General features: G+C 36.3%; 6 protein-coding genes across 6 annotated transcripts; 3 read left to right on the forward strand and 3 right to left on the reverse strand.

Annotated features, from left to right (window-relative positions):
• Nucleotides 1–17821: 17821 nt before the first annotated feature.
• On the forward strand, nucleotides 17822–18870 carry LOC116900371 (olfactory receptor 5W2-like). The gene is made up of 2 exons (XM_032902120.1): nucleotides 17822–18050; nucleotides 18152–18870. The coding sequence occupies exons 1-2, from the start codon at nucleotides 17843–17845 to the stop codon at nucleotides 18868–18870; spliced, it is 927 nt and encodes a 308-aa protein (XP_032758011.1). The 5' UTR covers nucleotides 17822–17842.
• Nucleotides 18871–26924: 8054 nt separating this feature from the next.
• LOC116900373 (olfactory receptor 5W2-like) lies at nucleotides 26925–27872 on the forward strand. The gene has a single exon (XM_032902121.1). It carries the CDS (start codon nucleotides 26940–26942, stop codon nucleotides 27870–27872), a length of 933 nt encoding a protein of 310 aa, XP_032758012.1. The 5' UTR covers nucleotides 26925–26939.
• A 6931-nt stretch (nucleotides 27873–34803) lies between these two features.
• Nucleotides 34804–35751, forward strand: LOC116900374 (olfactory receptor 5W2-like). The gene has a single exon (XM_032902122.1). The coding sequence runs from the start codon at nucleotides 34819–34821 to the stop codon at nucleotides 35749–35751; it is 933 nt and encodes a 310-aa protein (XP_032758013.1). The 5' UTR covers nucleotides 34804–34818.
• A 6198-nt stretch (nucleotides 35752–41949) lies between these two features.
• LOC116900375 (olfactory receptor 5I1-like) lies at nucleotides 41950–42903 on the reverse strand. The gene has a single exon (XM_032902123.1). It carries the CDS (start codon nucleotides 42880–42882, stop codon nucleotides 41950–41952), a length of 933 nt encoding a protein of 310 aa, XP_032758014.1. The 5' UTR covers nucleotides 42883–42903.
• Nucleotides 42904–63437: 20534 nt separating this feature from the next.
• Nucleotides 63438–64385, reverse strand: LOC116900879 (olfactory receptor 5D16-like). The gene has a single exon (XM_032902556.1). It carries the CDS (start codon nucleotides 64383–64385, stop codon nucleotides 63438–63440), a length of 948 nt encoding a protein of 315 aa, XP_032758447.1.
• A 4534-nt stretch (nucleotides 64386–68919) lies between these two features.
• Nucleotides 68920–69873, reverse strand: LOC116900376 (olfactory receptor 5L1-like). The gene has a single exon (XM_032902125.1). The coding sequence runs from the start codon at nucleotides 69871–69873 to the stop codon at nucleotides 68920–68922; it is 954 nt and encodes a 317-aa protein (XP_032758016.1).
• Between the last annotated feature and the right edge of the window lie 2216 nt (nucleotides 69874–72089).

Here is a 72089-nt window from a genome sequence, read left to right on the forward strand (position 1 = left end):
CCAGTTCCAACCATTTGCCTACGAGTTTAAGTGCTTCTCGCTATTTGTTTTTAACATGAAGGGTTGTTGTATTTTTGTCAAATGATTTTCGGCATCTAATGAGATGATCATGCAATTTTTCTTGGAGTTTAATTATACATTGAATTATGTTAATGGATTTTCTTATATTGAGCCAAACTTGCATCCCTGGGATGAAGCCTTTCGATTATGGTGAATGAAGGTTTTGATGTGTTTATGAATTTGGTTTGTGAGAATTTCATTGACTATTTTTGCATCGGTATTCATAAGCAAAATTGGTCTGAAGTCCTCTTTCATTGTTGGGTCTTTGTGCAGTTTAGGTACCAGAGCAATCATGGCTTCATAGAATGAATTAGGCAGTTTTCCTTCTGTTTCAATTTTATGGAAAAGTTCGAGGAATATTGTTATTAGCTCTTCTTTGAATGTCTGGTAAAATTTTGCACTAAAGCCATTTGTCCCTGAGCTCTTTTCAGTTGGGAGGTTTTTAAAGACTTCTATTTCCTTATGGGATATGGGACTGATTAAATAGTTTACCTACTCTTGATTTAATTTTGGTATATGGCTTGTGGCTAGAAAATCATTCATTTCATATAGGTTTTCCAGTTTTGTTAAGTATAGGTTTTTGTAGTAGGATTTGATGATTTGATGAAATTCCTCAGTTTTTTTATGTCTCCATTTTCGTTTCTGATTTTAATTTCAATACTATCTCTGAGCCCTTTAGTTAATTTGGCTAGAATTTTATCTGCTTTGATGATATTCTCAAAGAACAAGCTTCTGGTTTTATTTATTCTTTTTATTTTTCTTTTCTTTTTATTTTTTAAATTTTAGGTTATTTTATTTACATTTCAAATGTTATCCCCTTCCATTTTCCCTTCACAAACCCGCTAGAACCCCGAGCCCCTGCTTCAGTGAAAGTGCTCCACACCCATGCACCCATTCCTCCCTCAACACCCTAGCATTCCCTTATGCTGGTTAATTGAGGTTCCACAGAGCCAAGGGGGATTCACCTCCCACTGATGTCAGAAAAGGGAATCTTCTGCTACATATCCAGCTAGACACGTGGGTCCCCCCATTATACTCTGTGGTTGGTCCTTTAGTCCCTGGGGTCTTTGAGGGGTCTGCTTGGTTGATATTTTTGTTTTTCTTATGGGGTTGCAAAAATATTCAGTTCCTTCAGTCCTTTCCCTAACTCTTCCATTGGGCTTCGTGTGCTCAATCCAATGTTTGCGTGAATGCATCTGCATATGTATTTGCCAGGTTCTGGCAGAGCCTCTCAGGTGACAGCTATAACAGGCTTCTATCAGTAAGCACTTCTTGGCATCAGCAATATTGTCTGGGTTTGGTGTCTGCAGATGGCATGGATCCTTAGGTGGTACAGTCTCTGGATGGCCTTTCCTTCAGTCTCTGCTCTACTCTTTGTCTCTGCATTCCCTTTGACAGGAGGAATTCTGTTTGTATTTTTGTTTGTTTGTTTGTTTGTTTGTTTTGGTTTTGCAGTGGGTGGGTGGCCCTATCCCTCAAACCGCGGCCATGCCTATTCAGTAGATAGCATCTCTAGAAGCTCTATCTCACCTTTGCTGGGTATTTTAGCTAATGTCTTCTCTGTTTAGTCATGAGAAAATCATGGGTCCCTGATACTTGGGACTTTCTAGTGGCTACTCTCATTTCCCATTCCCACACTGTTATGCACCTCCTTTTAAATTCCTGACTCTTTGTACTTATCTCCCATCTCCCATATCTGAATAAGTCCCCCTTTTCTATCCCCATACACTCTCCCTCTCAGATCCCTCTTTCCCTCTACCTCCCGAGATTATATTCTTCCCTCTTCTGAGTAGAACTATAGCTTCGACACTTTGTTGTGGTATTCCTTTTTCCTGGGTTTCATATGGTCTGTGAACTGTATCATGGGTATTCCTAGATCTCCTTCCTCCTCCTCCTCCTCCTCCTCCTCCTCCTCCTCCTCCTCGTCCTTCTTCTTCATTATATTCAATTACCAGTAAGTACATACCATGTTTGTTCTTTTATGACTGGGTTACCTCACTCACTACCCAATACATTCTATGAATCCATAGTTACACTGATTCCTAATCCACACAAAGACCCAACAAAGAATGAAAACTTCAGTTCAATTTCCTCCATGAATATTGATGCAAAAATACTCAATGAAATTCTTGCAAACCAAATCCAAGAATACATCAAAGCAATCCATCATGATCATCCCAGACTTCATCTGGCTTCATCAGGCTTCATCCCAGGGATGCAAGGATGGTTCAATATATGGAAACCCATCAATATAATCTACTATGTAAGCAAACTCACAGAAATAAAACCACATGATCATCTCATTAGATGATGGAAAAGCCTTTGACAAAATACAATACCCACTCATGTTAAAATTATTGGAGCGATCAGGAATTCAAAGTCCATGCCTGAATATAGTAAAAGCAATATATAGCAAACCAAGAGCCAACACCCAACTAAGTGGAAAGAAACTTGAAGCAATCTCAATAAAATCAGGTACAAGGCTGCCCATTCTACCCTTATCAACTCAATATAGTACTCGAAGGTCTAGCCAGGGAAATTAGACAACCAAAGGAGAACAAATGGAGTACAAATTGGAAATGAGGAGGTGAAGATATCATTACTTGCAGATGATATGGTAGTATACATAAGTGACTAAAAAATAAAAAAGAATCACTAGAGAACTTCTACAGCTGATATACAACTTCAGCAAGTAAGTAGATATAAAATTGACACAAACAAATCAGTAGCTTTCCTCAACTCAAAAGATAAATGGGATGAGAAAGAATTTTTGGAAATGACATCCTTCACAAAAGTCACAAATAATATAAAATATCTTGGTCTGACTCTAACCAAGTAAGGAAAAGATCTATAAGACAAGACTTCAAGTCTCTAAAGAAATAAATTTATAAAGGCATCAGAAGATGTTTTTATCTTCTATTTGTTGTATATTTCAGCTAAAACTTTCTTCTTGGTTTCCTGGAAGCCTCTCACTTCCCTGGTGTCAGGGTCTTTACAATGGCTGCCCCGTTTCCCATGCCCCACTGCTACATATTTCTATTCAATTTTCTGACTTCCTGTATTTCTCTCCTTTCCCTTACAAGACCTGATCTCGCCTCCCTTTTTTTCCTTCCCCAACTCTCTTCCTCCTAAATCTCTCCCTGTCCCTCCTATGATTATTTTGTTCACTCTTCTATGTAGTATTGAAGCAGCCACATTTTAGTCTTCTTTCTTCTCCAGCTACATATAGTTTGTGGGTTGTATAATGAGTTTTCTGACCCTTTGGGCTAATATCAACACATCAGAGAGTATATACCATGTGTGTTTTTTGTGTCTGGGTTACCTTACTCAAGATATTTTTTAGAAATTGAAGAAGCAGAGAATGGAGAGATCTCCCATGGTCATGGATCAGCAACATTGACATAGTAAAAATGGCCATCTTACCAAAAGTGATATACAGATTCAATGCATTCCCCATCAAAATTCCAACTCAATTTGTCACAGAGATGGAAAGAGCAATTTTCAAATTGATCCAGAGCAGCAAACCCAGAATAGTAAAAACCATTCTCAACAATAAAATAACTTCTGGGCAAATCACCATCTCTGACCTCAAGCTATCCTACAGAGCAATAATGATAAAAACTTCATGTTATTGGTACAGAGACAGATTAATGGAATAGAATTAAAGACTCAAAAATGAACCCAAACACCTATGGTCACTGGATCTTTAACAAAGGAGCTAAATCCATCCATTGGTAAACAGACAGGATTTCAACCAATGGTTCCGGTTAAACTGATGGTCAGCATGTAGAAAATGCAAACTGATACATTGTAATCTCCTTGTACAAAGCTCAAGTCTAAGTGGATAAGGATCGTTCACGTAATACTGGACATGCTGAACAAATAGAACAGAAAGTGAGAAAGAACCCTGAAGACATAGGCACTAGAAAAAAATTTCCCGAACCGAACGCCAATGTTTTATGCTCTAAGACAAATGATGAACAAATTGAACCTCAGAAAATTGAAATGCTTCTGTAAGGAAAAGGACACTGTCAATGGGATCTTTGTATTGTTCTCTTTGTTTCTATTTGGTTGATTTCAGCCTGAATTAGATTATTTCCTGCCCCTTTCTTCCTCTTGTATGTGTTTGCTTCTTTTTGTTTCAGGTGTATTGTATAGTTGCTAGTGAAAGATATCTCCAATTCCTTTTTATGAGGGCACTTAGTGCTATGAATTTTCCTCTTCACACTGCTTTCACTGTTTTGCAAATTTTGGAAATGCTGTGTCACGTCATTGAATTCCAGGAAGTCTTTAATTTCTTTCTTTATTTCTTCACTAACCAAGCTATCATGGAGTAGAGAGTTGTTCAGTTTCCATGGGTATGTAGATTTTCTGGGGTTTGTTTGCTTGTTTGTTTGTTTGTTGTTGTTTTTGTGTTTGTTTTTATTCAAGTCAGGCCTGGGTTCATGGTGATCTGATAAAATGCATGGGATTATGTTAATCTTCTTCTATTTGTTGAGGCTGTTTATATGGTCAATTTTGACAAAGGTACCTTGAGGTGCTGAACTCATTTAAATTCTTTTGTTTTAGGGAGAATTGTTCTGTAAATATCTGTAAAATCCATTTGATTCATAAACTCTTGTACTTTCACTATGACTCTGTTTAGTTTCTGTCTATTGGTGAGAGTGGGTTGTTGAATTCTCCACTACTATTTTTGTGTTTTGAACTTCAGTAATGTTTCTTTTATGAATGTGTGTGTCCTTGTATTTGGCACATAGATATTCAGAATTGAGACTCTCTCTTGGTGGATTTTTCCTTTGATGAATATGAAGTGTCGTTCTCCATCTGGCTTGAAAACTATTGGTTGAAAATCTATTTCAGTGGGTATTTTTTTTTCTTTACAAAAATTTGCTTGGGAGACTTTTTCCTTTTCCACTCTTACTCTTAGGAAGTTTCTGTCTTTGTCATTCAGATGTGTTTCTTTTTATTTTTTCTTTTTCCTTTTTTCCTATTTTCAGTAAATGATTTATGGTCTGCAGGGGCTTTTTTCTCATTTTTTATGTATGTACATCTTATTTTATTGGATATTTTTATTTACATTTCATATGTTATCCCCTTTCCGGGTTTCCCATCCACAACTCCCTATCCTGTCACCTATCCCACTTTTTCTATGAGGGTGTTCCCCCTCCACAACCACCCACCCGTTCGAAAATCCTCACCATGACATTCCCCTATGCTGGAGGTAGAGGGTCCAGCCTTGGCAGGACAAGGGCTTCTCCTTCCATTGGTGTCCAACAAGGCCATCCTTTGCTACATATGCATCTGAAGCCATTGATGTGTCCATGTGTTCACTTTGGTTTAGTCTCTGGGAGCTCTGGTTGGTTGGTATTACTGTCCTTATGGAGTTGCGAATCCCTTCAGCTCCTTCATTCCTTTCTTTAACTTTTCCAATGGGGACTCAGTTCTCAGTTCAATGTTAGAATGCTAGCATTCGCATCTGTATTTGTCATGCTCTGACTGAGCCTCTCAGGAGACAATTATATCAGGCTCATGTCAGTATGCACTTCTCGACATCAGAACTATCTTGTAGGTTTGTTGTTAGTATGTATATGGGCTGGCTGCCCAGGTGAAGCAGGCTCTGAATGGACATTCTTTCAGTGTCCGTTCCAAACTTTATCTCTATATCTCCTCCTATGAATATTTTTGTTTGCCCTTCTAAGAAAGGCATCCACACTTTCATTGTCCATTTTCTTGAGCTTCATGTGGTCTGTAGATAGTATCTTGGGTAATTTGAGCTTTTGGGCTAATATCCACTTATCAGTGAGTACAGACCATGTGTATTTTTTTGAGATTGTGCTCCATCACTCAGGATGATATTTGTACTTCCATTCATTTGCCTATGAATTTCACAAAGTCATTGTTTTTGATAGCTGAGTAAGAATCCATTGTGTAGATGTATCACATTTTCTGTATCCATTCCCATGTTGAAGGACATCTGGGTTCTTTCTATCTTCTGACTATTATAAATAAGACTGCTAGTAAGATAGTGGAGCATGTGTCCTTGCTATATGTTGAAACACTTTTGGCTATATGTACGGGACTGGTATAGCTGGGTCCTCAGCTAGTACTATGTCCAATATACTGAGGACTCATTTCCAGAGTTGTTGTACCAGCTTGCAATCCCACCAACAATGAAAGAGAATCCCTATTTCTCTACATCCTCGACAGCATCAGTTGTCACAGGAGTTTTTGATCTTAGCCATTCTGTCTGGTGAAATGTAGGATCTCATGGTTGTTTTGATGTTTAAGGATGTTTAACATTTCTTTAGGTAATTTTCAGCCATGTGATATTCCTCAGCTGAGAATTTTTTTTTTTTTGCTCTGTACTCCATTTTTTAACAGGGTTATTTGACTCTCTGGAGTCTAATTTCTTGAGTTCTAGTATATACTGGATATTAGCCATCTATCAGATGTAGGATTGGTAAAGATTTTTTGCCTAAATGTTGGTTGCTGTTTTGTCCTACTGACAGTGTTCTTTGCCTTACAGAAGCTTTGCAGTTTTATGAGGTTCCATTTGTTAATTCTTGATCTTAATTCTGGTGTTCAGAATATTTTCCCCAGTACCCATGTGCTTGAGTCTCTTCTCAACTTTTTCTTCAATTAGTTTGAGTGTATCTACTTTTATGTGGAAGTCACTGATCCACTTGGACTTGAGCTTTGTACAGGGAAATAAGAATGGATTGATTTGCATTCTTCTACATGCTGACCTGCAGTTGAACCAGCACCATTTGTTGAAAATGCTATCTTTTTTCCACAGTATGGTTTTAACTCCTTGTCAAAGATCAAGTGACCATTGGTGCGTGGGTTCATTTCTGGGTCTTCAATTCTACTCCATTTTTCTACCTGCCTGCCTCTGTATCAATACCATATAGTATTTTTTTATCACTATTGCTCTGTAATACACCTTGAAGTCAGGGATGGTCATTGTACCAGAGTTTCTTTTATTGTTGAGGATAGTATTAACTCTCTAGGTTTTTTGTAATTCCAAATGAATTTGCAAATTGCTTTTTGCAGTCTATGAAAAATTGAGTTGGAATTTTGATGGGGAATGCATTGAATCTGTAGATTGCTTATGGCAAAATGGCCATTTTTACCATATTAATCCTGTCAGTTCATGAGCATGGGAGATCTTTCCCATCTTCTGAGATCTTCAATTTCCTTCTTCAGAGACTTGAGGTTTTTGTCATAAAGGTCTTTCATTTGCTTGTTTAGAGTCACACCAAGTTATATTATGTTATTTGTGACTATTTTGAACGGTGTCATTACCCTAATTTCTTTCTCAGACTGTTTATTCTTTGAGGAGATCATAAAGATCTTTCATTTGCTTGTTTAGAGTCACACCAAGGTATATTATGCTCTTTGTGACTATTGTGAATGGTGTCATTCCCCTAATTTCTTTCTCAGACTGTTTATTCTTTGTGGAGAGGAAGGCTACTGATTTGGTTGAGTTAGTTTTATACCGGGCCTCTTTGCTGAAGTTGTTTTTCAGGCTTAGCATTTGTCTGGTGGAACTTTTGGGGTCACTCAAGTTTGTTATCATATCTTCTGAAAATAGTGATATTTTGACTTCTTCCTGTGTAATTTGTATACCCTTGAGCTCCCTTTGTTTTCTGATTGTTATGGCTAGGAGTTGAGTACTATATTGAATAAATAGGGAGAAAGTAGCCAGCCTTTTCTAGTCCCTGATTTTAGTGGGTTTGCTTCATGTTTCTTTCCACTCAGTTTGATGTTGGCTACTAATTTCCTGTATATTGCTTTACTATGTTTAGGTATAGATCTTGAATTTCTAATATTTCCATAACTTTTAATATGAAGGGGTGTTGAATTTTCTCAAATGTTTTCTCAGCTTCTAATGAGATGAGAGATGTGTTTTTTGAATGTATCAAAATACTGGATTCTGTTGTATATCCAGTCTATTAGCTTATGTTTTTCTTTAAGCCCATTGAGATTGAGAGATATTGAAGACACATTATTTTTAGTTCCTGTTATGTTTGTTGCTGCAGTTGTGGTATTATGTGTATGTGATTCTCTCCTTTTGGTTTTGTTATGAAATGATTAATTTCTTTAAAAATTTTTTTTCTCTCTCTTTCTCTCTTTCTCTCTCTTTCTTTCTTTCTTTCTTTCTTTCTTTCTTTCTTTCTTTCTTTCTTTCTTTGTTTCTTTCTTTTTTCCTTTCTTTCTGGCCTAAGTACCCTCCTTTTGTTGCACTTCTCCTTTTACAATCCTCTGTAGAATAGAGTTCTTTGTAGACAGATGTTTTTATGTTTTTTTTATTTTCTTTGACTGTTATGTTTATATCTTCTAAGGTATCTTCTAGATCTGAGATTCTCCCTTCTCTCTCTTGCATTCTGTGTTTGATACTTGCATCTAAAGCTACTGACCTCTTTCCCAGGTATTCCACTTCTAAGGTTGTGTCCATCTTTATTGTTTTTATTTTGACTTTAATCTAAGACTTATTTGTTACATTCCTTCAATTGTCTGATTGTGTTTTCCTGTATTTCTTTGAAGGATTAATTTGTTACCTCTTTAAGTGCTTCTACCTGGTTCCCCGTGTTTTCCTGTAGTTCTGTCAATGAATTATATCCTCCTTAAAATCCTCTACTATCCTCATGTGATAGGATTATAGATCAGCATCATGTTTTCACGTGTGTTAGGGTATCCAGGACTTGCTGTGTCTTGAGAACTGGGTTCTGCTGGTTCCAAAGTATATTGGGTTCTGTTGCTTATTGTCTTATGCTTCCTTCTGGCCATGTGGTTATCTCTGCTGTTAACTGGTCTGGGTTTCTCTGTCGGTAACCTGCCTCCTGTGTCCCTGGTTTTCTGCAAGTCTTCTGGGAGACTTGTGTCCCTGGCTGCAGTAGATCTCCTGAAGTCTTCAGACTGTTGGTCTTCAGTGTGGTATACACACTGATCATTTGTTTATCTTGCTATTGTGCATCTCCTCAGAGTCCTTAAGACTGTGACTTCCATCTCCAAGGGTTTGGCAAATTTCCTAGGAGGTTTTCAGACCATGGTTTTTGTTGCCCTGGATGCAGCAGATCTCCTGGGAGTTCTTTAGGATGTGGAGTCTTCACAGGGGCAGACATGCTGATTTTATGCCACAACAGAAGGTGGAAGCAGGAGGGGGGTGTATTTCAAGCTGAGGGGATTGTTCACAACTCCACTGGGTTCCTTGCTTGTCCCAGCCACTGTGATTATTTGGGAGGGCCCTTACCTGTTGCCCTGGGTGCAACAGATCTCTTGCTAGACTTTCAGCCAGGTCTTCTGAAGCACAGACATGGTAATGATCTGTCCCAGCAGAAGACACAGGCCAAAAGGGCTATATTTTTATTTAAAAACATGTTTATTAAGTGTATTTTGATCACATTCACTCCCTTCCCCCAGATGCATAAATTCTCCCCAACTCTCTTCTATTATAGCCTCATTCTCTCAGGTTCTCCTCTATTTCTGTGTATCTGTCTGTCTGTCTTTGTCTCTGTCTGTCTCTCTGTCTCTGTAACTCTCTCTCACATTGTGTAAAAAGGAAAAACAGCAATAAAAATTCAAATTTGAACTGTAATAGACAAAAGAATCAGTAATCATCGTAGAAATAATTTTTCAACTTTGTCTCTAATTAACCACAAGTCGAGTATTTTTCTAAATTCCTATATGCATATCTCAAATATACAATATGTCGATATGAGATTCATATAAACAACAAAGACATAGATACCGAATCACCAAACTAAATTATTGCTGTATCTTTCCTAATTGACATTTGAGATGTATTTAGCTTTTAAAAAAATTATGTATTCTACTCGTTTGTGGAAAGAAAAGAAACAGAATTTCCATACATTTAGAATACTCAAAGGCTAACAGTCGAAACATAAGTCTGGAAAAAAGATTGTATCTGATAAAGCTTTCCAACTAAACTATAACATGAAATGATATTATGAAAATGAAGTAGTACTAGTCCAAGAAATAAAGTGTTTTTATCTTCTTTATCAGTTACATGTCTATTACCTACTATTAGATAAGTATTCACTACAACTAATAAGATGCATATAAGTTATATCAATATTTTCTAATGTTTCTGTCCATTGTTATTTCAAATTCCATCTAAGAAAATTATTTATTCACCCTAGAGTAGTCTTTATTACATTGTACATAATGAAAATTACAAAGTATATAATATTTTGTAGTTTCTGATACTCCCCATAATTATTTTGAAGTTCAAAGGCATTTTTACATATTTCAGCATTTTATCATTTAATTGATGGACTTTCTTCAAGTGTATGCATATAAAATTTCTTTTGAAAAAATTAATGTATCCATAGACTTAGATAATTATCCAGTTTTTATAAAATACTGACAGAAACATCCATATTCAATATATAAGAAGATAATAGTATTTATTTTATATTTCTCTCAGAGTTCTTAATGTCTACAAGCTCTTCCTAAGTGGTGAGGCCAAGTCAGATTTCCTCTATTAACAATAGTGTTCTGGTCCTTATTGAAGAAAATAGGCATGTCAGCTAGACAGGATGTAGGCTGCCTTTCTCCCTTAACAAATTGCATAGCAGATTCTGATAATATGAAATATTTTCTCAAGAAGGAGGTTTTAGGTTAGATCAGTTAGAACCTTCCAAGTTCTGTATCACAATAGCCTATATTTCCTTCAGATCATTTCAAAGTCTCTTCACAAACAACTCAAATGAAGTTTTCTCTCATGTCTCTTTATAAATATATAAAATGTAATATATATGTGTCCATACAGGAATACATAGACATACATATATTTAGATACACAATGTATATAGTTATATATAAATTTTATATATGAATACATAGTTTATATATGCATTTAGAAAAATATAAAATATTAAGAGTCCCTATAAGTTTTCTGACAGTCAAAAGGGTATTTATGCCTGCTTTCTCTACTATTTCTTCAGTATTGACCATCATTCCTGAATTAGAGTTCTTCAAAATACTAGATTTTGTCCATTGCCCTATGGTCTTCATATCCACCTGAACCTGTGGCAAATCTGCCTGCCTACTCCATAAGCCCAAAATTCTTCCTGTCTTACAGGAGATCCGTCCTAACCAAGGACACAGGTCAGACCACCACCTCAATATCCAATGAAGCCGATATGCCTATTTTCTTCAATAATGACCAGCAGACCATTATTTATAGAGGAAATCTGACCAGGCTTCACAATTAATAGAAGAGGAGAAGTAGGATCTATCCCACCCTACTGGAGTCCCATTGACCTTCGATTCTGGACCTCTATCTGAATCCATGTCTGAGAGGGATGCCTGCTCCCCAACCCCACAGCCTTTCCTGTCTCCTAGTAGAACTGCTCTAACGAAGGCCACAGGATGCTTGCTCTAATCAGGAACAGAGGAGGCCTGGCCTAAACAGAGATAGCATTGCCTGCCTCCCAGAAGACTTTCTCTAAACATAAATGCAAAATATCCACCTGCCTCCAAGGCCAGACACCTAGGACAGTTAACACCGAAGACAGCCAGATAGCTAAAGGCAAGCACAAGAACACAATCATCAGAAGAGCATGCATTTTAGCACCATCAGAATCCAGCAAGCCCAGGATACCCTACCACAGCTGTAGTACAAGCTGGCAAGATGTTGACCTTAAATCCCATCTCATGAAGATGAAAAAGTCCTTTAAGACACATATAAAAAATTATCTTAAAGAAATAATTAAAAACAAAACAAAACAGGCAAACTGGTAGAAGCCAGTAAAGTGGGAATAACTCCCTTAAAGAAATAAAGGAAAGTAGAATGAAACAGATAAAGGAATTGAACAAAATGGACTAAGACCTAAAAAGGGAAATAGAACAATAAAGAAATCACAAATGGGGGCATCCCTGGAGATGGAAAATCCTGGGAAAGAGAATAGAAATTATAGACATAAGCATCATCAATAAAATATAAGAAATGGAAGAGAGAAGCTCAGGTGTAGAAGATGCTATACAATATATTCATGCATTAGTCAAAAAAAAATCCAAATATAAAAGATTGCTAACCCATAGAATCCAAGACTATTTGGGACTCAATGATAAGATCTAAACCTAGCAGGAATGGAAGAGAGTGAAGATTCTCCGTTCAAAGTGCTAGAAAACGTCTTCGACAGAATCATAGAATAACAAGGAAGAGATGGCCACAGAAGTAGAAGAAGCCTACAGAAGTCCAAACAGATTGGATCAGAAAAGAAGATCACAACATCACATAATAATCAAATCACTAAATGTACTGAAAAGGAGGGAATATTAAAACTGGTGAGAAAAGAAAGGTCAAGTAACATTTAAAGGCAGACCTATCAGAATTATATTTGACTTCTCAAGAGAGATTCTATAAGCCAGAAGATTCTGGACAGATGTCTTGTAGACCCTAAGAGACCACAGGTACCAGGAGAGATACCCAGAAAAAAACCATAATAAACATATTTAGAGAAAACAAGATATTTCCTGACACAACCAAATATAAGCAATATTGTTCTTTTAATGCATAACTACAAAGGATACTAGGACGAAAACACCAACAGAAAGATAACTACCCCAAAGAATCACAGGAAATCAATCATTTCACACACATAAAAATAAGAGAAACACACACACACACACACACACACACACACACAAACGCACACTCCATCACCTCCAAAAACAAAAGAAAAGGAACTAATATCCATTGGTCATCAATATCTATCTCTGAATATCATTAGACTCAATTTTCCCCCCAAAAAGGAACAGGCTAACAGACTGTATACATAACAGGATCCATCATTCTCCTGAATATGAAAAGTACACCACTGCAACAAAGATAGAAACTATCTCCAAGTAATGGACTGTAAAAATGTTTTCCAAGAAAACAGTCTCAAGAAATAAGCTGGAGCAGCCATTCTAATCTCCAATAAAATAGATTTACAACAGCATGTAATCAAAAGAGAAAAATATAGACACTTCATACTCATCAAAGGAAAAATGTCCAAGATGAATTCTCAATTTTGAGAATGCAAGGGTACCCACATTCATAGTCATACTTTACTACAGCTCAAAACACACTTTGAAACTCACAAAATAATAGTGGGAGACTAACACCACACTTCCTACCAATGAGCAGGCCATTGAAACAGAAAGTAAACAATGACACAATGAAACTAACAGAAGTTGTGTGTAGGTTGATGTCACTATGCAGATGAAAGCAGGTACAGGATAGAACGAGGCCTATCATTGGACAAGAAGTAAGGATGGGAGGGAGAAAAGTTTTAGAGAGGCAGAAGAGACCGGAGCAACTAGAGGAAGCAGCCCAGAGAACATGAAGGCAGATGTTAATATTTTTCTCCGCACATTTACATGTTGTTACGACTATTCTTAACCTAACTATACCTCTCCTGGGCATATACCCAAAAGATGCTCCAACATCCAACAGACACATGCTCCACTATGTTTATAGCAGCCTTATTTATAATAGCCAGAAGCTAGAAAGAACCCAGATGCCCTTCAACCGAGGAATGGATTAAAAAAATGTGGTACATCTACACAATGGAGTACTACTCAGCTATCAACAACAATGACTTCATGAAATTCATAAGCAAATGGAATGAACTAGAAAATATCACGTGAGTGAGGTAACACATCCAGAGCATGTCCAATACAGAGGTCAATGCTAGCAGCAAACTACTGAACTGAGAACAGGATCCCATGGGGGGAATTAGAGGATGTATTGAAAGAGTTAAAGGAGCTTGCAACCCCATAAGAACAACAATGCCAAGCAACTGGAGCTTCCAGAGACTAAACCACTACATATACATGGTCTATACATGAACTGACCCAGGGTTCCAACTGCATCTGTAGCAGAGAATAGCCTTGTTGGGGCACCAGTGGAAGGGGAAGCCCTTGGTCCTGCCAAGGTTGGATCTCCAGTGCAGAGGAATGTGGGGGACATTGAGGAATGTATGGGGGAGGACTCACATATGGAGGAGGGGGAGAGGAGGGGATGGAGGCTTATAGACAGGAAACTGGGAAGGGGAATAACATTTGAAATGTAAATAAAGAAATATATCTAGTAAAATATTTTTAAAAAAAGAGATGGATGTATACAGGATTGTGTGTCTAGATGAACAAATTATATCTTATCTAGGTGAGCAGTTTATATCCTCAATCGGTTGTAAGTTAATTGTATAGATGTAGTGTACACTGAATAAATAACATATAAATCTGGTTGTTAGATTACAGTTTGTTGAATCAGACTTCAATGGGTTGTTGGGAGTGTGAGCAGAGTCCCTGACAGGAAGCCATGCTAGGCTGTAGAATGCTTGGGGTTAGCGTGGCATGGGCCATGGCTCTTGGAATGCAATGTGTATGTCAAGTGTGGTAAAAACATCCCAAAGGGACATTATGTGAAAGAGGCTCACAGAGAAACAGCTAGAGCAATAAAACATGCAAATCCGAGTGGAGTGGGAACTTGAGGGAATGGGTCATGCTTTTTAAATTAGACCACAACAATTGTGAACCAAATGAATTTATCAGGTCTATCTACAAGACATTTTACCTCAAACAAAAGAATAAACCTTCTCAGCAACTCAAAAATATCTCCAAAATTGACCATATAATCAGATACAAAACAAAACTGAAACAGTCCCTAGCATTCTATCAGAACACTATAGATAAAGGATGGACTTCAATAACAATAAAAACAGCAGAAAGCCCACATGTTCATGGAAACTGAACAACTCTAATCAATAATATCTTGAGTCATGGAAGATATAAAGAAAGAAATTAAAGACTTTCTAGAATTCAAAGAAAATGAAGTCACTGCATACCTAAACCTAGGACACAGTGAAAGCAGGATTAAGAGGAACATTTGTAACATTAAGTGCCTTCATAAAGAACTTGAAGAGATCCTATACTAGCACCTTAACAGCACACCTAAAACTCTATAAGAAAAGAAGTAAACGCACCCAAGAGGAGCTGACAGCAGTTATAGTCATATTCAGGGCTAAAATCAACCCATTAGAGGCAAAGATAACAATCCAAATATTCAATAAAACAAAGAGCTGTTTCTTTGAGAAAATCAACAAGATAAGCCATTACCCAAACTAACTAAAAGGCACAGAAAGAGTATCCACGTGAACAAATTCAGAAATTTAAAGGGAGATAAACAACAGAAACTGGAAATTCAAAATAACATCGAATGCTACTGCTAAAGCCTATACTCTTCAACTCTAAAAATCTAGATGAAATGGATTGTTTTCTAGACAGATTCCATATACTAAATTTAACCAAGTTCAGGTAAACTATCTAAACAGTCCCATAATCTCTTAGGAAATGGAAGAAGTCATTAAAATCCTCCCAACCAGTAAAAGCCCAGGGCCACATGGATTTAGTGCATAATTCTACCAGACCTCCAAAGTGCTAATACGAATATTCCTGAAAAGCATTCCACAATTAGAAACAGAATGAACACTACCTAATTCATTTTATGAGGCCACAGATCCTCTGATATCTAAACCATGCAAAGATTCGATGGAGAAATAGAACTTCAGACCAATTTTCCTTATGAATATTCATGTAAAAGTACTGAATAAAATTCTCGCAAATGAAATCCAAGAACACATCAAAAATATGATTTAGTATGATCAAGTAGTCTTCATTACAGGTTTGCAGGGATGGTTCAGTGCATGGAAATCTATCAATGTAATCCACTATATAAACAAACTAAAAACTAAAAATTTTAAGATCATCTCATTAGACGCTGACAAGGCCTTTGACAAAATCCAACAGCCCTTCATGTTAAAAGTCTTGGAGAGATCAGGAATGCAAGGAACATGCTTAAAAATAATAAAAGCAATATATAGAAAACCAATTGCAAACTCCAAATTAAACGGAGAGAAACTTGAATCAATCCCATTAAAATCAAGGGCAAGTCAAGGATGCCCACTCTCTACCTATCTATTTAATAAAGTACTCACAGTTCTAGCTATAGCAATGAGACAATAAATGGACATACAAATTTGAAAGAAGTCAATACAACACTATTTGCAGATGATATGGTTGTATACATAATCTATCTCAAAAATTCTACCAGAGAATTCCTGCAGCTGATAAACAACTTCTGCAAATTAGTGGATATAAAATTAAATCAATGAAATTAGTAGGTTATTATACAGTACATATTATGTTCATATCAATTATAGTTTAGGAAATAATATTAATTTTTATTTTCTATCCTGACATAGACTGTCATCAAGATGTAAGCTCATGCTTTGCCTGAGCTTATGTTCAGGATTCACTCGGGAAAATACTGAACCATAAATGTAATTAACTAAATGTTTTGAGAACGACAAAGCCTTAGGGAAGTAGCTTCAGAGATATAAACACCAAAATTTAACTGCATGAAAAAACAGCAGCCGCTAGGTATTCATGTACAAGTGAGCTGTTCACTTCAGGTATGGTCTCAAATTTCAACATTTAAAAATACAAGGTTTAGAATATTGATCTTTGTAAAATAATGAGAGATTTAAAATGAATCATTTTCTCTATACTTGTTTATATTGTTATCAAGAAGTATTAAATGATATTTTTTTCAAACTGGAAGTCTTTGAATATAAGTATTTTCATTCCCCAAATAATATTTTACTCAATTTATTTGAATATAGCTTCATACCAACTCTTGAATGTTTGACAATAATGGACTTATACAATTTAATTGAAGGCTTTTTAAGTGTCTTCTGTTGATGATTCCTTTTAAACCAGAAAATAGAAATACAACTTTAAAATAACATGTAATAATTAGATTTTATTTCAAATAAAATATATAAGCCTAAGATAACACCAATTGAATGTATATAATAAAAACGTTTTGAACATATATCCTTCTCTGTTTCACATTCCTCCATATTTAAGAGTTCTATGAGTACAAATACCTCATATTGTAAAGGATAAACATATATATCTCTTAAAATTCATGTCTCCTTGTTTTCTTTTCAAATTAATAATAAAGATTTTGATTTAAGAACTTGACACAAAGCAAATATTATTGTTAAGTAATAGATTTACCAATTTTGTGTAAAATTGTGTCTCTGTGTGTCCAGATTTTAATGGTTTGTCTTTAGAGTATCCGTTGGAGCAAACACAGACCAGTAAAAATAAACAATAGTCTAATATGAAATTCTGATTTGTTTCCTTTGTTCTACCATGCTATAGGCTACATAGCATCAGAATAAAATTATTTTAATTTTCAACAGCCATTGATACAGACTTCTATTGCTTTCTGAACTGACAAATGTTCTTTCAATTAATCATGAGTCTGGAGAATTTGAATGCTTATAACTAATATTTTGTTCAGGTACATAATTTTAAATATGTAAAGATCTAATTTTTATGATATAGTTTAATATCTCTATGATTGGTATTTAATCTGCATACACTGAAATGAGTAAGAATTTAATAAGTCAGAAACATGTGTGAAAATTAAGGGGGCATCAAACATGTTGAAAATATAAGTAATTACATTTTTCACAATGGTATATGGATGGCATTCATCATAACAACTGAAGACTCACACTATTAAAAATGTTTTATTATGAGCAATATCGTAAAGATCTCCTTACAGAGTAATGTAACTGAGTAGATTTTTGGGAAAAAAATCCATGCAATAAATATTTCTCTTTTAGAAATAACCAAAAATGCACCCACCTAATTTTGAAGATATCTTTTAAAATTTACATATGAAGAAAGAAGAATGGATAGGGGAAACTGCTCATCAGTGGATGAATTTATTTTCTTAGGAATTACTAATAACCCTGGCAAAAATGTGGCCCTGTTCACCACATTTCTATTTGTTTATCTCATTACTCTTCTTGCCAATCTTGGAATGATCATCTTAATTAGAATGGATACTCAACTCCACACGCCCATGTACTTTTTTCTCAGCAATCTCTCTTTTTCCTTTTTCTTTTTTTTTTTTCTTTTTTTTTTGGAGCTGGGACCAGAACCCAGGGCCTTTTTAGGCAAGTGCTCACCACTGAGCAAAATCTCTCTTTTTTTGTGACTTTTTGCTATTCCACAGCAATTGGACCCAAGATGCTGGTAGATCTCTTAGCTGCAGAAAAATCAATTCCTTTTGTTGGATGTGCTCTGCAGTTTTTGATCTTCTGTGTCTTTGCAGATTCTGAATGTCTACTGCTAGCAGTGATGGCCTTTGATAGATACCAGGCCATCAGCAATCCACTGCTCTACACAGTGAAGATGTCCAGCATGGTGTGTTCCATGCTCATGGTTGGGGTTTACTTGGTGGCAACAACAGATGGTTTGATCCATACAACCTTGGCATTCCGTTTATGTTTCTGTGGTTCTAATGAGATCAACCACTTCTTTTGTGATTTACCTCCACTTTACCTGCTCTCCTGCTCTGACATACAGGTCAATGAGCTGGCCTTATTTATTGTTTTTGGTTTCATTGAACTGAGCACCATCTCAGGAGTTCTTGTCTCTTACTGTTACATTATTTTATCAGTCCTGAAGATCCGTTCTGCAGAGGGGAGGTTCAAAGCTTTCTCCACCTGCACTTCCCATCTCACCACAGTTGCCATTTTCCAGGGAACTATGCTTTTCATGTATTTTCGGCCAAGTTCTTCTTATTCTCTGGATCAAGATAAAATGACTTCACTGTTCTACACTCTTGTGATTCCAATGCTGAACCCTCTGATTTATAGCCTGAGGAACAAGGATGTGAAGGAGGCCCTGAAAAAACTGAAAATGAAAATGTAGTTCTAATGAATTACATGATTTGTACATGTTCACTGATTTTTCATGCTTGCTTTTTCTAGAAAATTATAATGATGATATAGATGAAAGCTATGAATTGTGTTTTAAATCTGTAAAATGTGTGTTTCTTTTAACACTTATGTACAGTAAAGGCAGTGAGACTCATAATATTTCATGTTTGAATATTACAGATATATGAATGTGTGTGTGTGTGGGGCATTTATTCCTAGCACACTCGATTCTAAAAATTCCTTCGTTACTATCATTGATCACTTTATTTTTATTATGATGTCACTTATTTGTTTTAATAGCTTTTTTAAAAGATTTATTTTATTTATATATGAGTACACTGTAGTTGGTCTTCATACACTTCAGAAGAGAGCATCTTATTACAGATGGTTGTGAGTCACCATGTGGTTGCTGGGAATTGAACTCAGGACCTCTGGAAGTGTAGTCAGTGCTCTTAACCACTGAGCCATCTCTCTAGGCCTTTAATAGTTTTGATATGCTGGATGATGAACATTACATTTCACTTTGCCTAATTTTTGACTCATGTTTTAAGACATATTCAAATGTTTTTCCTTGTAAATTTGTTTCTTGTGGATGTAACAAATTTCAATTGAACTTGAACATTTTATAGTATATTTCAAAATAATTCTCTTGTAATTAAGTTATAGGCCATCATCTAGGGCAGTGCTTCTTAACCTTCTAATTCTGGGGCACTTTAATAAAAATTCTAAGTTTGTAGTGATTACACCCATAAAATTATTTTTTGCTAGTTCATAACTGTTATTTTCTATTATAATGAATTGTAATCTAAATATTTTTGAAGACAGTGGTTTTCCTAAAAGGTTCTGACCCACTGGTTGAAAACCACTGATCTGAATGAAAGTACTTAAATTCAGTGTGTAGGAGAAAGGTTTTATTTATTGAAGAAATATAATTATGAATGTTGGAGATGTGAAAGTTTAATAACTCAGCAGAGACTGAGGGAAACAGTTTTAAGTCACTTGAAAACCACAGAAGTTTTGCATGAATGATGCAAAACTGTTCTACCATCAAATGACTCTTTCAGTAAAAAGTTATTGAATTTCATATAACATCTGCATGACAAAATTTCTGGAAGCAGAAAAATTCTTATATATAAATAGCTTCACCTTATTATGTAATCACTATTGCCGTGTGAAAAAGATTAATGTTCCTTATATAAAAGTTCTTGAGTGCTTGTGTTGTAGTCTATATGATCTGTACTTGGAGCTTCTATTATGACCTATGCAAATTTCTCTACCCGTGATGAAACTTCCCTTCACTAACTGTAAATCCCTTCTTTCTGTGTAACTGACCTCTCCCTCTTTAACTATGTATCACTTCTTTAAGGAAAGTTTCCCTTTCTTTTCTCTGTACATGCATCACTGGTTATATATTCTTTTTATTTGTTTACTTTGTCCCTTAAGGTCTTAAGTAATGTTATTCTTTTCTTAGATTAATATTACCAAATTTATTATAGGTGTAAGCATTTTATTCTTTTTTTTTTTCCAGAGTTGGGGACAAAACCCAGGGCCTTGCGCTTGCTAGGCAAGCGCTCTACCACTGAGCTAAATCCCCAACCGCTAAGCATTTTATTCTTGAACTTCAATTTCTAACAAAAACAAAGAATGTAAAAAAGTAACAAATTAGGTTCTAGATGATATATTTTGTATATATTAGATTTTGAAAAAATTATCTGAGGGCATATTATGAAACATGCATATAGACAAAATAAACAGATGAATTTCTTAGGAAAAATATGAAATTATTGGATACTGAGGTATTGAATACACACTAAAAAGGTATTACTTCAGCTGTAAGAAAATAGAAGTCATTTGTATATTACTTTTCATCTTAATTTATTCAAATTTTCTGGTAGTTTAAATATTTTCTTGGGAAAAGACACATCATATCTGAAAGGTCAAAGGCACAAAACATTATTAACTTCACACAGATTGGATAAGGTAAATGCCATGGACTATTTTAGACTTTCTATATGATAGTTTCTAAACTCTAACATTTCACTCTAAAAATTAAGCCTTCCCACAATCCCGGTGTTTGGAATGTAAATACAAGAACAATCAATAAATTAAAAAAGTAAAGTCTGAGAAGTGATTCTTAATTTCAGTGTGGAATATGACACCAAAAAGAAAAGTAACCAAGAGAACAAAAAGAAAAGTAACCAGGAGGGATGCTTTTTTTAGGTAAATAATTATATAAGTTTGTACTTCTCCAATATTTTAGCAACTAACCATTAGTCATTCCACAATAGTATATATAAGTTTGACAACGGATTGCTTCCTGATACCTTGAAATTGTAACCCTCAAAAATGGCATTAGGAACTGAAATCCCTTTGAAATAATTAATCCATAAGTGAAGAACTCTTAGAAATTGAAGGTTTTCCTCATAAAACATAATAGGGCCTCTTCCTGTCCTTTCTACTGTTTAATGAGTGAAAATCCAATCATGATACGTTCCAAGATCTTCCCCATTTCTATTAGATTCAGCATATCTGGTTTTATGTAGAAGTGCCTGATCCACTGGGACTTGAGTTTTATAGAAGGAAATAAGAATAGATCAATTTGCATTCTTCTACGTGCTGACTGTGTGTTGAACCAGCACCATATGTTGAAAATGCTGTCTTTTTTTCCCCCAGTGGATGGTTTTGATTTCTTTTTCATAGGTTATTTCTGCGTCTTTATTTCTAATCCATTGATTTGCCTGTCTCTGTACCAATACCATGCTTTTTTTGTTTTGTTTTGTTTTGTCACTATTGCTCTGTAGTACAGCTTGAGGTCAGGGTTGGCGATTTCCTCTCCCCTCAGAAGTTCTTTAATTAATTGTTGAGAATGGTTTTTGCTATCCTGTTTTTTTTTTACTGTTATTTTTGTTTTTGTGCTTTTTTGTTATTCTAGATGAATTTGAGAATTACTCTTTCTAGCTCTGTGAAGAAATGAGTTTGAATTTTGATGGGGATTGCATTGAATCTCTAGATGGCTTTTGGTAAGATAGCCCCAATTTTATTATGTCAATCCTGCAGATCCATGAACATGGGGGATCTCTCCATTTTCTGAGGTCTTCTTTAATTTAGAAAATATTATCCTTAGTGAGGTAACCCAGACACAAAAGAACACACATGGTATGTATTCACTGATAAGTAGATATTAACCCAAAAGCTCAGAATAGGCACAATACAATCCATCAACCATATGGAGCTTAAGAAGAAGAAAGACCAAAGTGTGTACACTTCAATCCTACATAGAAAGGGGAATGAAATAAACACAGAAGAAGAAGGAGGGAGGAATCTGGGAGGGAGAAAGGAGGGGAAGGAAAAAAAAAGGTGGAGGCAGGTTCAAGTATTCGAAGGGCCAGGAGAGAAATACAGAGGGTCAGAATATCAAATAGAAATATATAACAGTGGGGGACTAGGAACTGGGAGCAGTCACTAGAAACTCCCAGATGCCAGGAAAGTGAGAGACCCTCAGTACCCATCAGGGATGATTTTAGCTGAAATACAAAGCAAAGGGGAAAAAGAACCTGTAGAGACAACCTTCAATAAATAGGTATGGCCTCCAGTTGAGAGATGGAGCCATCCAACCATCTGAAAATTGTTGACCAAGAAATGTTCCCGTCTAAAGGAAATCCAGGGACAAAAAAATGGAACAGAGACTGACAAAAAGGCCATCCACAGATTACCCCCATATACATTTACCAAAAAGCTTGCTGACAGGAGCCTGATATGGCTTTCCCTGAGATGATCTACTAGCACCTCACCAATACAGATGCAGATACTCAAACTCAACCATCCCAACCACTGGACAGAACACAGGCACTGGATGGATGAGCTGAGAGAAGGACTGAAGGAACTGAAGGGGATTGCAACTCCAGAGAAAGAACAGTATCAACTCACTGGACCACCCACAGCTCCCAGGGACTAAACCACCAACCAAAGAGAGTACATGGAGGGATCCCTAGCTCCAGATACATATGTAGCAGGTGATGTCCTTATTAGACATCAATGGGAGGGGAGGCCCATGCCTCTGTGGAGGCTTGATGCCCCAGTGAAAGGGAATGCTAGAGTAGTTAGGCAGGAACAGGTGAGTGAGTAGATGAGCACCCTCATAGAGGCAAAGGGGAGAGGGGGGATGGGATTGAGAGGTGGTGGAAGTTAACCCGAAAGGGAGATAACCTTTGAAATGCAATTGAATGATATCATCAATTAACTAATTAATTAATTAAGTATTAAAAGCCCAGCTCTATGATCAAAATGAAGGATCCAACTCAATATGGGTTTTGTCTGAACTGCAGACATCTACTTTTTTCACAGTGAGAAATATTTTGTTGTTCAATACAAGGTAACTAGCATTTCTTACTTTGTATGCAAAATTCTAATGTTAAATAAACACCATTGCAGAAGGCACTTTTAAAAATATATTTAAATGTACACACAAGCTTAAAACTTGCAAATTTCTATGCAATGTCCTTCTATTGCAGCATTTAAAAACCAACTTCATTGCCAGAGCCTTACTGATATAGATGAGGATGTTTGCAGCTAACCATCAGACTGAGAAGGGGGACCCTAAAGGAGGAGTTAGAGAAAGGAATGAAGGAGCTTAAGAAGGGATTTGCAACCCCAGAGGAAGAACAACAATATCAACCAACCTGACCCCCCACCCCCAAGCTCCCAGGGACTTAAGCACCAACCAAAGAGTACACATGGATGGACCCATGACTTCAGTTGCCTATGTAGCAGAAGATGGCATTGTCTGGCATCAGTAGGAGGAGAAGCCCTTTGTCCTGTGAAGGCTTATTTCTTCAGTGTAGGGGAATGCCAAGGTGGTGACATGGGAGTGGGTAGGTGGGAGGGGGAGCATCCTCATAAAAACAGGGGGATGGGGCATGGGAGAGGGGAGGAACTGGGATCATGAAAGGGTGTAACAACTGAAATGTAAATAAATAAAATATCCAGTAAAAAGAAAAAAGAAAATATTAAAAAAATTGAGTTTCATGTAACCTTTACTTTTAAGTGAAGTGGCTTTGAAATAAATAAGCTACAAAAAATCAACCTCGGGATGACCTTGTTCTAACCATTATGTCTCTGGATTCAAGCCATTGAAACTCGATTTTGTGGAACTACTTCAGGGAATTTATTACTGAAATACAAGCTAAAGAAATAGACTTGTGACTATATCAAAGTTCATCTCTACTTCAGATACTTTCATGCACTCCTCTACTCTACTCTAAATATTTTTTATTTCATATCTACCTGTGACTAGCTGTGCATATTATCCTAACGCTATACTACCAGAGACTATGTAGGCACAGATAATGAGGTAACTGGCTTTCTGTATCATAAATCTTCCTTCATCCTGGCTTCTGGAATGAACAAAGAATAAAATTAGATGGTCCATTTGTTCTTACACAATAAAATTCTACTTCAAATTTCTTTTATATAAAAAAGGTAAAGTATACATTAATTACATACGCATTGATTCTGTCTCTATTATAATTTTAATGCCAAGAGGACCCATTGAGAAATTAAGAAAGGTTGGCAACTATGCTGCTTTGTGTTTGTACTAAGGGATTACACTACCCATCTCCCCCTTTTTTTATCTGAAATTGGTGCAGCAATGATGCTAATTAAATCAGTTAACAAAGTAAATTAATAAAATATCAACCTTTGCTAAACTTGTTGCAATATTCCCAGAGGGAAATTCAGAATCAGGAATCTAATTTAGCATTGATGAAAAACACAGAAGAGTGAAGGCATAGTCTTTTCAGATTGAAATCCCAACAGTGTGAAAATAAAATGTCATCTACATAAATTCACATACCTCTGATGAACACAGAAACATTACAGGTAGGTCTCCTAATGCGTTTATTTAAATAATACATGGAAATGCAGATACTTTCATTGCAAAAACAATCATTAAATAGTGTAGAATTTAATTTTGTACAGGTCTACAGTTATATGCAATTCTTAATCTAGTGTGCAAGATTATTTTCTTTTAAAAATTGTATGAATTTGCAGGACATCATTTTTTTTGTAAACTCTATAGTGGTTTTTACCTATTATTCTTTTAGCTAGGATTCATAAGTATTTTTTCCTTTTAAAAATCACTTTAAAAGTTTAAATTTTGTTTATTTATTCAATACAATGATAATAGTTAAAACAAAATATTAATGTATATTAATTCAGAATTCATGGATAATATATTACATTTAACTCTAGAAATAATAAGTGGTCAATCATCAACACATTCCAACTGCTACACAACAAACATACAGAAAGAGTCTCTAACAACCATATGTAAAGAAAAACAATTTAAGAATTTGAATCCTATATATCCCAGAAATATTCCTTAAGTCTTCCCATCATCAATTTACTGAAAAATTCTGACACTGTACATACTGATCTATTGCTCTGTTTCTTACTTTGTATATGTATATATGTGTATAATCTTGTGATGCATAAGTGTTCACAAGTGCATGTAAATGTTTGTATAGGGTAGAAATTGACATGTAATTCGTATATTAAATTTTCTGACTGAACATAGAGCTTAGTATTTTTTAGAGGAACTGGTCTTTTTGTTTCAGAGGCTCCTCCTTGGTGCCACAATTACATCTTGAAAATCACACATGCTTGACATTACATGGGCACTAAGCTAGCTCTAGTCCTTACTATTCTATGTCAAGTGTTTAACCCTAACTTTTTATGACATATCTTTTTACTATTAGGAGATTCATATTTCCCAGTTAGATGAAGTTTATGATGGGATTATAAAATTTCTGACAAAACATTGACACTAAGTGATGAATATATTTAAAACTCATTTGCATTTCAAGTATAACTTTGACACTAAACATTGTCAGAATAATTCTTATTCTTTTTTTTTTTTTTTTATTAACTTGAGTATTTCTTATGTACATTTCGAGTGTTATTCCCTTTCCCGGTTTCCAGGCAAACATCCCTTCCTCCCCCCTTCCTTATGGTGTTCCCTCCCACCCTCCCCCCATTGCCGCCTCCCCCGACAGTCTAGTTCACTGGGGGTTCAGTCTTAGCAGGACCCAGGGCTTCCCCTTCCACTGGTGCTCTTACTAGGATATTCATTGCTACCTATGAGGTCAGAGTCCAGGGTCAGTCCATGTATAGTCTTTTAGGTAGTGGCTTAGTCCCCTGGAAGCTCTGGTTGCTTGGCATTGTTGTACATATGGGGTCTCAAGCCCTTCAAGCTCTTCCAGTTCATTCTCTGATTCCTTCAAATCCTGCTCTCAGTTCAGTGGTTTGCTGCTGGCATTCGCCTCTGTATTTGCTGTATTCTGGTGTCTCTCAGGAGCGATCTACATCCGGCTCGTGTCGGCCTGAACTTCTTTGCTTCATCGTTCTTGGCTAATTGGATGGCTCTATATGTATGGGCCACATGTGGGGCAGGCTCTGAATGGGTGTTCCTTCAGTCTCTGTTTTAATCTTTGCCTCTCTCTTCCCTGCCAAGGGTATTCTTGTTCCCCTTTTAAAGAAGGAGTGAAGCCTTCACATTTTGATCATCCGTCTTGAGTTTCATTTGTTCTAGGCAACTAGGGTAATTCAAGCATTTGGGCTAATAATTCTTATTCTTTATTTATTAATTTACTTAAAATATCAGCAATATTGCTAAAATTATTATTTCTTTAAGGCAATAATGGGATTTTTGTGCAAAAATGAATTATTTTTTAATCTGTCTCTTCTCGCTTTAATTGGCACTAAATTCATATCTTTTGAATCTGGACCTAGAGTTTGTTTCAGTGAGAATAGATAATAATAGTAATAATAGATAACCGATTAGGTTAAGAAAAGATGTTTGCTGAACCGTATGCATTGTAGACATGTGTGTCAACTAAATTAGAAACATTATATACGAATTCCTCTTTTAATTATCCTATGCTTATTTTGAACATAAATACATGTAAAAATATTATTGTAGTGCATAACAGTATCCAAACATGTAAAAATATCTAATCAGTAATTGTTTTGATCATTTAGAAACAGTTTATAAAACAAAGAAGAATGGAGGTTGGGAACTGTTCAGCCACTGAGTTCCTTTTCTTGGGAATTACCAATAATCCTGTGATCAAAGTGATTTTATTTACTATTTTTCTGATTGTTTATCTCATCATTCTTATTGAAAATTTTGGAATGATAATTTTGATCAGGGTGGATCATCAGCTTCACATGCCAATGTACTTTTTCCTCAGTCACCTCTCTTTCTCTGATGTCTGCTATTCCACTGCAGTTGGACCAAAGATGTTATTGGACCTGCTTGCTAAGAGCAGCAATTCAATTACTTTCCTTGGCTGTGTTCTTCAGTTCTTCATCTTCTGCATCTTTACCGATGTCGAGTGTATGCTGCTGGCCATGATGGCATTTGATCGGTACAAGGCAATCAGCAATCCCTTGCTATATGCAGTAGATATGTCCAGCAAGGTTTGTTACCAACTTCTGGCTGTGGCTTATGTAGTTGGTATTGTAGATGCCGTGATACACACAACACTGACATTTCGCTTGTGTTTCTGCGGGTCCAATGAAATCAACCATTTCTTCTGTGATTTACCTCCTCTTTACCTGCTCTCCTGTTCTGACATACAAGTCAATGAACTGGCCTTATTTACTGTTTTTGGATTCATTGAACTGAGCACCATCTCAGGAGTTCTTGTCTCTTACTGCTATATCATTTTATCTGTCCTGAAGATCTGTTCTGCAGAGGGGAGGTTCAAAGCTTTTTCTACTTGCACCTCCCACTTAACTGCAGTTGCAATTTTCCAGGGAACAATGTTATTCATGTATTTCCGACCAAGTTCTTCTTACTCTCTAGATCAAGACAAAATGACCTCACTTTTTTACACCTTGGTGATCCCCATGTTGAACCCTCTGATTTATAGCCTGAGGAACAAGGATGTGAAAGAGGCCCTGCAAAAGCTGAAAACAAAAACTTGGTTCTAGCCAATACATCACATGTAAATATCCACTTATTTAAAATTATTGGATTTTTCTTCCTGGAAATTTATACTAATGACACAGAACATATTTTTTTATTTTAGTTTAAGAATGCTTTTGTTTGTGCTAATATGCTACTGAAAATAGATATAGTAAATCTTTTCATTTGTATTTTTTTATATAACTTATATTAACATATGGTTTTTTTAACTAAAAATATTTTTCAATTATTTCTATGATACCAATTTCACTCGATTATTGTTTCACTTTGTGTTTATATCACAGTTTTAGGAAATGTTTATTGATATTTATTTTTGCATACTTTATGCCCTATAATCTATAGTAAATCCAATATTTTATTTCTTGTTGAATTTCATAAACTTCTAGATATTGTACCATGAAAATATACACAACATTTTTTTTTTTTTTTTTTTTTTTTTGGAGCTGGGGACCGAACCCAGGGCCTTGCGCTTGCTAGGCAAGTGCTCTACCAGTGCTAAATCCCCAACTCCCACAACATTTTTTATAATCAGTCTTGTGTTCTGAAATAAAGACTGCACTATTATTTAATATGGACATTTAAGCATTATGTGCTTGCTAGAGCAAGATATAATTTGTTTGAGATACAAATTACAGAATTGATCTGACTCATGATGAGATGGACGAATCAAGTATTTACATATACAAACTTAGGGATTAGTCTTAGGCAGTGAGATAAAGAAACCTTATCATTTTAAAACCAATAAAGTCATAACAAAGTAGATTACAGGGTTCTCTCTCTCTCTCTCTCTCTTTCTCTCTCTCTATCTCCAAATATATGTGTGTGTATATATATCTCCAAATACACACACAGACACACACACACACACACACACACACATATATATATACACTTATGTATAGTCTCAATATAAACTGCTCAATATTCATAAATGTCACTTATTCTTATATTTTCATGGCTGACCATTTGGCCCTTGACTACTAATTGCCATGGATTTCCCTGAAGAAGACTATTTTTCCAACTCTCAACATCCCTTAATTATAAGGGTTTTGTTATTTGTTTGTTTGTTTCATGTAGGCCGTGTTGTATTTAAGCCACATGGGCTTTCCCCATTCACTTTGATAGGTCTAGTTTTTATTGTTTTTCTTCAACTTGTGTTTAGGCAGTGTTGTAGGTAAAACTTTGTGGGTATAGTCAGTCTATACCCATACAGCCAAGCATAAAACAATGATTAATGAAAAGTGGTCCCTGAATGTGAAAGAATGCTAGTAAGAATAGTTGGATAATTTTGAGGGGATAGGAAAAGGTAAATTATGTGATTATAATATTAAAAATAAAAGAAGTAATTATCTTGTTAATCTCACAGAATGCTGAAGTGGTTTGTACCGAACTATTAAAAAATGTATCAAGAGTTAAACACAACCCTGGCATGGTGACTCTGTATGATGAAATTTGTGACCATGCACTACTCCATGATTTCTTTAAGGAAGCTTTGCTTTCTTCCTAAAACATATTGATACTTGGTTAAATATCAGTGTCTATTGTTTGTAATGACCTCCTTAAAGTATTGTGGAATGTTTTCTTTCTTGATTAAGTATATTTCATGTTTCAATGTAAATACTTTTATCAGAGTCCAGCCACTCAAAACAATAATATATTATTATGTTGGTCAAAAAACATGTAAACAAAAAGAAATAAAAAAAATAATAAGAGGCAAGCTAACATAACATTACTTGAGAATGTACTAGATGTTGATAAAATTTAACAAAAGTGTGTCACACCCAAACATGCACACCACATACACTAAAATCTCTTTCTAAAAAGCTTCTAAGATTATTATGTTTTCCTGAAGCCGATGACCGATCTAGTCTAAGATACTTGTCCACTTTAGCTTTGTCAGGTATAGTTTCTTTTGTATGAAATTCTCAAAGAATTAATAAAAATATTCTGTAAAAAAACTCCATCTTCATAAGTCACACATCCCTTTGAATAAGAAAATGTTAAAAAAGAAAATATAAAGAAAAAATTGAACTAATTTCAACTCAAGAAAGTCTGAAAAATTAGAAGCCCAAAGTAGCAGAAATTCAAGGGACAGATGGTACAAATTTGAATATATTTCTTACATTCTTTTAACAAAAATTCTAGGGGGGCCTTTGAGTAGAGGTTGATGTATAATGGGCTTGCTGTACAAGTGAGAACCCAACATTGGACCTTTGGAACCCATCAAACAAATAAACAAACAAACACAACCCTTACTGTATATAAAATGTCTGTGATTACTTACTTTTAAATACACAAATCAAAAGTGATTTCCAATTTTTAAATATTTTATTCTTTGACAATTTTATGACAGCTTATTTTTATAATGTACTTTGATTTTTCTCATGTCTCACTGCCTTCTGTCCTCCCATGAACAAATTATTTTCCCGCACAAAATTCACACATATTTAATGCTCTTTGGTTGTGATTTGCTGACTTTAATTAGAACTTCGTGAATGATCTTTGATAGGATTTTATTCTACAAGTAATTACATGTCATATCCAGAACAATTCATAATATGTTTTCCTATTCTGTTTTTCATACTTTTTTTCTGTGATATTTTCAAACAAAAAGTTCAATTTAGGGCTGAGTAATAATCAGTCATCTTTTCTCATTTCTGCATCCACCAATCAATTTGTGTACTAATTATTGACAACTATACACAAAGCTTCTCCTACCAAGATTGTTAGTAGCATAAATCCACTTCTATAATCATAAAGGTTTAGAAGGCAGTTTAACAGCATGTCCACTTGCAATATTATAGTAGTTAATTTCCCAGGATCTATGCTAGTAAACTTTTGTTATATTGTTTTTTGTTTTGTTTTGTTCTCAAGATTTATAGTAGTGACATGGGGCTTATGAAAAATCACAAGGCATTTGGTTACCTATACCATTGATGATGCTGCTCCATTTATAAGCATGACATGTCTTTCAGTTTGGTATTGTAACTAGCAGGCATCACAACAGGTTAAGACCATTGCTGATTTCTTTTTTTCTGCAAAATACTGAATAGCACCTTCAAGTAATATGAAGGCTGGGCAACAGGAAGTGCGTTCCAGCGGAGTTTTGCCTTCAATTATAGATTTATATCCTGAAAACTTAGGATTTTACTATATTGTTAGGAATAGCAATTTTACTATGAAAAGTCTTTAGGAACAGGATTTTACTATATTGTTAATAATAGCAATCATGTGTTTTAGGGAGTCTCTTGTTCTTCTTAATTAAAAAATCTCATACGGATATGAGGTATATCCCATACTTATCATAGAAATGTATCTTTGTTTAATAATCTATGTCTTCTGAGAATAACATTTTCTCTCCATGCAGAGTGTTTTTATTCAAACCCTTTTAAAAGATATATTCTTAAATGATATTACAAAATAGTCAGTCTCTCTGTGTCTCTATTGTTGTCATAGATTTTAAAGGTCATTCATCATCTGTGTATAGGATTGAGATTTACGTTTTCAATTTTACTCTACATAAATTATCAATGGCTTAATTATGGTGTATTTCTCTTGAGAAAATATGGAGATAGATAAATATTTGATGGACCATATTAGATAGAAAGATATTTATTAACAACACATTAAATAAGAATCTTACATCCACCAAAGAACATACACAGGATGGACCTAGCCCCAGACACATATGAAGCACAAAGGTGCCTTGTAGGGCTTGTGGAAGAGGATGCACCTAATACTGCAGATACTCATTGCACCAAGGTCAGAGGATTCCCAGGGGGTAGAGCTCACCCTCCTCACCCTCTCAGAGATCAAAGGGTGGGGGGAGAGGGAAGGGGATGGAGGAGAAGACTGTGAGAGAGTGAACAGTAGGGTGAACATTTGGAATGTCAATTGATTGATTAATTAACTAATTAAAAGAATATATAAGAGAGGCAAATTCCACACAGTGTTTAAGGATGTAATTTGGTATAGCTGTATAAATGCATGGGAGCTGCTCCTGATGTAGAAAACAGAATTACTCTATGAACCATGAATCTTAACACTGGCTATGCTCTAAAAGAAGTGTGCTCAATTTCTACACGGGCTACTTGCACCACCACAGTCCATTGCGACATTATTCTTGCAACAAAATATGGAATCAACTTGTGTCCATCTATTACAAATAAACAGATAAAGAAAATCTGGCATCTACATACAATGAGTAGAAGAAGATAATGTTTGAATTTGACCTCTGTGGGAGCCTCACCTCATAGAAACTACCAGCTACCACATTGAACACTATGCATTGATCCTGAGCTAGTAGCCCTCCTCTGTCACAGCCATCTGAAAAGTGGATCTGCATTAAAGGAGTGCCACATCAAAGACTCTAGCTTCAGCTCTTGATACAATCATCACCCCTTAAAGTGTGTAAGAAGAGGTTTCCTCATCTGCCACATCATGTTGAAGCTGGAAATCTCCCACCATGCCATTGTCCCTCTCTGCCAATAGCATAAGTAACACTTAAAATAAACTCCCTATTCTCCAATACTCCATCCCAGCTTCCTCCTAAATCACTGGACTGCTTTCACTGCCTAACAGAGACATTATACTTAGCTTGGCATAAAAAGGAAAAATAATTTTACATTTATAACAACATAGATGAACCAAGAAGACCTTATAGTAAGTGAAATAAGCTACACACATGCACACACACACAAAGACAAGTACGATATGATCTCTCCTTTATATGAAATCTGAGACAAAGAACTCAAAAGCAGAATGTCTAATGGAGTCACCATGGCCAGGAATGTTGGCTGAAGGATTCAATTTTTAAATAGGAAGAATCAAGTTCAAGGGCTCTTTAGGGACCATGGTCAGTACTATAGTGTTGTGTTCTTGGAATAATAGCTAAGGGGTAGATTTTAAGGATTCTCTCAACAAATAACATGTAAGTAGGATATATATATATATATATATATATATATATATATATATATATATATATATGCTTGAAATAGCCTCCCCACAATTTTAAATATATAAAACATCAAATGTTTATAAAATAAACATATAATCTTTATCAGACTATGTGAAGTAATTAATTTTAAATGAGCAATCAAAATACATCAACCTATATTCTAAATAACATTGAAATACAGTGGTCTATCTTGAAAAGGCTACATAAGTAAGTAAAATAGGGTCAACGAATGTTATGAATAAATTAAATCTAACCAGAGAGTCCTTGCCTAAACTCAACTGTGTTCATAACGTTAAGATATAATTATCTGTCAATACGTTAAACTGAGTACCTGTCCTTGTTACTAGAATACCTAAATAAAAGAATGAAAGAGTTGTTTGGTTACAAATAATACATGTATACTTTAATACCTTAATATATAAGTTGGATTTAATGTAGTTTTATGTACTGTATTTTTATCTATGTATTACTATCATAATATCCCAAAATTATAATATTGATAATTTTGAAACCATGTATATTTCTGTGTTTTTTAAAGGAAATGTGTTGTTTTGTAACATTTATTTAACCTGAAGTAGTAATATCAATTGTGCTAATCTAATTAAGCCATACAGTACATGTAACAAGTTATAATTTCAACTTTCGTTGACGTTGCTCTATTATCTCATGGGGAAAAGATCACCAAGTAATCTAATTAACCATTGATGAATAAAAGAGTGTATCAAAGGCAGAAGATTATCATACTTAAATACCAGAAGTCTCAGAGTGAAAATAAAATGTCATCCACAAAGTTCATGTGTCACTGATAAGAACAGAAAGATCATCTCAGGTATGTTAGTTTCTTTCTTTCTTCCTTTTTTCCTATATTATTTATTTAATAATAATTTATGCTTAACTAATGCATTTTGCTTTGAAAAAATAGAAGAATTTTTATTGTTTAATATGTAAATGAGCAATTCATACATTTAAACATACATTATAATATAATAAGCAATGACCTTTTCTTGCTAATACTGGGAGAATCAATTACTCACTTGTTATTGGTATAAGCACTTTAAAGAAAATATTTTAATCAAAAGACATCAGTAAATTATGTTTCAGATTACTCTACAGTAATGAAGTGCATGTAAATGTATGGTTTATTAAATAATATTATAATTAACCATCCAAATAGTCTTATATATAGTAATTATAGAATATATGGAATGAATACTGTATTTAAGTCTAGAAAAAGTAAGAATCAGATTTCTATCTACATTCCAATATTTTCATATCAAAAGCAGACATACAACTGAAAGCTAAAAACAAATGAGAAGCCACTGTTCTTGGTAGAATCTGTTGTTCTATATTGTATGATATCATGTCTTCTCACTATCCAAATGTTCTCCCACTTAGAATTTGGAATCTGGTAAATTTAACAAATGGTTTTTAAAAATTCTGGTAAAGCTGTGAAGACATCTGCAAGAATATTTTTTCAAAACATATTTTGTTGTTAAATACTGCCTTGATGAAAATCATCAGAAGAATTTCCATTTATTAATGTAGGAGACACATTAATAGTGTGTGAACTCTGTTATGTTTCTATAAGCAATGAATGTGTTCTTTTGATCAAACAAATGGATTTTGTTGGCATATATCTTCTTATTTTCTGTTCTTTATTTTTTGTATCACTTTGAATCTGGGTCAATATTTCATTTATTTTAATACAGTCTCTAAGAGTGGGTAAGATTTGTCAAGATAAGTAACTTACAGAGTTAACTATGTACAATTTAGAAACAAATATTAACAACTGACATTAAAAAAGAGTCTTAGTAGAAAAGAAAAAAATTATAATAGTCTCTTTGAAAAGAATATTTATCTATATTGTTTCTCAAAGAGAGTTTACAGGAAAAATATAATTATATACCATGACAATATTTTGGACATATAAGGAAATAATCTCTAACTTGTCTTTTTGATTATTTGAAAAACAGTTTATAAAACAAAGAAGAATGGAGGTTGGGAATTGTTCAGCCAATGAGTTCCTTCTCCTGGGAATTACCAATAACCCTGTGATCAAGGTGATTTTATTTTCCACTTTTCTAATTGTTTATCTCATGATTCTTATTGAAAATCTTGGAATGATCATTTTGATAAGGATGAATCCCCAACTTCACACACCGATGTACTTTTTCCTCAGCCACCTCTCTTTCTCAGACATCTGCTATTCTACTGCAGTTGGGCCCAAGATGCTGGTGGGCCTTATGACCAAGAGCAATTCAATTCCATTTATTGGCTGTGCTGTGCAGTTCTTTATCTTCTGCATTTTTACAGATGCTGAGTGTGTGCTGCTGGCAGTGATGGCTTTTGACCGATATAAGGCCATCAGCAACCCTTTGCTGTATGCAGTAGATATGTCCGGAGTGGTGTGCTATCAGCTCCTGGCTGTCGTTTATCTGGTTGGAATGGTAGACGCTTTGACACACACAACATTGACATTTCGCTTGTGTTTCTGTCAGTCCAATGAAATCAACCATTTTTTCTGTGATGTCCCTCCTCTCCTATTATTATCTTGCTCAGATACGGAGGTTAATGAACTAGTCATATTCACCCTATTTGGGTTTATTGAGCTGAGCACCATCTCTGGAGTTTTGATCTCTTACTGTTACATCATCTCATCAGTCTTGAAGATCCGCTCCACTGAGGGCAGGTTCAAAGCATTCTCCACCTGTACCTCTCATCTGACTGCTGTTGCAATTTTCCAGGGAACAATGCTTTTCATGTATTTCCGGCCAAGTTCTGCTTATTCCCTAGATCAAGACAAGATGACCTCATTATTCTATACTCTTGTGATACCCTTGCTCAACCCACTTATTTACAGCCTCAGGAATAAGGATGTTAAAGCCAGTGTAAAAAAGTCCCTGAGAAGTAGAATTTCCATTTAAGTCAACAGGTATATATCACATATGCATTCATATTTCAATATAAATACATAATACAAATATTCTTGTATGTTCAAATAATGTATTATATAAGTATAAGCCTCAAGCAGAGGTTATTATAATGTATATTTTAGTAGTTGCATTTTAAGAAACAATGGAGAATTATAGATAAAATGATTAATTTTAGAGGCAGAATCTGGAACCATACATGCTGATCTGGCCATGTAAGTCACATATGTAAAGGTATAGAAGAGTCAGAAGTGGGATGAACAAATAGCAAAGGCCTTTAAATTGCATTTCCTGGGGAGTAGGTTGAGTATTTATACTGTAACATTAGAAGTTTTGTGTCTTCTATTCAAACTGTGTATTAAAATGTCTATGCACTCATTATTCACTTATAATTATTTCATGTTGTACTTTTAGAATAAATAAAGCAGAATGCTTTTAGTTTTTAATAAAAATTTGTCTAACTTATACCAATTAATACTATGCAACATAATTGAAAATAACTAAAGATTATTTTGGCCATCCCACCATACAGGAATGTTAAACCTTGTGTGTAATGAATATGACAACTTGCTGATTTGATGATTATGTAATGTACATTAAGCTCCTCACATTATATTGTACTTTAAGAATTTGTACAATGTAAGATAAACTAAAAAAAATTAAGAGAAAAGTAAAGAAATGAAAAGCAAGAAGCACCAGTGTTGTCAAAGCTGCCCCTAGCCCCAAATATCTCCATTTTGCATCTTTACTCAGCTTGTCAATCACTTTTGCCTTTCCAGTTCTGATTTAACACGCACCTTTCTAATAGCTCTAGTTAAATGGCATTAGTCTGTGTACATTGTTTTCTGTATTTTTAAACTTTCCCTCTCAATGTAGACTGCCAATATTCTTGGCTCAAAAATAAAAATGATGGTATACTATAAATACCACTCCATTCCCTACATTGTAGATATGTAAAAATAAAAAATAAAAGTATGTAATTCCATTGTGATTATCATATCAAAAAGGATTGTTGCAAGTAAAAGATTTCAGTGATACCATGTACTTTGACTATGTACTTTATTGTTTAAGTATATATGGAGTAGTTATAATTTGTAAAACAGTGACTATAAAGAGAATAGCTCTTAATTCCATAAAAAGTATTCATCTAGGGTCAATTTGGACAAATCATAGGAATGTATGTGATGTTACTTTATGTTTCTATTAAGTGTGGATTGAAACAAGAGAATTTTAATATACATATATTGCACTGAAACATTTATGTCTAAAAATAAGAGATAAAAGGAAAGATTTCTAAATTTTAATAGCTAAAGTTTAAAAGTAATCAAGTGGTAATGTGAATTAGAAAATTCATGGCTTATACAGGAATTCAATGAAGATCCTGATTCTACTTTTCTTTTTGTTTGAGTTTATAAGAATTGCAATGGGAATGGATACAACTAGACTTTGATCCGAGTACATTGTTCATGAACTTACCAACCCACTCTTCCATTCTGTAATGCTGTCACTTTCCTATACACCAAGGAAGCAAGTAAGAGATGGTAAAACTACAAAATTTACAAGATTTTAAACTTTTTGCTTTATGTGGTAAGCACATCTAATAAATGTGGACTGAAACAAGAGGATTTGAATAAGAAGAAATGTGGATAGTACCCTGAAATATTTATGCCTAAATATAGGAGATAAAGTCAAAAAGATCTTCATATTTCTAAATTTTAATAGCTAACATTTAAAAATAATCAAGTGGTTTTGTAACTTATAAGACTCATACAGCAATTTAATAGATACCCTGATTGAATATTTCATTTTTATTTTGATTTTATAAGTATTGCAATACTTATAAATGTATGTGCACTCATTGATAAGTGGATATGAGCACAAATTCTCGAATTACCCTAAATGCACAGAACACATGAAACTCAAGAATGATGACCAAAATGCGAATGCTTCACTCCTTCTTTAAAAGGGGAACAAGAATACCCTTGGGAGGGGATAGGGATGCAAAGTTTAGAACAGAGACTGAAGGAACGCCCATTCAGACCCTGCCCACATGTGGCCCATACATATACAGCTGCCCAATTAGACATGATGGATGAAGCAAAGAAGTGCAGGCTGACAGGAACCAGATGTAGATCTCTCCTGAGAGACACAGCCAGAATACAGCAAATACATAGGCGAATGCCAGCAGCAAATCACTGAACTGAGAACAGGACCCCGTTGAAGGAATCAGAGAAAGGACTGAAAGAGCTGAAGGGGCTCGAGACCCCATATGAACAACAATGCCAACCAACCAGAGCTTCTAGGGACTAAGCCACTACTCAAAGACTATACATGGACTGACCCTGTGCTCCATCTGCATAGGTAGCAATGAGTACCCTAGTAAGGGCACCAATGGAAGGGGAAGCCCTTGGTCCTGCCAAGACTGGACCCCGAGTGAACGGGATTGTTGGGGGGAGAGCAGGAATGGGGGGAAGATTGGAAGGGGAACACCCATGTAGAAGGGGATTGGCAGGGGCTAGGGGGATGTAGGCATAGAAACCGGGAAAGGGAATAACATTTGAAATGTAAATAAGAAATACCCAATTATTTATTAAAAATGGAAAAAAATGAACATTTAAGGAACAAAAAAAAACAACAACCATACTACATTTCTTTCAAAAATGGTTTGTTAAAATGGAGGGATAAATTCTTGTTAAAAGTTAAACATAAAATTTTATTTTAAAAACATGGGGTTGGGTAAAATAGGTTTTGCAAGGTTTTGTTGTTTAGTTATTCTGTGTGAGTGTATGGTGCCTAAGCTGCAGGACACACATGGAAAGCAGAGGAAAGCTCTGTGGGGCCTCTCCCTTTCTTTTCATCTCCCTGGGAGTCAGATCCGACTTGGACTGTCAGGTTTGCACAGTAAGTTTTTCATTGAGTGGCAGGTGTGGATTCCTAAGGCTAACACGAAGGCCAGCATCTATTTCAGCATCCCACTGCAGCAGGGCAGTATCTCTGCACTTAAGAGAAGCCTCACCCCCAGACCATAAGCTCTCTTGTGTGTGTGTGTGTGTGCTCCTTTTAAAAAACTGGAATAAAGTATCTGTTTATTTGAAAAAAATAAATGGATGTCACTAGGTTTTGATTCATGTGCATTGTTCATGTCCATAAGCAACCCCTTCTTCCATTCTGTAATTCTCTCCTTTTCACAAACATCAAGAAGAACAAGTAAGAATAGGTAGAACTATGTAAGTGTGACAGGGACTGTACAGTAGGTCCACACCCTGTGCCTGTTAATAATCCCAATATCTTTTTCTTCTGCTTTGTCTTTGAATACATGAGTGTTATGCGTTTGGAGGTTAAGTTTGGATAGCTCCTTACAACACATAAGCACAGAGGCATACAGCTGTTGTGTGTTGTATATCCTATAGAGCTACATTTGTAAGTGGAATTCCTGTTTTCACATTAGAGGCAATTGCTTTTCAAGGGTGGTGATTCCTTCTTTTGTTTTCTGAATTAGGCATTCAATGTACCTTATCGTATTGTGGTATTTAGCCTGCCATTCTTCTTTTTGGACATTATTCCCCTTTCTTGAAAAGTGGTCCTTAGCAAGTTATTCACATGGCACTTTCTAGTTCAATATTTGTTTTCAGTATGTCTATAGGTCCCATTGTCATGTAATATATATATGAATGAAGCTATAAGGGAGATGTGAGACATGTTTCAGGTGAGGAAACTGGGAAACCGGTGTGTGTGTGTGTGTGTGTGTGTGTGTGTGTGTGTGTGTGTGTGTGTGTGTGTGTAGAGAGAGAGAGAGAGAGAGAGAGAGAGAGAGAGAGATGCAGAGACAGACAGAGAGAGACAAAGAGAGACAAAGAGACAGAGAGGGAAAGAAAGAGAGGTGGAGTGTTACAACATAGATGGATTTTACCAATATATGGGATTAAGGACCATAAAATATTCCAGCTATTTAAACTCCCATACCATATTCCTGTTTCTGAAACTCACTGGTTTTCCTATGGACCAGAGTTGTTCCGACTTTTCACATACAGTATTTATTTCCTATGTTCATGTCTAGACAGATTTGACAAAATTTCCTTGGCATCAACAGCATCCTTTCACTTCACTTGACAATAATTTTTGATTCAGGGTCAAACATTTTTCTGAAGTAAGAACCTCATTTCAGTCTATAATTAATACATATAGAAGCATAACTGCTTTTAGGAAGTACAATTTTATAAATATAGTTTTCATTTGTGTTACCTTGCTTCTTTGTTTCTGATTTATTAAAAATTTTACCTTACTGTTTTCAATACAGGATAAAAAATATATTTCCCATTAAAATGGAAATTCCTTTCAGAAGTTACTTGTACCTTGTATTTTTCTAATTCACTGGGTTTAATAAGGGCATGGAAGGGAACCATTTAGCAGGCAGGATAGTTCTTTAGAAAAGCTTAGATGCTGTCAGAGTAGATGGTAGCTTGTGGGAGAATGTATCCTGAGAAAGAGAAGCATGGGAGATAAATGAATTAAATAAAATGAGAAGTGGACCAGGATGACTACAAACAGTCTTCACACGCATCACAGAATTTGCAAAGCTCTAGAGTAACAAGCTTTATTTAGTTCACCTGGTTTGAAACTATAGCTAATTACTTTTCCTCATTATTTCTCAGAGGAATGCACTCCGTCTAACAAAATACGGTAGCTGGCATAGAAATTGTCATAGAAATCAGAAGTGAAATATATAAAATCATAAGAGTTTATATCATGAGCATGCTAACTGGTTGGAAAGCTAACAAAACGCTCCATAATAGCAGTGACATAACAGCCACAGTCGTAGCCGGGTTTCAGAAGAAACATGAAGCATCCTATGACTATTATGCTATCTAAACTCTTATGTTCATTGAACATCATTTCTTTTGTAAACATCATTTACATAAAGAAAAATGCCACTTTAAGTGTAACCAGGTGAAATAAATATAAATGATTACAAAATACTTTTAAAAAACATAAATCAACAACAGATTTTTAAAAAGGACTTTTTATACCCACTTGATATCTATACAGTGTGGTAATTAATTTTAATCACATATCCAAGACTTTGTACTGTGAATGCATTTTGGGAGACTGTTTCCTGTTTGCCTTTGCAAATATATAGAGATATATCATGTTTGAATTTTATATCATTAAAATGTAAGCCTCATTTTCTGAAGAATTTTTCTTGCTGGTTAGATATAAAACCTGGTACTACTAATGTATACAGGGTTAGAAATATTTACCTGTTAAAAGTTGAAGCCATGACCTTGGTCTTGTTAAACTGGTATCATAATACTGAGCTATACACCTAAACAAAAACCAATTAAGTCTTCTAGAAAAAAGAATTTTATTTGCTTGTGAATCAACATGCCAGTATGAAATTCCATATGCTGAATTATATAACTATAATAGTTTATTTCTGAATGACTAATTAGTAGGAATCTGTGATTAGGCACAGAGATAGTGATAATCATGTTGGATTCAGAGAAGTTTTTAACCCTTAGGCAACCAGAGACTCTTCCATGAATGGATCAGTAGTCTATACATAATTTCCGACTCCAATATTTATACTGAGGTTTCCATTTGTATTTCAAAAACGTATCACATAAGGAAAAATAAATTGTTCCTTGAGACAGATATGGATTCAAATCTGTATCTTATTACATAATAGTTTGACGCTATAGTAAATTCACATGCATATCAACTATCAGAGAGTTAATATAAACATTATAGATTACCATGTGTAACATTATTTAAGAGATTATCAGCTACCATATCAAATGATATATGAAGGATGATGTCCTTAGTGTTTAAAGAAAGGATGGTAATGTTCACATCATAATGTCATGAAGCAGAGCCTTGTCATAAACTCCCTATCCCATCCCCCCTCCATCTGCTTCTATGGTGGTGCTCCCCCACCTATCAACCCACTCCCTCCACTTCCTGTCCTAGAATTCCCCTGCACTGTAGCACCCAGCCTTCACAGGACCAAAGGCCTCTCCTCCCATTGATGCCCCCAAAGACCATCCTCTGCTACATGCATGTCTGAATTTCTTTCTTAATGGAACCTGTATTATAAATACAGTTGGGGAAATAAAATATTCAACTGAATTTTCCAAATTTTAGAAGAAAAATCCAAAGAAATTTGCTAACGTTGGGAAGCATATCTTTATTTATCTAAGAAAATAAATTCTTCCTAATAATTTTTCTGAAGGCAAATTTGACATCTTTGTTTCTGAGACTGTATATCAAGGGGTTAAGCATGGGTATAATCAATGTATAAAACACAGAGGTCATCTTGTCAATATCCATTGAATGTCCTGTACTGGGACGCAAATAAATGAAAATCAGGGTACCATGATAAATAGTGACTACTGTCAGGTGAGAAGCACAAGTAGAAAATCCTTTCTTTCTTCCCTCTGCAGAGCCTGTTTTAAGAATGGCCACTATAATATACGTATAGGAGAGGAGAACAGTAAGAAGGGAGAGAGCTTCCACCAAACTTGCAAACACTACCAAAATTATATCATGTGTGTAGGTATCAGAGCAGGACAGAGAGAAGAGTGGAGAGATATCACAAAAGAAATGGTTAATTTCTTTGGAGCAGAATGACAACTGGAATGTATTAGTAGTATGGATTATTGAACTCATAGTTCCACCTAGGAATGCACCAAATGCTAGCTGAGTACAGACTCTCTTGGACATAAGTACAGTATAGAGCAGGGGGTTACAGATTGCAATGTACCTGTCATAAGCCATGGCAGCCAAAAGGAAAGATTCTGTGTCAACCAGAGAGCAGAAAAAGTATAACTGTGTAGCACAGCCATTGTAAGAAATCACCTTCTTGTTAGAAATCAGATCCACAAGTAATTTGGGGGCAATGACAGAAGAGTAGCATGCATCTATGAAGGATAGAATACAGAGGAAAAAGTACATGGGAATGTGTAAATTAGGACTGACTGTGATCAATAAGATCATGCCAATATTCCCCATCAGAGTAACAGAGTAGATGGAGAAAAACACAGCAAATAGAAGACTCTGGAGTTCCGGGTGATCACTGAATCCCAGGAGAAGAAATTCAGTCTTCACAGTGGTATTCTTCAAACTCATTCTTTGTAGAAAATTTGGTTTCTGCAGCCGGGGTATAATAGAAATGGAATAAACACTGATAAATTTAAAATTCAACAGAAAAGTGATTTACAATCTACCTCATTCTCATAGAATAAGAATAATATCAAATTTTCAAGTGTGCTGCTAAATTGGAATTTATAATGTCTTCTTTAAAATTTCATTTTTCATATTGATCACCACATTGTAGTGCTCTTTGAATATGGATAATTATTTTTAATTTTATTGGTTCTCTTTCATCATCATTAAAGGTTTCTTCAGAGTAAGTTTTACAACTGTGTACAAATTTGTAGGTTTCCTGTATTTTATCCCATCAATTGCTACAGTAGATGAAAGTCTCTCAGGTCCAGAAGAATTTCTGTCAACAAAAGAGTAGAAGGATTGTTTTTTTCTCCTTAAAGTATAGTTTCCAGGTGAGGAACAAAGGATGCCCTCAGAATTCTTTAACTACCATGAGTAACACAAAATAAAATAAAACAAAATTAAAACTAGGAATCATTCTGCAGTGAGTTTCTCAGAAGCTAAGTAATGTTCAGCAGGCCAAACATCTACCATGTCTGATGTTTATCTATAATCTGAAAACGATTGAAGTGGACCAATAATGTAATGATTCAAAGTTTTACAGATTTAATGTCACACTTCTTTCACTAATTTTCTTTAAATGTTTTAATCTCACCTGCAGGCTTACTACATGCTTTTTTTTTTTTATAAAAAAAATAGGTAATGATACCAGTAAGTTAAAATAAGGAGTAATCCATATATTTTACAAATTAAATTTATGCCACTTGCTATCTAAATCTGTCCCTTTTTTGTTCCTTCATTGTTTTTTTGGTGTGGTTTTGAGGCTGGGTGTCATATGTAGATTTGGTTGCCCTGGAGCTCACTGAAAGCCCAGGCTCACCTCACATCTAACTCACAGAGTTCTACCTTCAACAGTGTCCCAAAAATTAAATTAAAGGCGTGTTCCATCATGCCTGACTCTATTTAATTTATTTAGTTAACAGATAATGCCTTACTCTGAAGTGTTCATATTTAGACATTGCCTCAGGATCTAATAATATGGATTAATGTATTAAAGATATCACACTTTAAGTGTATTCAGATTAATTGCTAGGATTTTGTTAGACTCAACAGGAGGATGAAAAATGTTCTTGGCAGGAGTCATGTTCAAGTCATTCACCAGTTTTCTAGACGGGTGTTGTGAGAACTGTATCATGCAGTCCCACCCACTGTCAATATCTGAGAATTGTGATAAGAATACTTACCAGATTACCTTTCTCTTATTCACCTCCTCCTTCACTGTTGTAAACCACAGTTTATTTTTGAACAGAAAACATGTATAACACTTAAACAAAAAATATAAATCCATTATAGCATTTCTCATTTTCCATTTTTGACACACCTTCTGTGTTCTTCAAGGAAAATACACTTCCCTTAAAAAGGTTGAGTTCCTAGGAAAGTCAGGACATTTTATGGCTTGCTTTTAGGACATTAATCTCACATGAGTTTCTAGGAACTAAAGCATTAGTATCCAAATTCCCATGACAAAATAAGTGAGCAATTAAACCGCTTCACAAAGGAATTCATTAAGCATAAAATGCAATGATGCAACTAATGTTTGTCTTGGAAATGTCTCAAAGATAATCACTTTGACTTTCCAAATTGTGGATTAAGTAAAACTTAATAATATTTATTAGCCCTCTGATTAAGTAACCACAACAGGTATTAAAATGCTACTCAGAACATTATGTGCAAAAATAGTAGCAGAATGAATTGAAATCATGGTTATTTATAGATAAATATATCAATAAATATAATAATGCAATAAAAATGAGTATATTTCCATTATTTTTTATTTTTATTTTTTACTGACTTGTAATTTTTATTTTCTAGACTATGTTTAAATTATATCACTTCAGCTAGAATTGGTCCACAATATTTTCTTCCCTTTCATCATATTCCTCATACAATTTTGACAGGAGTAGTGTAACTTATGACAGTATAAATAAACAAGGATTCCTCATATACTTGGAAAACTCTGAATTTTTTATAATTGGATATTTTATTTACTTACATTTTAGATGTTATCCCCTTTTCTGTTTTCCCTTTCACAAGTCCCTATTCCATCCCTCCTCCCTGTTTTTCTGTGAGGGTGCCCTGCTACCCACCCAACCACTCCCACCTCCCTGCCCTGGCATTCCCCTATACAAGGGCATCATGCCCGATAAGGACAACATCTGCTACATATGCGGCTGGAGCTATGGGTTGCTCCATGTATACTCTTTGGTTGGTGGTTTATTCTCTGAGAGTTCTAGGGTAGTCTAGTTGGATGATATTGTTTTTCCTATGGGATTCCAAACCCCTTCAGCTCCTTCAGTCCTTTCTCTAACTCATCCATTAGGCTCAACATGCTCAGTCAAATGGTTGGTTGCAAGCATCTGCCTCTGTATTTGTCAGGCTCTGGCAGAGTCTCTCAATAAACAGCTATATCAGGTTCCTTTCAGCATGAGCTCCTTGGCATCAGTATTATTGTCTGGGTATGGGGGCTGTATGTGTATGGGCTGGATCCCCAAGTGGGACAAGCTTTAAATGGCCACTCTTTTAGTTTCTGCTTCATACTTTGTCTGCATATTTCCTTTCCATAGGAGCAATTCAGGGTTGAAAAATTGGAGATGAGAGTGTGGCCCATTCCCAAACCAGGGACCTTGCCTAACCTATAGATATGGTCTCTACAGGTTCTACCTCCCCTTTATTGGGCATTAGAGCTAATTTAATCCCTGTTGTGCAACTTCTGTAACTTTCCCTGTGTCTCTGTTCAGTTTTTGTTTCCATGATCTGTCCATTGCCGGAAGTGAGAATTGGGTATAGAAGTCTCCCACTGTTCTTGTGCAGTGAAATGTGTGGTTTGAGCTTTCGTAAAATGTCTTTTATGAATGTGGGTGCCCCTGCAATTGGAGAATAGAGGTTCAGAATTGAGATTTTATCTTGGTAGATTTTTCCTTTGATGAAAAATGAAATTCCATCTGTTATCCTTTGTAATACTGGATTTGTAAAAAGATTTTGTATAAATGTAGTTTTGTCATGGAATATCTTGGTCTCTTGAGCTATGTTAATTGAGAGTTTTGCTGGGTATAGTAGACTGGGCTGGCATTTATGTTCTCTTATAATCTGTATAACATGTGCCCAGAATCTTCTGACTTTTACAGTCTCTATTGAGAACTCTGGATAATTCTGATAGGTCTGTATCTATATGTTACTTGACCGTTTCCCCTTACTGCTTTTATAAGTCTTTGTTTTGTGCATTTTGTGTTTTGACTGTTATGTGAGGGGAAGAATTTCTTTTCTGGTCCAGTCTATTTGGAGTTCTGTAGGCTTCCTGTGTATTCACAGGCATCTCTTTCTTTAGCTTAGGGAAATTTTCTTCTATAATTATGTTGAAGATATTTTCTTCCCCAAGATCTCATGTCTTAAAAATTACATCATGTACACCCTAAAAATGCAAACATCCACATGTACAAATATCTGAGCCCATGACAAACATTCCTAATTTAAATTGCCACTCAACCTACTGTAAAGCTAAGTTATTTAATATTTAAAGTCTTCCTCAGTGGACATCAATCTGCTTTTAAATAGATTGCTATACATTACTACAGATTATTTATAAGGTCATTTCCAGTTGCTGATTTTGTGCTAGCCATATCTATGACTCTGCCATCATGGAAACATATTGTAATTGTTTGACAAACTTTTTATTGAATAATTATAAAAGTGACATGGAAATTGGTCTGTGAACATAGGCTGTACTATATTTTAAACAAGCATGGTCTGAAATGACAATGACAATAGTATCAATGAAAGTGTGTGAGCTGTGCACAATGCTCAGTAGATGATCTTTTATTCCCAATAAATCTTTACTAGATGCACTTGAGAAGAAATTAAATATCTCTTGTTGTTCAATAAAATGAAGAGTCCCAAAACCCGTGGGAGAGAGACCTCACCGCCTGGTCAGGTGGGCACTCCTGAGGCTGCAGAGCGGAAGGGACCACCAACACTGCCCACCCCTGCCCACATCACTGGCCCAAGAGGAAACTGTATAAGGCCTCTGGGCTCCCGTGGGAGAGGGCCCAGGAGCAGCAGGACCCCTGCCTGAGACACCTCCAGAACCTGAAGGAAACAGACCGGATAAACAGTTTTCTGCACCCAAATCCCGTGGGAGGGAGAGCTAAACCTTCAGAGAGGCAGACACGCCTGCGAAAACAGAAGAGACTGCTCTCTGCACACATTACTGATTCCAGAGGAAAACACCGGAGGCCATCTGGAACCCTGGTGCATGTAGGCTCCCAGAAGGGGCGGCGCAGATCTTCCTGGTTGTTGCCACCACAGAGAGCCCATGGGCAGCACCCCGAGAGCGAACTTAAGCCTCGGGACCATAGGTAAGACCAACTGTTCTGCTGCAAGTGATCTGCCTGGTGAACTCAAGACACAGGCCCACAGGAACAGCTGAAGACCTGTAGAGGGGCAAAACTACACGCACGAAAGCAGAACACTCTGTCCCCAATAACTGGCTGAAAGAAAACAGTAAAACAGGTCTACAGCACTCCTGACACACAGGCTTATAGGACAGTCTAGCCACTGTCAGAAATAGCAGAACGAAGTAACACTAGAGATAATCTGATGGCGAGAGGCAAGCACAGGAACACAAGCAACAGAAACCAAGACTACATGGCATCATCGGAGCCCAATTCTCCCACCAAAACAAACATGGAATATCCAAACACACCAGAAAAGCAAGATCTAGTTTCAAAATCATATTTGATCATGATGCTGGAGGACTTCAAGAAAGACGTGAAGAACTCCCTTAGAGAACAAGTAGAAGCCTACAAAGAGGAATCAAAAAAATCCCTGAAAGAATTCCAGGAAAACACAATCAAACAGTTGAAGGAATTAAAAATGGAAATAGAAGCAATCAAGAAAGAACACATGGAAATAACCCTGGATATAGAAAACCAAAAGAAGAGACAAGGAGCTGTAGATACAAGCTTCACCAACAGAATACAAGAGATGGAAGAGAGAATCTCAGGAGCAGAAGATTCCATAGAAATCATTGACTCAACTGTCAAAGATAATGTAAAGCAGAAAAAGCTACTGGTCCAAAACATACAGGAAATCCAGGACTCAATGAGAAGATCAAACCTAAGGATAATAGGTATAGAAGAGAGTGAAGACTCCCAGCTCAAAGGACCAGTAAATATCTTCAACAAAATCATAGAAGAAAACTTCCCTAACCTAAAAAAGAGATACCCATAGGCATACAAGAAGCCTACAGAACTCCAAATAGATTGGACCAGAAAAAGAAACACCTCCCGTCACATAATAGTCAAAACACCAAACGCACAAAATAAAGAAAGAATATTAAAAGCAGTAAGGAAAAGGTCAAGTAACATATAAAGGCAGACCTATCAGAATCACACCAGACTTTTCGCCAGAAACTATGAAGGCCAGAAGATCCTGGACTGATGTCATACAGACCCTAAGAGAACACAAATGCCAGCCCAGGCTACTGTATCCTGCAAAACTCTCAATTAACATAGATGGAGAAACCAAGATATTCCATGACAAAACCAAATTTACACAATATCTTTCTACAAATCCAGCACTACAAAGGATAATAAATGGTAAAGCCCAACATAAGGAGGCAAGCTATACCCTAGAAGAGGCAAGAAACTAATCGTCTTGGCAACAAAACAAAGAGAAGAAAAGCACACAAACACAACCTCACATCCAAATATGAATATAACAGGAAGCAATAATCACTATTCCTTAATATCTCTCAACATCAATGGCCTCAATTCCCCAATAAAAAGACATAGATTAACAAACTGGATACGCAACGAGGACCCTGCATTCTGCTGCCTACAGGAAACACACCTCACAGACAAAGACAGACACTACCTCAGAGTGAAAGGCTGGGAAACAACTTTCCAAGCAAATGGTCGGAAGAAGCAAGCTGGAGTAGCCATTCTAATATCAAATAAAATCAATTTTCAACTAAAAGTCATCAAAAAAGATAAGGAAGTACACTTTATATTCATCAAAGGAAAAATCCACCAAGATGAACTCTCAATCCTAAATATCTATGCCCCAAATACAAGGACACCTACATACGTAAAAGAAACCTTACTAAAGCTCAAAACACACATTGCACCTCACACAATAATAGAAGGAGATTTCAACACCCCACTCATCAATGGACAGATCATGGAAACAGAAATTAAACAGAGACGTAGACAGACTAAGAGAAGTCATGAGCCAAATGGACTTAACGGATATTTATAGAACCTTCTACCCTAAAGCAAAAGGATATACCTTCTTCTCAGCTCCTCATGGTACTTTCTCCAAAATTGACCATATAATTGGTCAAAAAACGGGCCTCAACAGGTACAGAAAGATAGAAATAATCCCATGCGTGCTATCGGATCACCACGGCCTAAAGCTGGTCTTCAATAACAATAAGGGAAGAATGCCCACATATACGTGGAAATTGAACAATGCTCTACTCAATGATAACCTGGTCAAGGAAGAAATAAAGAAAGAAATTAAAAACTTTTTAGAATTTAATGAAAATGAAGGTACAACATACCCAAACTTATGGGACACGATGAAAGCTGTGCTAAGAGGAAAACTCATAGCGCTGAGTGCCTGCAGAAAGAAACAGGAAAGAGCATATGTCAGCAGCTTGACAGCACACCTAAAAGCTCTAGAACAAAAAGAAGCAAATACACCCAGGAGGAGTAGAAGGCAGGAAATAATCAAACTCAGAGCTGAAATCAACCAAGTAGAAACAAAAAGGACCATAGAAAGAATCAACAGAACCAAAAGTTGGTTCTTTGAGAAAATCAACAAGATAGATAAACCCCTAGCCAGACTAATGAGAGGACACAGAGAGTGTGTCCAAATTAACAAAATCAGAAATGAAAAGGGAGACATAACTACAGATTCAGAGGAAATTAAAAAAATCATCAGATCCTACTATAAAAGCCTATATTCAACAAAACTTGAAAATCTACAGTAAATGAACAATTTCCTAGACAGATACCAGGATAAACCAGTTAAAAACCCCATAACTTCTAAGTTAAATCAGGAACAGACCTTCAGAAGACCTCATACCAATATTATCCAAACTATTCCACAAAATTGAAACAGATGGAGCACTACCGAATTCCTTCTATGAAGCCAGAATTACTCTTATACCTAAACCACACAAAGACCCAAAAAGAAAGAGAACTTCAGACCAATTTCCCTTATGAACATCGACGCAAAAATACTCAACAAAATTCTGGCAAACCGAATCCAAGAGCACATCAAAACAATCATCCACCATGATCAAGTAGGCTTCATCCCAGGCATGCAAGGATGGTTTAATATACGGAAAACCATCAACGTGATCCATTATATAAACAAACTGAAAGAACAAAATCACATGATCATTTCATTAGATGCTGAGAAAGCATTTGACAAAATTCAACACCCCTTCATGATAAAAGTCCTGGAAAGAATAGGAATTCAAGGACCATACCTAAACATAGTAAAAGCCATATACAGCAAACCAGTGGCTAACATTAAACTAAATGGAGAGAAACTTGAAGCAATCCCACTAAAATCAGGGACTAGACAAGGCTGCCCACTCTCTCCCTACTTATTCAATATAGTTCTTGAAGTTCTAGCCAGAGCAATCAGACAACAAAAGGAGGTCAAGGGGATACAGATTGGAAAAGAAGAAGTCAAAATATCACTATTTGCAGATGATATGATAGTATATTTAAGTGATCCCAAAAGTTCCAACAGAGAACTACTAAAGCTGATAAACAACTTCAGCAAAGTGGCTGGGTATAAAATTAACTCAAATAAATCAGTAGCCTTCCTCTACACAAAAGAGAAACAGGCCGAGAAAGAAATTAGGGAAATGACACCCTTCATAATAGATCCAAATAATATAAAGTACCTCGGGGTGACTTTAACCAAGGAAGTAAAAGATCTGTACAATAAGAACTTCAAGACACTGAAGAAAGAAATTGAAGAAGACCTCAGAAGGTGGAAAGATCTCCCATGCTCATGGATTGGCAGGATTAATATAGTAAAAATGGCCATTTTACCAAAAGCGATCAACAGATTCAATGCAATCCCCATCAAAATACCAATCCAATTCTTCAAAGAGTTAGACAGAACAATTTGCAAATTCATCTGGAATAACAAAAAACCCAGGATAGCTAAAACTATCCTCAACAATAAAAGGACTTCAGGGGAATCACTATCCCTGAACTCAAGCAGTATTACAGAGCAATAGTGATAAAAACTGCATGGTATTGGTACAGAGACAGACAGATAGACCAATGGAACAGAATTGAAGACCCAGAAATGAACCCACACACCTATGGTCACTTGATTTTTGACAAAGGAGCCAAATCCATCCAATGCAAAAAAGATAGCATTTCCAGGAAATGGTGCTGGTTCAACTGGAGGTCAACATGTAGAAGAATGCAGATCGATCCATGCTTATCACCCTGTACAAAGCTTAAGTCCAAGTGGATCAAGGACCTCCACATCAAACCAGACACACTCAAACTAATAGAAGAAAAACTAGGGAAGCATCTGGAACACATGGGCACTGGAAAAAAATTTCCTGAACAAAACACCAATGGCTTATGCTCTAAGATCAAGAATTGACAAATGGGATCTCATAAAACTGCAAAGCTCCTGTAAGGCAAAGGACACTGTGATTAGGACAAAACGGCAACCAACAGATTGGGAAAAGATCTTTACCAATCCTACAACAGATAGAGGCCTTATATCCAAAATATACAAAGAACTCAAAAAGTTAGACCGCAGGGAGACAAATAACCCTATTAAAAAATGGGGTTCAGAGCTAAACAAAGAATTCACAGCTGAGGAATGCCAAATGGCTGAGAAACACCTAAAGAAATGTTCAACATCTTTAGTCATCAGGGAAATGCAAATCAAAACAACCCTGAGATTTCACCTCACACCAGTGAGAATGGCTAAGATCAAAAACTCAGGTGACAGCAAATGCTGGCAAGGATGCGGAGAAAGAGGAACACTCCTCCATTGTTGGTGGGGTTGCAGACTGGCACAACCATTCTGGAAATCAGTCTGGAGGTTCCTCAGAAAATTGGACATTGAACTGCCTGAGGATCCAGCTATACCTCTCTTGGGCATATACCCAAAAGATGCCCCAACATATAAAAAAGACACGTGCTCCACTATGTTCATCGCAGCCTTATTTATAATAGCCAGAAGCTGGAAAGAACCCAGATGCCCTTCAACAGAGGAATGGATACAGAAAATGTGGTACATCTACACAATGGAATATTACTCAGCTATCAAAAACAACGACTTTATGAAATTCGTAGGCAAATGGTTGGAACTGGAAAATATCATCCTGAGTGAGCTAACCCAATCACAGAAAGACATACATGGTATGCACTCACTGATAAGTGGCTATTAGCCCAAATGCTTGAATTACCCTATTGGCCTAGAACAAATGAAACTCAAGACGGATGATCAAAATGTGAAGGCTTCACTCCTTCTTAAAAAGGGGAACAAGAATACCCGTGGCAGGGAAGAGAGAGGCAAAGATTAAAACAGAGACTGAAGGAACACCCATTCAGAGCCTGCCCCACATGTGGCCCATACATATAGAGCCACCCAATTAGACAAGATGGATGAAGCAAAGAAGTGCAGACCGACAGGAGCCGGATGTAGATCGAACCTGAGAGACACAGCCAGAATACAGCAAATACAGAGGCGAATGCCAGCAGCAAACCACTGAACTGAGAACGGGACGCCTGCGTTGAAGGAATCAGAGAATGAACTGAAGAGCTTGAAGGGGCTGAGACCCCATATGAACAACAATGCCAAGCAACCAGAGCTTCCAGGGACTAAGCCACTACCCCAAGACTATACATGGACTGACCCTGGACTCTGACCTCATAGGTAGCAATGAATATCCTAGTAAGAGCACCAGTGGAAGGGAAGCCATGGGTCCTGCTAAGACTGAACCCCCAGTGAACTAGACTGTGGGGAGGGCGGCAATGGGGGAGGGTTGGGAGGGGAAACACCCATAAGGAAGGGGGGAGGGAAGGGATGTTTGCCAAATGTACATAAGAAATACTCAAGTTAATAAAAAAAAAAAAAAAAAAAAAAAAAAAACTCAGGTGACAGCAGATGCTGGCGAGGATGCGGAGAAAGAGGAACACTCCTCCATTGTTGGTGGGGTTGCAGACTGGTACAACCATTCTGGAAATCAGTCTGGAGGTTCCTCAGAAAATTGGACATTAAACTGCCAGAGGATCCAGCTATACCTCTCTTGGGCATATACCCAAAAGAGGCCCCAACATATAAAAAAGACACGTGCTCCACTATGTTCATCGCAGCCTTATTTATAATAGCCAGAAGCTGGAAAGAACCCAGATGCCCTTCAACAGAGGAATGGATACAGAAAATGTGGTACATCTACACAATGGAATATTACTCAGCTATCAAAAACAACGAGTTTATGAAATTTGTAGGCAAATGGTTGGAACTGGAAAATATCATCCTGAGTGAGCTAACCCAATCACAGAAAGACATACATGGTATGAACTCATTGATAAGTGGCTATTAGCCCAAATGCTTGAATTTCCCTAGATGCCTAGAACAAATGAAACTCAAGACGGATGATCAAAATGTGAATGCTTCACTCCTTCTTTAAAAGGGGAACAAGAATACCCTTGGCAGGGAAGAGAGAGGCAAAGATTAAAACAGAGACTGAAGGGACACCCATTCAGAGCCTGCCCCACATGTGGCCCATACATATACAGCCACCCAATTAGACAAGATGTATGAAGCAAAGAAGTGCAGAAGTGTAGATCGCTCCTGAGAGACACAGCCAGAATACAGCAAATACAGAGGCGAATGCCAGCAGCAAACCACTGAACTGAGAATAGGACCCCCGTTGAAGGAATCAGAGAAAGAACTGGAAGAGCTTGATGGGGCTTGAGACCCCATATGTACAACAATGCCAAGCAACCAGAGCTTCCAGGGACTAAGCCACTACCTAAAGACTATACATGGACTGACCCTGGACTCTGACCTCATAGGTAGCAATGAATATCCTAGTAAGAGCACCAGTGGAAGGGGAAGCCCTGGGTCCTGCTAAGACCAACCCCCACTGAACTAGACTGTTGGGGGGAGGGCGGCAATGGGGGGAGGGTTGGGAGGGAACACCCATAAGGAAGGGGGGGGGAGGGGATGTTTGCCCGGAAACCGGGAAAGGGAATAACACTCGAAATGTATATAAGAAATATTCAAGTTAATAAAAAAAAAAAAAAAAAAAGCAACAAAGAAAAAAAAATAAAGGGGGAAAAAAAAAAAATTGGAAAAATAACATTTGAAATGTAAATAAAAATATCCAATAAAAATTAAAAATAAAAAAAAAAAAAAAAAAAATAAAATGAAGTTTACATATTAGAACCATATGCTGACTCACCTAAGGAAATACAAAAGTGGAATTAATGATGTTAGTTTGAATGTATAGATTTATTACACAGTGCTCATACATTATTAATAGAATCTAACATTGGTACTAGACTCTGAAACTATTTGACTATTTTGAAAACGAAATGAGTAATTCTTCTTCTCTATCATTTGAAAGTAATTTTTCAGACCACAAGCCATTGAAATAGTGGTTTGTATTTCAATTTGTGTTATAGATGATGAAAATTTTGGCTTTTTTTTCTTTTTAATACTCACCAAAAAATAGGCAGAAAGAATATAAGACCCTGTTTTGAATGGTAAAATCATGCCAGGAAGTTTTGTTAAGATAGAGCAATTTGAGATCCAGAAATTCGGTGGGCACACACCCGAGACCTAGAAGACCCCCTGTTTCCTGCTGGATTCCTGGCCTTGAACATGTGCCACACTCCCCGTAAGGAAACGTGACGTATGATCACCTAGGCCTAGAACAGAGTTTCCCATGCTAATAAGATACCTAGAAGTCCGGAGGCCTAGACATTCCTCCCTGCGAAAGATATGTAATCTCAGGTCCACTCTGGGAAGTGGGTATGTTATGTTTATGCAGCCATTTTCCATCAGGAACAACCAGTAAACTATTTAGAACCATAGACTCTCTCTTATCAAGACCCATCGTGGGGAGCCATGGAGAAGGCATTTGCCTACAGAGCTGTAGCCTAGTCTCCCATAGAAAGCCTTTCTGGGCTCCCAGCCACAACCAACCCCAAGCCTGCCAACACACCTCTGGGACAATGCGGAGCTCTCTGTTCCCCTGGTCCTGGACTAGACACTGTTCCGAGCCTGTAGCACCCCCAACTCTGTTCTCTTCTGCAACACCCAGTAGCACCTGGATGTCCAACAGTTTGAGAACCAATGGCCCCTGCCTCATTGCCGGCACAGGGACCCCAGAATGAGCTCTGGTTTTCCCACATCACTGACTGGGCTTTCCCACCACTGGAACTGTGTCTTGTTGCTTCCATATAGTCAGGGATAAACACAGTCAAACTTCCTGCATTCAGCCTCCACAAGAGCCCATACCCAGAGGGAGGGCAGACATGGACTGACAACACTGAATCTGGGGAGGAGTCCATTAAATATGACTTTTACATGATGTTTCAATTTTGAAGTGAAGGAAAACAGGAAAGGACACGACTGCTCCTAGGTATAGTAGAGGGGAAAGTGTATTATAGATAAAAAGAGATAATAGTCAGAGGAAGAGGCATCTGGGAGAGCTTAGAGTGAATATGACCGTACTGAGTTGGAGCATGAAGGAAGACAAGGAGGGGGAGAGAGGAGAAAGAGGAGAGCAAGGAGAAACAGAGAAGAGGTTAATAGTACAAAAGAGTAGGTAATCAAAATGGATGGATTGTATAGGAAAGGGCATCGTGGGAAAGTATAGCTCACCCACTGGGCTGGAGAATTGAAGGTAGAGGTTAGCATATGCTAGCCACACCCTGTAACAAGTTTGTCTACACTGTTTATAAATTGTGTCAACTACTCTCTAGCTTTGGTTTTATTGGTGGCTTGCTGTATAACATCACATGAATTTTAGTATTAGTTAGTACATGTTTCTGACAAATAATTTCCTTGACATTTGACAGAAATTTTATTGACTCATCAGGTAATTTCAGAGATATTCAGCATTTTAAATATTCTTAATTTTCCAGGTCATAAAATAGAAGAACTCTCTATCTAGTAACAATTGTTAATTTTTCACTAAGAAAAAAAATTGTAATTAGCTGCAGGGCAAATATGAGTTTTTTCTTGAAGTTTTAGTCTTATTAAAATAATTTAAGAATTAATTCAACCACAACCTCATGAACTTTCTTCGGACTTTAAAGGACAAATACAAAATAAAAAACAAAAACAAAACAGCAGCAACAACAACAAAAACCAGGACAGACAAATTGTAACTCCCCCACATTCCTACCCCCCACATTTAGATTGTTTGTTTTTTTGTTTATCCACTTTACATCCTTATCCTCTCCTCCCAGTCCCATCCTCATAAGTCCTTCCCCCATTCTTCCCTCCCCTTTTCCTTTGAGGTGGGAACACCCCTCCCCCCATCCCGGAGAACAAAGTCACCCAAGCACATCAAGTGTCAGCAGGACAAATTGCATTATTCCTTACTGAAGCCAGACAAGGCAGTCAAGTTAGGGGAAAGGCATATGGGGTTTCTGTGACTTCCTATTCTCCACACCTCCCACCCCTGGCAACTGCATATTTCTATTCATTTTTCTAGCTCTCTAGGCCTCTCTCCGGTCTCACCCCATAGAACTAGAAAAGACCATCACGAATAAGGCAACCAAGCCCCAGAAAGACAAACATGGTATGACATGTATTTACTTATAAGTAGATGTTAGTTATAATGTACAGGATATCCATGCTATTGATCACAAACCCAAAGAAAAGTCATATTAAGGAGGACACAAGGGACAAGGTGATGATTGAATCTGATATAGAAGTGGAAATATATTAATATATTAAGTTGATATAATATATCAACAGGTAGGTTGAGGGAGAGGAAAGGTTGGTTGTGAGTGGGAACAGGACAGGAGAGATGGAAGGAGGATGGAAAGAGAAAATACTGGGAGAGACAACTGGATTAAGCAGGCAGGGGATGTGGAGGGGCATCTTTGGGATGATCTAGAAATCTTGGACTATGGAAACTCCTAGGAACCTATTAAAGTGATCCTAGATAAGACTCTTAGCAGTAAGGAATATGAAATCTTAGGCTTCCAAAGGAGGGACTAGGACATCTACAATATCTTAAGTCCACAATTTGTCCTGCCTACATGTGCAGGGGTAAAAGGTGGAACAAAATATAAGGGAAGGGCTAAATAATGACTTGCCCAGCCGAAGTTCTATTCCATTAGAGGGAACACATGCCTAACATTATTAATGATATTCTTCCATACTTGTAGACAGGAGCTTAGTATAATTGTCATCAGAGAGGCTTCTCCTAGAAACTGGTGGAAGTAGATGCAGAGATCTAAAGCCAAACATTATGTGGAACTTACGAAATCCTTGGGAAGGGGGAAAAGGGATTGAAAGAGCAGAAGTGTCAAAACTCAAGAACACTACAACCTGGTCTAATAGAGGCTTATAGTACTGAACTGCCAATCAGAAAGCATGAATGAAGCAGATCTAAGTCCTCTGAACATAAGTAATATTTGTGCATCTTGGTCTTCATGTTGCACTCATAACGGCAGGGTCAGGGGCCGTCTCTGACGTTGTTACCTGCCTTTGGGTCCCTATCCACGAACTAGGATGCCTTTTCTAGCCTAGATAATAGAAGACGCTTCTAGTCTAATTGCAACTTGATAAGACAAAGATGGTTGATATCCATGTGATGGCTCCTGTCTTCCAAGCAAAATAAGAGGAGAGGTGAAAGAGGGGCTTGTGGAAGTTAGAGGGAGGCACCATAAAGAGAAGAGAGAGGGGAAGCTGTGGTGAGGATATAAATTAAATATATTAATTTATTAAAATATAAATAAAAAGACATCTTAAAATGCAACTAAACATAATTCTAGTTATATTTTAAGATTTTTAATACAAAACAAAATATTTCATATAAACTATTCATAGTACTAGGGTATATTAGATTTATAAGGCAATGTGAAGAGCTTGAAGGCAGAAACAATACTAGACTGGAATAAACTATTCATTATACATTGGCAAGGATGGACACTGTTCTCCAGAAAAAGGGTTGCCAGGAAGTAGAAAAACTGTCTTTGATTCTAAGTCATAGTCAGGAAAAATGTAAAAAAAAATCTAACATGAATCAGTTTAATTATGTTGGGCATAAAATATTTCTGACCTAAACTGAAAATTGTGTCTATTTTTAAATAACTTAAGATTAATTTAACCTTTATTGTATGTATATGAGTGTTTGGTTGCATATATGTACATCCTCCATATGCAAGTCTCACCAGAAGCAGTGATCAGATGAACTGGATATCTTGGGAATGGAGATACAGAGTCAACATGTGGGTGCACTGAAGGCCCAAGTTAGTCCCATATATGCTTTTTAGTTGGTGTTTCAGTCTCTGTGTGCTTCTATGGGACCACAGTTGTTGATTCTGTAGGTATCTTTGTGGTGTCCTTGATCCCTGTCTTGGTCAATGTTTCTATTCCTGCCCAAAACATCATGACCAAAAAGCAAGTTGGCGAGGAAAAAGTTTATTCAGCTTACACCTCCACATTGCTGCTCATCATCAACAAAAGTCAGGACTGAAACTCAAGCAGGTCAGGAAGCAGGAACTGATGCAGAGGCCATGAAGGGATGTTACTTTCTGGCTTGCTTCCCCTGGATTGCTCAGCTTGCTTTCTTATAGAACCCAAGACTACCAGCCCAGGGATGATACCACCCACAAGGGACCCTCCCACCTTGATCACTAATTGAGACAATGCCTTACAGCCAGATCTCATGGAGGAATTTTCTCAAGGGAGGTTTCTTTCTCTGTGGTAACTCAACTTGTGTCAAGCTGACACACAAAACCAGTCATACAATCCCTCTGATTCCTTGCCCTCTGCAGCAGGATTCCAGAAGCCCCAGTTTATTGATTTTAGGTCTTTGCATCTGTTTCCATCAGGGGTAGGTTCTGTCATCTCAAGGCATGTGGCTCAAGGTGGACCATTCATTGTTTGGCCACTCAAGGGAGATGTGGGAATCTCACTGAGAATGGAAACTAGATTAGTCATCAAAAGGAGACTGAGGGAGGGGACTGGATAGGAATAGGGAAAGAGATGGGTAGATAAGAGATCAGAATGGGGTTAGAGGAGGGAAGACAGGAAGAAAGTATGCATATAGACAACTGGAAAGAGAGATACATCTCTACAACAAGCTAGAAATCTACTACAATGGAAACTCCCAATAATCTATGAGGGTAACACAAGAAAAGACTCCTAACAATGGGAGAGTATGGAATCTGAATTGGCTCTTATACCAGGCAAGACATTTAATGGAGAAATTTTTATACCAACCCAGCTACAAAACCTTAGATCTACAATTTTCCTGCCTACAAGATGTACAGGTGTAAAGGTGGAGTAGAAATTAAATTATTTTTAATTAATTTATATGTTTGTTATTATCTTTATACTTTTTTTCACAGTGCAATCACCATCCTCCTCCATGTCTGCCTTTTGACCATTCCCCATCCCACTCTCTTTCCCCCATTTCCAAGTGATTCACCTCCATCTCCACCAGACCTCACTACTCCCTGAGGTCTCAAGTCTCATGAGGATTAGGTACATCTTCACTCCCTGAGGCCAGACCAGAAATTTCTGTGCTGTATATGTGTGTGGGGTCTCATATAAGCTAGTGTATGTTTCCTGCTTCATGGCTCTGTGACTTAAAGATCTTGGGGGAGGAGGTTAGTTGAGACTTTTGATCCTCCCATGGGGTCTCCTTAACTTCTTCTAGTTCTTTCCTAATTCAACCACAGGGGTCCCAGGCTTCTTCCCATTTCTTGGGTGTTTAGTATCTACATCTGATTCTTTCAGCTACCTGTTGAGCATATACCCAAAAGATTACCCACCATGCCACAGGCACCTGTGTTAGACTATGTTAATAGAGGCCTTATTTGTGATAGCCAGAAGCTGGAAACAACCCAGATGTCTCACAATGGAAGAATGGATACAAAACGCATGGTTCATTTACACAATGGAATACTACTCAACTATTAAGAATGAGGACATCATGAGGATTGCAGGCAAACAAATGGAACTAAATTATTTTTAAAAATATTATTTTTCAGAGTAAAATGTTAGTTGCCATCATCTTTTATTAAAGAAATCACATAATTACCATTTGCAGAAGAAACAATAATTCACTAATTGAAAGTGGTAATCACTCTAATCTAATTTTTCTAAGAAAATTACATAATATTTCTACTATTGTGATAAGTAATTAATCATTTGAAAATTAAAATAAAATATCTCTCAATATTTTCTTTTATAAATTCAGAAAATATGAAATATAAACCATTATATTCTATGTAATCCAATAAAAGTATAGGACAGTCTTAAAAAAGAGTAAATATAAAATTCCATGCCTAATATTTTCTCTTTGAGATTTTTAATGAAAAATGCTATAATGATTATAGGACGATAAGACTTTTCTATTATAAACTATATTGTTGGTTTTCTTTTCTTTATTTAAGTTAAAATAACCAAAAAAAAGAAAAAAAAAGAAAGAAAAAAAAACAATCAAAACATGGGGTATAGAACTAAACTAAGAATTTACAATAGGTGCTGAGAAGCACCTAAAGAAATGTTCAAAGTCTTAGTGATCAGAGAAATATAAATCAAAACAACCCTGAGATTCCACCTTATATCAGTCAGAATGACTAAGATCAAAACCTCAGGTGACAGCACACGTTTCAAGGATGTGGAGAAAGAGGAACACTCCTCCATTGCTGATGGGATTGCAAAGTGGTACAACCACTCTGGAAATCTATTGGAAGGTCCTCAGAAAATTGTAAATAGACCTACCTAAAGATCCAGAGATACCCCTCTTGGGAATATACCCCAAAGATGCCTCACTATGTCACAGGGGCACATGTTCCACTATGCTCACAGCTGCCTTGTTTATGATATCCAGAATCTGGAAGCAATCCAGATGTCTCACTACAGAAAAATGGATACAGAAAATGTGGTTCATTTGCACAATGGAATAGTACTCAGCTACTATGGATGAGGACAACCTGAGTTTTGGGGGAAAATGGATGGAACAAGAAAATGTCATCCTGAGTGAGGTAACTCAGTCAGACCCAAAGGACATGCACAGTATGTTCTCACTAATAAATGGATCTTAACCCCCCCCGCCAAAAAAAAAAGTACAGAATACCCAAGATACAGTTCACAGAACTCAAAAAGGTCAACAAGCTGAAGGGACAAAGTGAGGACGCCTCAGTTCAACTTGGGACAGAGAAGAAAGCAACCACAAAAGGAGGGAACCACAGGCTAGGGAAAGAGGATGGGGATGTGGGGAGAGTAACATGATCTGGTATTGGATGGGAGAAAAGGATTAAAGCCCTGAGGACCAGCAGAAAGAATAGAAACAGGAGACCTTCAGAGGAAGGAGCTTGGGAGGACCCTCTAGAATGTACCAGAGACCTGGGAAGTGAGACTTTCAGGACTCAAGAGGTGGGGTCCCCTAGATGAAAGGCCCTATAGTGGGGAGAAGGAACACATTGAACCCACCTCCAGCAGAAAGACAGCGCATCTAGTGAGAAATGGGGTTGATATCCCATAGCCAAAGCTCTGACCGATAATTCTTCCTGTCTGAAAGAAATTCAGAGATGGAAACGGAGAAGAGCCTGAGGAAAAGAAGGTCCAGGGACAGGCTTCCGGTGGGATCCAGCTCAAGGTGAGGCCCCAAGATCTGACACCATTACTGAAGTTATGGGGCCTTCACAAAAAGGGACCTACCGTGACTACTTTCCAAAATATCCAACAAGCAGCTGGGTCAGGTGCAGATATGCAGCCAACCAATGAACAGAAGTTGCTGACCCCTCCGTTTGAATTAGGGAAAAGCTGGAAGAAGCTAAGGAGGAAGTCAACCCTGCAGGAGGATCAGCAGTCTCAATTAACCTGGACTCCTGAGATCTCTGAGATACTGGATCACTAAGCAGGTACCATACACCAGCTGAGATGAGGCCTCCAACACAAGTATAGCAGAGGACTCCTGGGTCTGGGTTCAGTCAAAGAAGATGCACCCACCCCTCAAGAGACTGGAGGCCCCAGCAAGTTTAGAAGTCTGGTGGGGTGGGGACATCCTTGTGGAGATAGATGGCTGGGGAAGGGGTAAAAGTGTGGAGGGCAGGGAGGGAGTATGGGATGTGGAAGTCTCAGGGGGTTGATCTGGAGGGAATAATATATGGAGTGTAAAAATAAATAAATAAATTAATTAATTTAAAAAATAGAAGTGAAATTTTAATACAATTTTATATACAACTAAGACATATTAGATCCAAGTGCTTCAAAATTACTACACTGAAATACTCAATGACAACTACAATCTCAAATAAGTAACAGTAAAATAGCATTAAATTGAATTGAACATATTGCTGACATTTGTCAATATTCTAAAAACCCATCTACTGTTTCTAAGCCTCTTACAAATCTGCATTGTCAACTACGCTGAGATCCTTTTCAGAAATAATTAAAATCGTCAGAACATTTAATTTTCATGCATATTTCTTGGAATACATTATAACAAGTCTCTTATTTATAAGACACAGAGAAATAGCTCCAAGTAATTATTGGATCATTGCTCTAATAAAATATAATTACTTCTTGAGCATTGTTGGTGCTCCTGAGTGAAATGTCACTCTTTCACAAGCCATGCCAAATAAATTGTCTCCCCTTTTGTTTGTATTTAAGTACTTGTCTTCTATTAAATTATAGGGAAAAATATGAAATTAGGAAGCAATTATTCCTATGTCTCCAAATGCATTTGGAAGTAATTCTCACCAGAGACATCATTATGTGATTTCACAATAACATTGGATTTGGAAGTCATTAAAAGCTGATACCATGTGTCCCTAACTACCACTGATTTCTCTACATCCACAGGGTGGAGATGAAAATCTTTTAGTGCTCCCATCTTATTTGTCCCAAAGACTAAATATTTGGCAGTGGAACTTGGAGCCACATGAATGTAATTTATATGACTTATGACATATAAACATATGAATTATACATTTTTATTTGTTCATACAATCATTCTGTGAAGTAAACTATACTACACATTAAAGACAAAGACTGAAGTTAAGGTCAACCATATTTGTACAGTATATTGAGGCCAAACATACTATCATATCTTTGTCCTAAAATGTGCTTATTTCATGTGAAAATTTTGTTTCTCTTTTGAAAAGTCAGGAGAAATGTTAAAATGAATTATTAATACACAGTTCATTCACTCAAAACCAAGCACATTTTTCAATAGCACAGTTAACTGTATCTTAAGGCTGAGAAAAATATCTTACTTTCATTATTTTACTGACTGTGTCTTTGACATCTTTATTTCTCAGACTGTAGATCAAGGGGTTTAGCATGGGGATCACCACTGTGTAAAACAAAGAAGCCACTTTGACGGTGTGCCTGGAGTTCTTGGAGTTGGGCACACAGTAGAGGAATAATATGGTTCCATGGAAGATGGTGATGGCCGTCATGTGGGAAGCACAGGTAGAGAAGACTTTGCGGTGCCCACTAGATGAATTCATTTTCAGGGCAGTGACAATAATGAACAAATATGATGTAAGAATGATGAGCAGTGTGCTTATCTCATTGAAAGTAGCAACAATAAAAAGCAGTAACTGGCTGAGTTTAGAATCAGAGCAAGAAAGGGCTATCAGGGAGGAGAGTTCACAGAAGAAGTGATTAATTGTGTTGAAACCCCGGAAATATAAATTCAAAGCAGAACAGGTTAGTGTCAATGAGCACACCACTCCCCATGCATATGATCCTAGCACTAGCAGTGCACAGAGTCTCTGTGACATGACAACTGTGTACAGCAGGGGGTTACAGACAGCCACAAAGCGGTCATAGGCCATCACAGCAAATAGAATTAGTTCAGTCACTACAAATGTGCAAAAGAGAAAGAACTGCATTATGCATCCTGAAAAGGAAATGGTCCTGTCTTCTATGACAAGGTTCACCAGCATCTTGGGAGCAATGATGGAGGAATAGCAGAAATCTGCAAAGGAAAGGTGGCTGAGGAAGAAGTACATGGGGGTGTGCAGTTTGGGGTTAATCTTAATGATCATTATCATCCCTAGATTCCCTAGCACACTGAAGCTGTAGATTGCCAGAAACAACAAGAAGAGAGGAACCTGCAGTTCTGGGTAATCTGAGAAGCCCAAGAGAGTGAATGTGACCTCAGAAGTTAGATTTATGTCTGTCAGAAACATGATTCCTTCTGATGAGATCTGAAAATTGATCTTGGAAATAAAATAGAGAAAAAAGATTCACACACAAAGCATGACTAACCAACTGTCAACAGGCCTAAAGATGAAACAAAATATATACTTTTGTGATATTGAGATATTGAAATATCAAAACAGATTTAACCAGAGATTCAGAAATTAAATTAGTATATTATGAGTAATTTCATAGTTCTGATCATTGTCTTAAATATGTTTAAATATGATTTTAAATCACTATTTTACAATACAATAATGAAAAACAGGTAAAACTCTGAACAAACATGGAGCAGTCAAATGTTACTGAAGTCTCATACTCTTTATCTTAAAAATTAGTCAAATATAATAATTTATTTTCATAGTACTGGAATTTCCAACGAAGCATAGAAGAATAGAAAGCATCACCTATGAAAATTTCCTTACACTAACATTTCTGCACGCTGAGATATTGCAAAATAATCTGTCATTTACTATCAAAGCAATATTAATATTATTAGAATTGACCAAGAATCTTATCTATTAAATTCAATTTTTATATTTGCATTTTATGTAAAATGAGTTATCTTTTCTGCTGCCTTTTCTGCTGATGATCAAAGTGAAGTTTAACAAAACTTCTTCAATAGGAAAAAAAAATCAAACCCCTAAAACTACTATGTTTTCACTTTCTGTCAAATGGTCATTAGCTTTACAGAATGAAAAATGATAAAATTCAGTTTTCACAATCTATTACCTTAACAGTTTTGGTTGTCTTTTTACAGCATTTCGTCTTGCTATGTTTAAAGTAAATCTTTAAGATATGATGGAAACTATGCAATTTATTTCGTCGAATGAGAAGATGGCTTCAAACATATTCTGAATAGCTACACTGAATAGAACACAAAGAGTGGAAGTCAGGAAATGCTCTTATCCAGAAGTAATAGTTCACAAACAGTGAGAATGGTGTCTTTATGAATTTCTTTCTTCTCCCTGTAAGTCATCACGAATATTCATTTAATCCCTATATTCATGTGAAGAGAATGAAAGCTTGTTAAGGTTTTTCTTCATTTTGTTTCCCCAGAATGTGTACTTTACTTATTGAGATTCAACAATTTAAGTGTCTATTTACACAGAAAACTAGTCCAAATTTTCACTTACAATAGGAGTATATATACTTTAGAAAACAGACACGATCTACCTTATTCCAAATACATGCTCACAACCAAAGAAGGTTCTTTCAACATGACTTTTACCAGAGTAGACCTTTTGGTTCTTGAATTTCCAGGTGCAAATGCCATTAGTGTTTCAAAAGTTCCCCTAAATTATGTTTTCTTATAAAAGAGTGTCACAAAGCTGGCGTGTTCTACATAGCTCACAGAGAAAATATTAACATTATTTTTTCAGACCTGTAGACAACCCTGTTGATGGTAAGTGCAGTCCTCTTTTGACTCTATAGGAAGAATTTATTTGAGAGAGTTGCTAACTCTATTATTATGCTTACTGCTTCTCCCCCTGGCATTATAGTCTAGAAATAATTCGTTGTGATAGTCTCTAGAGAATTCAGAATAAGCAATTAAAATTAAATACTATATATGGTGTAATTTCAATTTCATGGAAAACTTGAATGGAAGTTATAGCATCTTTGGAAGTATTTCCTGTGAGTTTTAGCTTTGTTAATGTCATCTGCTACTCCATTCATTCATTCATTCATTCATTCATTTTCTTCCTTATTTATTTATTAAATTTATTTATTTGTTCACTTTACAACCAAATATCACCCTTTCCTTTCCTCCCAGTATTCCTTTAATTAAGTCTCCCCAATTCCACTTAGAAAAGGAAATCCCCCTCTGGGGGACAACCCTCATGCCCCCATTCCTCATCCAACCCCCATGCACTTCTAACCTCAACTCCTGCACATCCAGTTGCTACAGGACTTGGTACATCATCTTCCACTGATTCCAGGCAAGGCTGTCCGTTTTGGGATCCACTGGTTCAGGACAGCCCCATCTCCAGTTTTTGGGCATCCTGCATGCAGAACAGGAAGTAATCTGCTACATACGTGCAGAGAGCCTCGTTCCATCCTCTGCTCACTCTTTGGTTGGTGATTCAGTCTCTGGGAGTTCCCAAGGGTCCAGGTTACTCTGAGACTCTATTTTCAATTCTCATTTCCTCAACACCTTTTGGCTTACTGCTCTCGAAATACCCCTTGGTAGACTTTGAGTACTTTGCTCCTTTTCATCATATATATTTTGTTGGTCCTTTCTGAAACTCTTGGACATCTGGATAATAGCTGTCTGTTTTGGCCTTTATGAATAATGATGTTGGGAATATTTATGAACAAACTTGAAGAACCACTTTTCAATTTTCTGAGGGAAATATCTAAAAGTGGGATTGTAGGGTCCTGTGTATAATTTTCTAAGAATCCAGAAAACTCTTCCAACGTGGCTCCAGTGTTTTATAGTTCCATATTAAATAAAAACTGTAATTTGTCCACCTCCTCACCAACCAACCATTCTTGTCTGGCTTTGTACTTTTTTAATTGCAGTCATTGTAATGAGAGTGAAGAGTTTTCCTACTATGGTTTTAACTTGCATTTCCCTCAGTGACTGATGATGCTAAGCATCCCTTGTAATCACTAAATATTTTCTTATAACATCTCATTCTTCCTTCCACTTGTAAATGAATTATTAGTTTTCTTTAGTGAATTCGAGGAGTGCTTTAACATAATCTGAGTATAAACTCTATATAAGATGCATGGCTTACAAATCTATCCTTCTCAGCTAGTGTATCTTCTTCTTTTTAGGTACATTATTCTTTTAAAGTTTGTGTTTTATTCTTTTAAAGTTTGTGAATTGAAAGAATTGAAGCCAATTTCTTTGGTTTCAAAATATTACATTAGTATTTTAAAATGGCACCTCAGGTCATGCAGGTACTCTTCTGGATTTGCTTTCCAGTAAAGTACTTGGAACATGTAGATAAGCAAACAAAGATAGTAAAACTGTAGAGGGGATTTCAAATGTCATTTTCTGAGGAGACTGACCCCAACTCAAGATCCCACTCCTAATCAATTGACAATAGATATCTAAAAGATTAAAATGGAGTCATTAACACCTATAAGAGTCTTCATCATATAGTTTCAGCTCATGTTTGGCAAGCAGTAAGATACATGCCTCTCAATGAGGTATTGAGAAACCATCAAAGGCAGTTGATTGGATGCACCTGGATGACTGAGGCCCAGGGTTCTTTCTGTCTTGCACAGGGGCAGGAAGGCCAAGCTAATTCTGAGAATGAGTAGTGATGTCTACTTCACCAGTGAAAGAGGTGTAAGGCATGGGAAGTGGGGTTGGCGGTAATTTTTTTTTTTGGTCCCTGAGATCTGATGGCCTTTTCTTCCCTCACCTCACCACCCACCCTCGGTCGTGGGCTATTCCGAACCACACATCCCACTACAGATAGCTCAGCATCCTGCATGGCCTTGTGTGGCGCCCTTGCTTGAGTGAGGCGATGGCGCGTTCCTTTTCAGCAGCCTGAGACCAGCTCCCCGAAGCGTCACTAGCTGCCGCTGTCTTTGTCCGCACATAGGTGGGCACTCTATCCTGCCTGAGGCCCCTGCCCGCACTAAAGGATCCCATGCCCAAACTGTTTTTCTAACATTAGATAACAGAATAAATGTTTTAGTTTAACAAATAAAGACAAGGTGGAAACTGATATTTATCATCTTGTATCGTAGAAGTGAAACATAAATCAAGATACACGAGGAACCCGATCTAGGTAGCAGTAAAGAGGGACAACAGTATTTTATTAAAGTCAAATGCATATGCAAAAAACTAACAGAGTCTGGAGATCCACTTAGAGGTGAGGTGCATGCTAGGTCTCACTAGAGTAAAGAAAGATTATCAAGTCAGTGATAAGTCATAAATGCAGACACTATTAAGGCAAGCCAATGATAGACAAGCCCAATACAGAGAAATACAAAGAGAAAATAATACAAAGGATTATATATAAGATGGATTGAAAACTCCTTGAAAATAGCACACAATTAATATTTCCTGGATTCTTGTGAATAAATGTTATTCTTGCATTCATTTGTAACATGAAATTCTAACTCAATATAGTGATTCCAATACCAAATAGTAAAGAAAATGCCAAAAACCCTTAATTTATATATTATATAGACTAGCTAGATTATAAGCTATAGATACTTATGTATAAACTGCTTGATGAAATGTTGTTAGCAGGAAATCAGTTTTTAAGTGCATCATGTATTCCATCAATTATGCTATAATAAAGGTCTACAATCATAAATAATGCAAGTGCTACATCATAAGTCACAACAGCTTAAAATACTACAAAATGAAGAAAAACATATGTACAACCTTTGAAATTCTTCAACTATACTTTTGCACATAGAGAACACACATGGATATGTGAATATTAAGTCTCAGTAATAAGTTTCCTTTTAAAATAGCCATCAATTTAATGCTCTATATTCAATGCTCACCTATTTGCCTATATATGGGTCTTCAATATAAATCCCTAAGTTTTGCTAAAAATAAAAACTTAGTAAAGAAAATTTTTTAGACCCTAACACTTTTCTAAGAGCCTCTTTCACATCCTTATTCCTCAGACTGTAGATCAGGGGATTCAGCATGGGAATGACCACAGTGTAGAAGACTGTAGTCACTTTATCAACATCTAGAGTATTACCAGAGTTGGGCTGACAATAAATAAAAAGGATCGTTCCATGGAAGACCATGATGACTGTGAGATGGGAAGCACAGGTGGAAAAGGCCTTCCGTCTCCCCTCTGCAGAGCGCATCTTCAGGATAGTGATAAGGATAAACAAGTAGGAGGTGAAGATGATCACAATAGTGAGAATCTCATTGAAATTGACAATGGTGAACAGGAAAAACTCACTTGTAGTAACATCAGAGCAAGCGAGACTTAAGAGAGGAGGCAGATCACAAAAGAAGTGATTAATCACATTTGACTTAAATGATGGGATCTCAAGAGCTAAGCATAGGTGAATCAGAGAACATACTGATGCATAAAAGTAGCAACAGGACACCAATACTAGACGGAGCTTTGGGGACATGACAACCATGTACAGTAGTGGATTACAAATGGCCACAAAGCGGTCATAGGCCATAACAGCCAATAGGAAGACTTCAGTGATAGCAAAAGTACAAAATAAATAAAATTGAATCATGCATTCCCGGTAAGAAATAACTTTATCCTTGTTGATAATATCAGTGAACATCTTTGGCACAATGATGGAAGCATAGCAGAAATCCACAAATGACAGGTGGCTGAGGAAAAAGTACATAGGAGTGTGAAGACGAGAGCTGACTTGAATCAGCACAGTCATCCCCAGGTTCGCTATGACTGTCACTCCATAAATGAGAAGAAACACTAGAAAGAGAAAGATTGCCAGCTCTGGGACATCAGAAAAGCCAAGAAGAACGAACTCTGCCAGAGAGGTACAGTTTACCTCATCCATGTCTGCTAATTGGCAGTTTAGCCATACTACTTCTGTGAAGAGAAGGGGGGAGAAAAGGAGAGACTTTTAGAAAAGTCTGTAGAAAAGTATTGAATTAATGTAAAGAACATATGTTTGTAGTACCAGAAAAACATAATTATAAAAATTTCAAAATATTAGCTAGTTCATATTTGTACAAAAAACAATTATCAGCAACCCCATCTCACACTTGTTAATATAAGCCACAACTAAATTAAGTGTATCTCTGAGGAAGTGGCTTAATTTTGTTTAAAATACACTCAGTGCTGTAATTTGATAATTAATTTAAGCAGTAGTATGAGATTTAATCTAATCAGTGAAAACTTTATTAAAGATATGGCCTGGCAGTTTGTGATCTATTTCATGTATGTCATATGCATAGTTGTACTACTTTCACTCAATCTAATAATACAAAACTTGGAGCAATTTACCTCCAATTACTTGTTGTAGCACTATAAAAATTGTATCTGAAGTTAATGCCTTGCAAAGGTGCTGAAATTTTGATAATATTAAAATTTAAAAGTAATATTCAGAAAATCCAATGATAAATCGATAACACTTTTCATTCTTAGTTGAAACTACTTGTTTCATTACAATCAAGCTCTAAAGTGAGTCAGATATAATGACTACATTTTTGAGAAAATGAGTGGGAAAATGTATTTAAGATCTTATTACAGTTACCAATAAAAATTAAAACCAAAATTACTGGAAATTAGGGAATATAAGCTCAGTGTTTCACCAAATCCGATCATATTTAAAATAATTGAAACCCATTTATAAAATGACACTAGAATATTTCTTAGGCTATTAATATAGAAAGCAGTTAAAGGAAGCATCCTTAAATTATGGCTCATCATTACATATAATTGGGAAAATTAGAACATTCTTTTTAAATTACATCTTAGATATGAATGATTCTAAAATCTTAGAGCATGCAAAAACATAAATCTAGTTTTACATAATAACATATATAAAATATATGTTAGATATTTGATGTTTTATACTTGCAAAATTAATCATATATTATTTATATATGATATATTATAATTTCTTAAGTTAAGAAAGAATAAATGAAAACTCCTCCAGATTTGTTTAAGTACTTTGTTGGACAAGGTGGCTGATTTAAAATGCCATGACAGTGTAAACACAATCTCATAGTAGATTTATTTTATACTCTAACTTTCTTAAATGAAATGCATGAGGAAAATGCGTATTTTTATTACTTCAAATAAAACTGAAGAAAATAGGAACAAAAATCAAAAGAGTGTAGCATTTTTCCATCTTGAACTAAGATATAGAGTCTCGACTTCATCTTCTTTTTGATAAAGAAGAAAGAAAGAGTGGAGATAGAGAAACAGAGACAGAGACAATGAAAGAGACAGAGACAGAGACTGGCAGACAAGAAGTTGGAAGGAAAGAAAGGAAGAGGAAAGGAAAGATAGAAAGAAAGAAAGACACCGAAAAACATGCTAAATAAATATGTAAAAGTCCACAAAGCATCAACTCTACACCTTGAACAATTGGCAAATGAATAAAGGTAGGGAATAATTCAACAATTGGTTATATGATGGTAAACGGTGAGCTCTGAAAACATACATATTTGACACTACATTGCATGAACAGGTTATATTTAGGAATGTAAATGTATAAACATGGATATATGCTTGTAATAACAGTGAGACATAGGTTTTTGGAAGGACAGCTAGCTGAGGTATATGAGAGGCTTTAAATGAAGAAAAGGAAAGGAGTAAATGTTGTAATTAAATTAAAAATCCCCAAATGAAAGCAAAATAATTAAAAAAGACTTTCATTAAATCTTTTTCTAAGTCAAACACTGAATGAGGAAAGAAAAGAAAGGACAATGTAAAGAAAATGTTAGAAAAAATTTCTTAACATACACAAATCTTGGAAGTCAAATTTGCATTGTTCTACAAGGATAACATTGAAATTACTCTGTGATAAATTTAAAGAAAATTGAATGCAGCATGCTTATCTCTGTTCAAAAGCAAGAACTGGATGCATGACTACTGTATTAACTATTCAATCCTCTGAATTGGTTAGGTATGGCAAAAGGAAGATCATACTCTGTCATGAAGTTGGTACAAAAGAGGAGAGAGAAAACAAGATTATCACACACATGTAAACAGACATATAAACATGCACACACACAAACACAGAGGAGAAAAAAAGAAAGAGGC

This window comes from Rattus rattus, chromosome 5 (genome assembly GCF_011064425.1).
Source record: "Rattus rattus isolate New Zealand chromosome 5, Rrattus_CSIRO_v1, whole genome shotgun sequence".
Taxonomy (NCBI): domain Eukaryota; kingdom Metazoa; phylum Chordata; class Mammalia; order Rodentia; family Muridae; genus Rattus; species Rattus rattus.

Coding starts and splice junctions, on each gene's coding strand:
- LOC116900371 (XM_032902120.1), top strand. CDS start 17,843: ATGGATAGGGGAAACTGCTCATCAGTGGATGAATTTATTTTCTTAGGA. Junction 18,051..18,151: donor CAGCAATCTCTCTTTTTCCT/TTTTCTTTTTTT, acceptor CTTTTTTTGTGA/CTTTTTGCTATTCCACAGCA.
- LOC116900373 (XM_032902121.1), top strand. CDS start 26,940: ATGGAGGTTGGGAACTGTTCAGCCACTGAGTTCCTTTTCTTGGGAATT.
- LOC116900374 (XM_032902122.1), top strand. CDS start 34,819: ATGGAGGTTGGGAATTGTTCAGCCAATGAGTTCCTTCTCCTGGGAATT.
- LOC116900375 (XM_032902123.1), bottom strand. CDS start 42,882: ATGAGTTTGAAGAATACCACTGTGAAGACTGAATTTCTTCTCCTGGGA.
- LOC116900879 (XM_032902556.1), bottom strand. CDS start 64,385: ATGTTTCTGACAGACATAAATCTAACTTCTGAGGTCACATTCACTCTC.
- LOC116900376 (XM_032902125.1), bottom strand. CDS start 69,873: ATGGATGAGGTAAACTGTACCTCTCTGGCAGAGTTCGTTCTTCTTGGC.